Below are 72,089 nucleotides of genomic sequence, written 5' to 3' on the forward strand. Positions count from 1 at the left end.
TCTCTCCTAGGGTTTTCATGAAATTTTTGGGGATGAATATGATATAAAATGATATTATTTCTATTTAATTATTTATCACCCATTAATTTTTCCACTTTTCAATTTAGTCCTTGCCTTTTTCTAGTTTTCCATGGATGATTCATCAAAAATATCTACTAACTTTTTTATTGGTCTAATTACCATATAAGGACCTCAAGTTTTGAATTCTATAGCTATTTGATACTTATAGCTACTAGAATTCAAATTTTTCATTTTATGCAATTTGATCCTTTCCTTAATTAAACACATAATCGATAAAATTTTCTTATCAGAATTTTCATATGACGTTCCTATAAAATGTAGACCATGAAATAAAATAAATTTTCTTTCCAGCTCAGATTTGTGGTACCGAAACCACTATTCTGATTTCACTGAAAATGGGCTGTTACAAAATATTTCTTTCAAAAACATACCTCCCATGCTAAACAAAGAAAACTTAGGTACACAAATTTTTAGATAAGTAATACCCATAAATTTTCTTTGAAAAGTCACGTACAACCATGAATGTTTCTAATGAAAAATCAAATATTTCAGATATCCATCAAAATCAAGACAACTAAAGATTTTATGTGACAATTCTTCTTTAACAACACTATTCATTTGATGAAACATGCCATGGAAAAGGCCTGGAAAAACAAAATCAAAAGCATGCTTATCATCATTGAGGATAATGCCATTTTCCTTACCTTGCTTACCTTTTGACACTTGAACTTGTGGAGTAATGCCATTTTCCAACTTACCTTTCTCCTAAATATGGAATTGTCTTTCATTGGGACAATAATGAAGTTGGAACTCCACCAATGATCTTTAGAAACCTGTAATGAAGAGATATCACAAAGAAAACTCAAATGTTAATTAGTTAAAACATCCCTCACTTTTGTATGAACATGTTATTTCTTTTCATTCTCTTCTTTTTCACTTTAAATTTCTTTTTCCTTTTTCTCACACTCTTTTTTGATTTCTTTGTTCGCACTTTCTTTTTCTTTTACGATTTCTTTTTTTTCTTTTCTCAAGCTCTTTTATTTTTGTAACACCCCTCACCCATATCCAATGCCAGGACAGGGTTCGAGGCGTTACCGGACTTAAACCTTCACCAACATACAAAATCGGGTCACCAAATTTTGCCCACAATTAAAATTTTTCAAAGGCATGCGTACCGTCCCTTATACAGGCCTTTGGGGCCTAAAACATACATCGGGGTGGTTCGGGACAAAACCAAGAACATTCAATAAACTTTGGGCAACTTAATAAATTCTCTTGCTTTAATGAGTCACACGCATGTGTGGGTCGGACCGTGTGGTCACACATGCCCGTGTGTCTAGCCCGTGCTCGAAACTGACTTAAAATTTTAGGTGCAGGGGACGCATGGCCATACCACACATCCATGAGGGTGATCCTGTGTCACACACGGCCTAGACACACGCCCTTGTGTCTACCCGTGTGGACCTTGTAAGGCTATTTTCCAAGCCTTTAGTCACCATCTATTAACCAATCACACTTATAGGTTATCTTAATACGTAACAAGGCCAGATTATACACTTACATATAACCTTGATAAACCTCATTGCATGTAAACCTCATATCACCGGTTTTATATATGCTAGGTTAATTCCCTTTTTGTATTAAGGGTTTATATGTCTCATTGACATATTTAAGATTGGCTCATTCTTATAACTCATTTCCAATTATAGTTAAGCCATCCCATGTAAACATAAACATGCATAGATTTGTAGGTCATAGCCTACTTCAAAATGAGCCAATTCCCATGGCCATATACAAATAGATGTGTATATCTTTACATGTCTTCATTATGGCTAATCAAATGACATATCTAACAAAATAAACCAAGAGCCCTATACATGCTATTGAACAAAACAAAAGTGCCTATATACCAAAGCTGGACTAGTTGATAGTATGTTGACTCTCCAACCGTCTTCCAATCTTTACGAATCCTCGAGCTCTGTAAGATAGGGAAAAAAGAGGGGTAAGTATTTACATGCTTAGTAAGCCCGAATAACTGGAAAGTAAACTTACTGATTAATTAGTATAAAACCATATTAAGCAAATAAACCAACCAGAATGAAATAGTTTCCCTGTCACATGCATTCAATCAACAAGTTAGTCACAATAATAATGCACCATGTAATTTGTCTTAGATGAGCTCATCTTTCGTCATTTCATTTATATACATCATATTGATCCTGTTGAATTTCTAGAAAATCTCGATGGATTATCCATTATCCATCAAGTCATAAGAATGATCATTTCAAGTATGCACTCCCACAAACCTCACATCTTACGGCAGGATTACCAGTCCAGGCTAAATCCCCTGCATCGTAAACTCAAAAAGTGAAGCCGGGATTACCAGTCCAGGCTAAATCCCTTATAGCGACAAACACCCTTAATGAACTTGGATTTGAATTACCAGTCCAGGCTAAATTTAGACCCTAATCAGATTACCCATCCGGGCTAACTCTACAATGCACAGATATTCTTCGGGAGGCTCGATCACTCGAGGAACACCTGTCCTGGCTAGATTGAAACGCCCCAATTCTCGGGAATTCTGTGATTGTTTGGTAAAATTTAAAAGTTTGTGTTCTGTCTGCTTGATGAAGGTTTATTTATGATAGGGGGCCTCAAGAAGGCCCAAGCTTAAGCTAAAACCCAGTAACTTTGTGTGATTTTAATCCATAAGAGTAAAAGGGGGTTTTGGTTAACAGGGGTCTTAAATATTATTTGGGTAAAATAAGACATAAGGAAGCAAGTGGAAAAGTGGCATGTAGCGCCACTGGGATGGCTATAAAAGTGGCGTGTAGAAGGGTAGGAAGAACCCAGGTTCGAGCCGCAAGACAGGCAAATAAGGTGTTTATTTTATTTTTGTGTGCACAAAAAGGGGAGGTGATGGAATTCAAGGGGGAACTCTGTTAGGGAGAGTTTAAGATGATAAGGGGATTGAGTAAGGATAAAGATAAGGGAGGAAATCTAGGAGCTGATCAAGGAACAAGAGGTGGCCAGCCAAGGGACTTTAGCATGGGAAATTTGGCTAGGGTAATGCTTGTATAAATTCGGCACAAGGGGGTAAGTGAGCTGTTTTCTGATCACTCTTCCTCTCCTTTTATTTTTCTTTTTCTCTCTATTTGTTATTCTTTTCTTCTTCTGTTCCCCATAGCCGAATCCTTCAGCCACCTTACTCTATACCACCTTCCTTCCATTATTTTTAAAACTATAGTCGATTGCCTCAAATCCCAAAATCCGAAAACTTGATTCCTTTTATATCGATTTCCCTAGCCAATTCTCTTAATTTTTCTCATCATCTTTGGTCGATTCTCTTATCCTCTAAACCCCAAGTTTCTGTCTACAATACCACAATAAAACCCTCATATTTTATCTTTCTCTACACTATTGCAAAAAAAAACCGAAAATCCCACACTATCCTAGGGACATAGCCGAATACTGAGATCACTGAAGGCTCGACTTTTGTTATCGTTTGAGGGCTTAGAGATGCATCAGAATCAAGTAGGAACTAAGATGGGACGTTGACTGAAAGAATCGGTGGTAATTCTTTCCAACTTAGTCTATCTTTCGTATTTTAAGAAAAGCCAAAATCCCTAAAAGCTAGGGAGGTTGTCGATTTGGACTTGTAGCCCTAAGGGGATTGTGATAACAGTATTATTTTGGTAATAGTGTGATTAAGAGGCTGTTGATCAAGGGCTTGGACAAGTGGAGCGAACGGATCTGGATCGAGACGCTACTTTGCGCAAAGGTAGGAACGCTAAGGCCTAAGGTGTTATTGGTCGAATTTGGTAAGGAGTTAATATGTAGTTTGTTTCGGTAGTTAGATTAACGTGGTAGTAGTATAATTGTAGGCAGTTCATGCATAGATCTCGTCAGCGAATCGTCATAAAACAGGTGTGTAACTGACACCCTCTCATAGACTAGATTGGCAAAAGCCGAAATACCGAAAAGTCCGTATTTTGGGAATTTGTGAGTGTGCCGATGCTCACAAGATAGTTGGGTTTGTATATTTGGTAATCTAAAGTAACAAACTGCAGTACGCGCGAGTTCGTGCATTTTGATAATTTGGGCTTAATGGGCCAAAAATCAAGTTCATGGGCCAACGGGCCCAATTGTAAGTATATCTTGTGATAAGTGTTCTGATGGTACGTAAATGGTTAGGATATGCATGAAAACCCTAAAAGTAGCTAAATTACTATAATACCCTTATGTATGGAAAATTACCATGATACCCCTAGGTGTAAATGACCGATATGCCCTAGGGTTAATTTTGTCTGAAAAGCATGTTGATTTAAATCTGTATGTTGTATGCCATGAATGACTCTTTGTTGCATAGGGACATGGGTTATATTTTGGAGGAAGTGTCCTGGTGGCTATGCCACAATTATCTGATCTGGTGGCTCTACCACATATTTCTGTTCTAGTGGCTCTGCCACGATTATCTGTATCTGGTGACTCTGTCACATTTTCTGTTCTGGCAGCCATGCTGCATATTTCTGAGAGGTGTAGCGGTTGGGTGGGTCGAGTAGTCTCCCCACATGGTGAAAGGTTGGTAAGGGGTGCATGTGGTTGGTTATGGGTTGGGTTTTGTATATACATAGAATATCTCATCTGATCTGTTATGGGCCTATGGGCTTAATTCTGTATTATGTTCTGGGCTAAGGTTGATTTATTCTGTTTCTATGGGTTGAGCTGATATGGGCTATGGTTGGGTTAATTTTACACACTGAGTTTCCCCAAACTCATCCCCTATTTTCATCCATGCAGGTAATCCCCAACCACAGTGGGCTTGGAGCTACGAGGGATTCGGAGTGGCCACTCGTTCTGCACTATGGTTTTCTATTGGTGAATTGGACTTCATTTTTCATTTACTTTGATGATTTGGGTTTTATTATGTAATAAGGCCGCTCTATTATTTTTTTATGGGTTTGGTTTATATTTTATTATGATGAACTTAATTTATATTAACTATCAAAATGGGCTAGATCTAGGGTTCGTTTTCAAAAACATAAATTGATTTCAAAGTAACACGATCTCGAACAAGGCTTCTACTATGATAACGTTTCCCAAAATTAAATATGTTTTATTTTAAAATGAACATAATTACAATGGTAACCCAAAGGAATACACGATGTTAGAGTGTGGCAATGGCTGTGTGCATGTCTAGGATTGGATCCGAAAGAGCTTGGTACTTAAGTAGTCCAATGGACTCACCTCTTTTCCGGTTTCCTGCCTGGTGCACAGCTTCCATTCATTAATCCTTTGAACATCAAGTACGATTTTCTGGACTAAGAATGGAAAAATATTTTAACGCTTTGATGTGGCACGTCAGATCCGGTCATAACGTCTAGGCCGGGTTTGAGGTGTTACATTTAGTGGTATTAGAGCCAAGTTGCAACAACTCGTCTGTGGAATGGGTTTACAAAAACAAAGTTTAAAAAAAAAAGAAAAAAATTTTGAACGAAGTTCTCGGTTTTTAAAATTTGGATCTTCTGAAGGTGGCATTCCAAATCTCCGGCCCAAGCCTGTAAGTATCATTCTGAATTTCTCTGAATATTTTTCTGGATTTTCCATCTGTACTAAAACTCTGCTAGGATACTCTAGATAGGATGATACTAAGACCATAGAAAAATTTGATAAGAGACTGAAACTGTAGCTAGACTTCGGTTCTGCGAAAACAATCTCTGAAATACTGTCCGATTCATAAAACATCTGTAATAAACATTGGAATGTTATTAATGCATAAAATTTGTAAATAGATAATACGATATGAGTACAAGAGCCACTCGTGGAAGAGGCCGTGGACGTGGCCGAGGAAGGGCTCTAGCGGTATCTTCGTCTTCGGGACATATGCCGGCGGCAAATGCACCGGTACCGTTGGCAATGGAAGTGGAGTCTCATGAACGTGGTGCCAGGGATGACGCCCTGTCGCAGGCAATGCTTCTTGCTCTGGAAAGGGTTGCCGGGGCAAGTATAGGCAACAGAGTTTGGGGATCCATTTCTGAACGACTCCGGGCCAACGGAGCGGAGATCTTTAGGGATGTGTCAGGTATCGCCCCGAATGTGGTAGAATATTGGTTGGAGGCCACAGAGCGAATTATGGATGACTTGGATTGCTCTGTGGAGCAGAAACTGAAGGGAGTCGTACCGTTGCTACGGGACGAGGCTTACCAGTGGTGGCTCATTATGAGAGAAGGAACCTCAGCTGATAGGGTAACTTGGGAATTGTTTAAGACGGCCTTTAAAGGTAAGTATGTTGGGGCAAGTTATGTGGATGCTCGCAGAAAGGAATTCTTGAATCTGGTGCAAGGAAGTAAAACAGTTGCCTAGTACGAGGCCGAGTTTCTGAAGTTGAGCCGGTATGCCGTGGGCATAGTTGCTACGGAATATGAGCAAAGTGTGCGCTTCGAGGATGGTCTTGGGGATGACCTGAGGGTGTTGATTGCTCCGCAGGAGGAGCGAGACTTTGCGGTCTTGGTGGAGAAGGCAAAGATAGCAGAGGAGGTTAAGCGGGCTGAAAAGCAAAATCGAAAGAAGGATCGAAACCGTTTTCGGAGGGATTCAGGACCCTCGAGTGGTGCTAATAGGAATCTTAAGAAAGCAAGGGTGGAGGAACCAGTGCGAGAAGTGCCGATGAATGTGGTTAGACAATCAATCTGTGGAGACTTTGGTAATGTGACAGCCCTAAAGTGACCCTAGTCGAAAAGCGGTTTCGGGACCGCTAAACCGAGTCACCAAATTATTTGGATGTGATATTTATGGTATAAAATATGTGAATATGAATGTGCGAAAATCTTAAGCTTCGATTTAGTAAATTGCATGTGAATTTAGTCAAAAGGACTTGTGTGACACTTTTGAAATGTGATAGGCTAATCTACAAGGATCTAATAGTGCATGTAAACAAAAAGGAGGACTTGCATGTCAAATTCCCCCTTTTTAATTGCTAGTGGCTGGCCATGACAAAGGATGATGGGCAAAACATGTCATAGACATGTTTTGTTGGTGCCTCATGGGTGGAAAAATAAATTAAAGAGCAAGGGCAAAGAAAGAAAATAAAAATGGTCTCATCCATCCTCCCCCCTCCCCTTGCCGTGAATGGAAAAAAGAAAACAAAGAAGAAAAAAAAAATGTTCATCCTTTGATTCATCTTTTGGTGAAAATTTGAAGGAAAAAGGGAAGAAGGAGTGAAGCATTCGGCTATCCTAGGTCACTATTAAGGTAAGTTTGATGTTTTGCCATGAGATTCATGTATATTTTAGTAGTTAGCTTGAGTTCTAACTAGCCATGGTTCCAATCCTTACTATGTCATGGAGATGATATTCGCTAAGGTAAGATTGTGTTGATATCATTTGCATGCTAAAAGTGAAGCTTTGTAATGGTGCATGTGATGGTGTATTGATGATGAATGTGTTATGGAAAGAAATCGGTCTTCCTAAGAATATATTTGTGAATGTTTATATTAGTAATAGCGAAATTAAAGAGGTTTGATGTCTTGAACAAATGTTGATTATATGATTGAAAATGAGATATGTCAATGATGAAGTATAATCGGCCATGGAGGTAGCTCATTTTGGAAGTGTGATTGTGGTATATTTTCTTTGTGATTGATTATAAAAAATTTGGCTTAAGTGAGGTAATTGGTAAAAGATGTGTTTATGATGTAATACATATGTTCTCATAAGCTAAGTTATGTATATGTGATATCTTGCATATTGGTTGTTATGGTAAGGTTTGAGATATTGACGTCTGAATATGTTTTGTTTGTGGTTCGCAACTAATGGTTAAGTTGTTAAGTTACATGCTTGAGTAGTAAATATGTTAAGAATGGTTCTAAAATGTATATGGATGCCGTGTGATGGTGTTTGATTGGGAAGTAAATTGTTTGATTTAGCTCAAGAGCCTAGAGGGTCAAAGTCGGATAAGGGAAAAGAGGAAGTAAGCGAATAGCCGTGGATATCTAGTCGTCGACCACTTTCGAGGTAAGTTTTAGCGATAAATCGTTGAGTAAATTCAATCATAATAGGGCATAATGAGTTGATTTGATAAGATATGATGTGGCCATGATATGTCTTAAACCCAAATGGTAAGTTCATAAGTGTTTGGACTTGGAAATTTAAGAGCAAATTGTAATAAATTGCTTGGACAGCAGCAGTAAGGTGACTTTAGAAAATCACTATAAATTGTTGGTGTGGAATTATAGGCTGAATAAAATATGTAATCAAAGCTTAGTTGGTCTAGTTTCTTATAAAAGAGACCGTGGAAGCAAAGAAATTTCCTATAAAGAGATATTTAATGTTGTGCGGGACAGTGTCGGAATGACTCGAAATCCCTGTTCTGTATTTGGAAAATCATTATAATTCGTACAAAAATGGTTATGAGATAAGATTTATATGCTTAGACTCCTTAATGAGTATAGTTTCAAATGGAGTCAAATAGAACACATTATGAATTCTGTACAATGAAAAATTTGATTCGTAGTGAAGAGTGGTCAGATTAGTCAAACAGTGAAACAGGGGAAACTTTAAGAAAAATCTGGTATTGATTGGCCAAACCTAAAATTCTGAAAATTTTATGGGTGGAAGATACATGAGTCTAATTTCGGGTAAAATTAACGGCAATTGATTTTGAGTTTTGTAGCTCCAGTTATAAACAACTTAGTGACTGTTGGTCAGAAAAACTGCTTGTAGTGAATATGTGATTTTGTTGTAAACTTTGATGAAACTATTTGAGTTGCTTATAAGCTATTGCTGAAATTGATGTACAAGAAAAATATGAAATATGTATGATATACATATATGTGTGATAAGGCCAAATGGCCAATGCGATGAATGTGAAAGTGTATGTATATGTGATAAGGCCTAATGGCCGATGCGATGAATGTGAAAGTGTATGTATATGTGATGAGGCCTAATGGCCGATGTGGTGAATGTGAAAGTGTATGTATCCTAATGGCCGATGTGGTGAATGTGAAAGTGTATGTATATGTGATGAGGCCTAATGGCCGATGTGGTGAATGTGAAAGTGTATGTATATGTGATAAGGCCTAATGGCCGATGTGGTGAATGTGAAAGTGTATGTATATGTGATAAGGCCTAATGGCTAATGTAAAATATATGTGTGATATGCATATGTGGTAAAGCCGAATGGCTAATGTGAATGTTGTAACATGTGATTAAATGTACATGAAACTTGGAATATGTTCGGGTGAGACCCGATGACTACGTGTGGAGATTATGACCGGTAAGACCCGATGACTATGTGTGGAGATTATGTCCGGTAAGACTTCTTTTATAAGAATTGCTTATAAAAATACATAATGCGAAAGGTTAAACAGTATGTACTCCAAGCTTATATGTGAGCTTGATTTAAACTAAACCATAAGGTAGTTATGTGATGTATCGAGAGCAATCTATGAGACTATTCCTATGATTATGATGAGATGTGCATATTTGGATAAAGGGGTGGTATGCCGAAGGAAGAGTGAAATAAAAATACAAACAACTATGTTATAACTTGATTGTTATCTGTTGACACTGCTTGAAACTTACTAAGCATTGTAATGCTTACTCGTGTACTTTGTTTCCTCTGTTTTATAGATCTCATTTGGAAGCTACAGCTCGGGGATCGTCGACAACTAGTCACACTATCACTATCCTTTGTTTGGTACTGCTATGTTTTGGAATATCTTATGGCATGTATAGAATAGACTAGTAGTGAGAGGATATCTTGGTTAATGTATAGGGCTACCCTTTTGGTGTAGGTCATGTACCCTTCGGTTTTGTGTAAATTCGGATAGCCATGCGAAAATGGCTTAGATATACTTTGATCATAGCATTATAATCGTTGTATGTTGTTTGTCAAGAGGTATGGAAATGTTGGTAACGGTTAGCCATGGGAATGGTCATTCATGATCACTTTTGGTATATGTATGACAAACTCTAGTTGATCCATGGAGGATCATGAAATAGGTAAAGTTTACCTTAAAAATAGATGCTGGTAGCAGTAGTGACGTGAATGTGAAAAATCACTAAAAATAGTAGAAAGGGAATTAAATAGTGAATAAATTATGTAGTCGAACCTTGATGAATCTATTTTCGTAGGAAAGTAACGAAACAATCATATGAACAGTATGTTAAGAGATATTTAAGTTTTCGTGAGACAGGGCCAGAACGGTTTCTGGATTCCCTGTTCCGAATTTGGAAATTCATTGTAAATTATCCAGAGATAATTAGGAGTCATGCCATATATGTATAGATTCCTCTTTGACTCTAGTTTCTATAGAAACAAACGGCATCAGTATTGAAGCCCTGTACAGGGATATATCCAATTCGTAACGCACGAAGGTCAGTGTAGTTGATCCCTGCAACAGGGGAGAATTTAACTAATAAACTGTACTAATTGGCCTGACCAATAATTCTAGAAAAAAATTTGTAGATGCATATATGAGTCTAGTTTCAGGGAAAAATTACGAAACTGGTTTTCGAGTTTTGGAACTCAAGATATGATTTTTAAAGTGATAGTGACGCAGTTAGCTAACTGCCTGGAAAATTTTTAAAATGGACTGTGAAAGTGAATGGTTTAAGCCGTTAACCCCTCGTGTCCGATTCCGGCAGCGGACTCGGGTACGGGGTGTTACAGGTAAGGTACATTTGGGTGAGTGTAGGAAATGTTCTGGTGCATGTTTTTGATGCGGATCTATGGAGCATAGAGTTAAGGACTGCCCTTAGAGAGTGGAGCAGGCTCAGGTTGCTGTACAGAGGGTTGTTCAACCCATGAGAGGTGGACCACAACCACCGAGAGGACGTGGATAAGGTAGGGGAGGAAACGAAAATGGTCGAGGTCGAGGGGCACCTGGCAGGGGTGTCGAAAATGCTGAAGCTCGACAGCCAGCTTTGGTATATGCAGCTCGTCGTCGAGAGGAGGGCGACGCACCTGACGTTATAACTGGTACGTTCTTGGTTTCTGGCATGCCATATACTACTTTAATGGATATTGGATCTACTCATTCCTATGTTGCATGTGCCATATCTGTTGGGTGTGCACTCTGAGAAGATTGTGAGTGGGGTATCTGTGTTAAGTCCTTTGGGTCACTCGGTTAGGGTAGAAAAATTGTATAGGAATGTACCTTTAGAAACTCAAGGCAAGGTTTTTCCTAGAGATCTGATGGAGTTACCGTTCGGAGAGTTTGACCTCATTCTGGTAATGGATTGGCTTATTAAGCATTAGGCGACTTTGGATTGTACTGCAAAACGAATGGTGTTAAGGACCACGGAGGGTGAGGAGGTTATGATGATAGGCGAGCGAAGGGATTATTTGTCTAATGTGGTGTCGGCATTGAGGGTCGAAAAGTGGATTTGGAAAGGTTGTGAGGCCTATTTGGCATTTGTAAGTCAGTTGAAAGAGGAAGGGCTGACAGTGGACAAGGTTAGGACTGTAAAGGAATTCCAAGATGTGTTTCTAGAGGAGCTTCCAGGATTGCCTCCAAACCGAGAAGTGGAGTTTGGAATCGACTTGTTGCCTGGAACAGCGCCAGTGTCTATCGCACTGTATAGAATGGCACCGAAGGAGTTGGTGGAGCTAAAGGCACAAATTCAAGAGTTGTTGGATAGGGGCTTCATTAGGCCAAGCATGTCTCCATGGGGAGCACCGGCGCTATTCGTGAAGAAGAAGGATGGTACAATGCGGATGTGCATTGACTATCGCCAGTTGAACAAACTGACAATTAAGAATAAGTATCCACTGCCAAGGATTGACGATCTATTTGACCAGCTTAGAGGGGCTTCTATATTTTCTAAGATCGACCTTCGATCTGGATATCATCAGTTAAGGGTTAAGGTGTCAGATATCCATAAGACGGCATTCAGGACTCGGTATGGTCATTACGAGTTTCTGGTTATGCCGTTTGGGCTGACGAACGCTCTTGCAACATTTATAGATCTGATGAATCGTGTGTTCCAACCATTTTTGGATCAATTCATAGTCGTCTTTATTGACGATATTCTGGTATATTCTGAAACTGAAGCAAAGCATGATGAGCATCTCCGTGTAGTGCTACAGTTGTTAAGGGAGAAGGAACTTTATACGAAGTTCAGCAAGTGTGAATTTTGGTTGAGGGAGGTAACTTTCCTAGGACATGTGGTCTCTGCTGAGGGTATTAAGGTGGACCCTCGAAAAATTGAAGCGGTTTTGGAGTGGAAGCCGCCTAGGTTGGTGTCAGAAATACGGAGTTTCTTAGGTTTGGCAGGATACTATCGAAGGTTTGTGGAAGGTTTTTCTGTGTTGGTTGCACCTCTGACAAAACTCATAAGGAAAGGGGTACCGTTTGTATGGATGAGACCAATGAGAAGCTTTTGAGAAGTTGAAGAAAGTTCGATTGAAGCACTGTGTTAATTCAAATGAGTCGGGAAGGATTTTACTGTGTACAGCGACGCATCACATGCAGGTTTGGGCTACGTGTTAATGCAGAAGGGTAAGGTGGTTACATATGCGTCATGGCAGCTTAAGCCTCACGAGGGGAACTATCCTACTCATGATTTGGAGTTGGCGGCAGTGATATTTTCACTTAAGATTTGGAGACATTACTTGTATGGAGAAAGGAGTATTATATACACAGACCATAAGAGTCTTAAGTATTTGTTGACGCAGAAGGAGCTGAGCCTTAGGCAAAGGAGATGGATTGAGTTGCTTAAGGATTATGACTGTTCGATCGAGTATCACCCAGGCAAGGCTAATGTGGTAACCGATGCTTCGAGTCGTAGAACCGTATCTGATCTGAGAGCAATGTTTGCTCGTTTGAGTCTATATGATGATGGCAGTTTGTTGGCTAAATTGCAAGTAAGGCCAACCTGGGTGGACTAGATTAAGGAAAAGCAGTTGGAAGATAAGTCTTTGGTCGCTCATTTTCAACAAGTTAAGGAAGGGGGAACTTCGGAGTTCAGTTTAAATGGTGATGGAGTTCTGTGTTTCCGAGGAAGAATTTGTGTTTCGAAGGATTTTGATTTAAGGCAGACAATATTGAAGGAAGCTCATGGGGGACTATGTGCCATGCATCCTGAAGGGAATAAGTTGTATCACGACTTGCGAGAATTGTACTGGTGGCCTGACTTAAGCGAGAAGTAATAGAATTTGTAGGAAAATGTCTGACATGTCAACAAGTGAAAGCTAAGCATCAATTACCTTCTGGACTGTTACAGCCGGTGAAGATACCACTTTGGAAATGGGAGAGGGTAACCATGGACTTTGTGAGTGGGTTGCCGTTGACACCATCGAAGAAAGACTCGGTATGGGTGATTGTGGATAGGTTGACCAAATCGGCCAATTTCATACCAGTACGTACTGACTTTTTGCTTCAAAAGTTAGCCAAGCTGTATGTGGCAGAGATTGTACGACTTCATGGAGTCCCAGTTTTGATTATCTCTGACCGGGATCCCAGATTCACATTTCGGTTTTGGCAAAGGTTGCATGAGGCGTTGGGGACGCGGTTGAACTTCAGTACGGCTTTCCATCCCTAAACTGATGGTCAGTCGGAACGGGTCATCCAGATTCTTAAGGACATGTTAAGGGGATGCGTGATTAACGTTCGAGGTATTTGGGAGGATTACTTACCGTTAGTAGAATTTACATACAATAACAGTTATCAGGAAAGTATTCAAATGGCACCGTATGAAGCACTGTATGGACGAAGGTGACGTACACCTAGTTGCTGGACGGAGCTAGGGGAGTGACAGTTCTTGGACCGAAATTGGTGGCTGATACTGAGGATAAGGTCAGAATAATTAGGGATCGTTTAAGAGAAGCATCGGATAGGAAAAAATCGTATGCAGATTTGAAGCATAAGGAGATTGAGCACTCAGTAGGAGATATGGTCTTCTTAAAGGTTTCTCCTTGGAAGAAGATATTGAGGTTTGGTAAGAAAGGCAAGTTGAGTCCGCGGTTCATTGGGCCTTATCGGGTTTTGAAGCGAGTAGGCCCAGTGGCTTATCAGTTGGAATTGCCTCCGGAACTAGACAAGATTCACGATGTTTTTCACGTCTACATGTTAAGGCGTTATCGTTCTGACCCTGCTCATGTCGTGCCGGTTGCAGAAATTGAAGTGCAAACTTATTTGACATTCGAGGAAGAGCCGGTGCAAATATTGGATCGAGATGTTAAGGTTCTGAGAAGGAAATCTGTCCCCTTAGTGAAGGTGCTTTGGCGTAATCATGGCAGAGAGGAAGCTACTTGGGAGCCAGAAGAGGCGATGCAACAACAATACCCTCATCTGTTTGGACCAGGTAAAATTCGAGGACGAAATTTCTTTAAGAAGGGTAGAGTTGTAACGCCCCAATTTTTGGGAATTCTGTGATTGTTTAGTAAAATTTAAAATTTTGTGTTCTGTCTGCTTGATGAAGGTTTATTTATGATAGGGGGCCTCTAGAAGGCCCAAGCTTAAGCTAAAACCCAGTAACTTTGTGTGATTTTAATCTATAAGAGGAAAAGGGGGTTCCGGTTAACAGGGGTCTTAAATATAGTTTGGGTAAAATAAGACATAAGGAAGCAAGTGGCAAAGTGGCATGTGGCGCCACTGGGATGGCTATAAAAGTGGCGTGTAGAAGGGTAGGAAGAGCCCAGGTTCGAGCCGCAAGACAAGCAAATAAGGTGTTTATTTTTTTTGTGCACAAAAAGGGGAGGTGATTGAATTCAAGGGGGAACTCTGTTAGGGAGATTTTAAGATGATAAGGGGATTGAGTAAGGATAAAGATAAGGGAGGAAATCTAGGAGCTGATCAAGGAACAAGAGGTGGCCGGCCAAGTGACTTTAGCGTGGGAAATTTGGCTAGGGTAGTGCTTGTATAAATTCGGCACAAGGGGGTAAGTGAGCCGTTTTCTAATCACTCTTCCTCTCCTTTTATTTTTCTTTTTCTCTCCATTTGTTATTCTTTTCTTCTTCTATTCCCCATAGACGAATCCTTCAGCCACCTTACTCTATACCACCTTCCTTCCATTATTTTTAAAACTATAGCCGATTGCCTCAAATCCTGAAATCCCGAAAACTTGATTCCTCTTATACCGATTTCCCTAGCCAATTCTCTTAATTTTTCTCATCATCTTTGGCTGATTCTCTTATCCTCTAAACCCCAACTTTCTGTCAACAATACCACAGTAAAACCCTCATATTTTATCTTTCTCTACACTATTGCAAAAAAAGGCCGAAAATCCCACACTATCTTAGGGACATAACTGAATACTGAGATCACTGAAGGCTCGACTTTTGTTATCGTTTGAGGGCTTAGAGCTGCATCAGAATCAAGAACTAAGGGGGGACATTGACTGAAAGAATCGGTGGTAAGTCTTTCCAACTTAGTCTATCTTTCGTATTTTAAGAAAAGCCGAAATCCCTAAAAGTTAGGGAGGTTGTCGATTTGGATTTGTAGCCCTAAGGGGGTTGTGATAACAGTATAATTTTGGTAATAGTGTGATTAAGAGGCTGTTGACCAAGGGCTTGGGCAAGTGGAGCGAACGGATCTGGATCGAGACGCTACTTTCGGCAAAGGTAGGAACGCTAAGGCCTAAGGTGTTATTGGCCGAATTTGGTAAGAAGTTAATATGTAGTTTGTTTTGGTAGTTAGATTAACGTGGTAGTAGTATAATTGTAGCCAGTTCGTGCATGGATCTTGTCAGTGAATCGTCATAAAACAGGTGTGTAACTGACACCCTCTCATAGACTAGATTGGCAAAAGCCGAAAAGCCGAAATGTCGAAAAGTTGGTATTTTGGGAATCTGCGAGTGTGCCAATGCTCGCAAGATAGTTGGGTTTGTATATTTGGTAATCTAAAGTAACAAACTGCAGTACGCGCAATTTCATGCATTTTGATAATTTGGGCTTAATGGGCCAAAAATCGGGTTCATGGGCCAACGGGCCCAATTCGGTAAGTATGCGCGGTAAATGTTCTGATGGTACATAAATGGTTAGGATATGCATGAAAACCCTAAAAGTAGCTAAATTACTATAATACCCTTATGTATGGAAAATTACCATGATACCCCTGGGTGTAAATGACCGATATGCCCTAGGGTTAATTTTGTCTGAAAAGCATGTTGATTTAAATCTGTATGTTGTATGCCATGAATGACTCTTTATTGCATGGGGACATGGGTTATATTTTGGAGGAAGCGTCCTGGTGGCTATGCCACAATTATCTGATCTGGTGGCCCTGCCACATTTTTCTGTTCTGGTGGCTCTACGACGATTATCTGTATCTGGTGACTCTATCACATTATCTATTCTGGCAACCATGCTGCATATTTCTGAGGCGTGTAGCGGTTGGGTGGGTCGAGTAGTCTCCCCACATGGTGAAAGGTTGGTAAGGGGGTGCATGTAGTTGGTTATGGGTTGGGTTTTGCATATACATGGAATATCGATCGATCATTATGGGCCTATAGGCTTAATTTCGTGATTCATGCTCGGGCTAAGGCCGATTTATTACATTTACGTGGGTTGAGTGATATGGGCTATGGTTGGGTTAATTTTACACACCGAGTTTCCCCAAACTCATCCCTATTTTCATCCATGCGGTAATCCCCAACCATAGTAGGCTTGAGTCTGCGAGGATTCGGAGTGGCCACTGCTCGCACTATGGTTTTCTTCTAATGAATTGGACTTCATTTTCATTTACTTTGATGATTTGGGTTTTATTATGTAATAAGGCCGCTCTATTATTTTTTATGGGTTTGGTTTATATTTTATTATGATGAACTTAATTTATATTAACTATCAAAATGGGCTAGATCTAGGGTTCGTTTTCAAAAACATAAATTGATTTCAAAGTAACACGATCTTGAACAAGGCTTCTACTATGATAACGTTTCCCAAAATTAAATATGTTTTATTTTAAAATGAACATAATTACAATGGTAACCTAAAGGAATACACGATGTTAGAGTGTGGCAATGGCGGTGTGCATGTCTAGGATTGGATCCGAAAGAGCTTGGTACTTAAGCAGTTCGATGGAGTCACCTCCTCTTTTCCGGTTTCCTGCCTGGTGCACAGCTTCCATTCAATTTAACCCTTAATGAATTAATCCTTTGAACATCAAGTATGATTTTCTGGACTAAGAATGGAAAAATGTTTTAACGCTTTGATGTGGTAGGTTGGATCCGGTCATAACGTCTAGGCCGGGTTTGGGGTGTTACATAGATCCTTTTTATATTTGAGATCAATGGATTACCCGTCCAGGCTAAATTCTTTCTGCAACACATGCAGGATCTCAAGTCATGTAAGCCATGGTTTATCCATCAGCTTTCCTTTTCAACCTCAACCGAGACATTTATCAACATGTCATTATTAAGGATATATTTCATAAATTTTCATGCCATCATCAAATGAAATCACCATACATTCATAAATCAAGCAATTGAGCATACTATAAGTTTACTTTAAGTTATTCGGACTTACTTGGTACTCGTCTTGGTATCGTGTTTTGGTTATTCTGAAACCTTACGTTTCCCTTGTTTGACCTCCGAAATTTGTTCCTTGGGTCTATAACAATAAAAATAAATCATTAACACCTCACATTGTACTTTTTGAGCCTACATTTCATCCCCAGTCCAAATGACCGTTTTGCCCCTAACCTTTCACATTTTTACGATTTAGTCTTTAGGCTCGTATAATGGAATGCATGCAATTTCTACATTACCCAAGCCTAGTCGGATGTTCTTTCCTCTTATGGCAGCCCCCATTTTTCCATTATTTCACGTTCTACCTCACATTTTACACCTTTTGCAAAAAGGTCCTTTTTAGGGGTTTTTCATGAAAATCACCTAGGAAAAGATGTTTAACACACACCCAACTTCCATATTCCTCCATAAACCATCAAAATACAAGTAACTCATGCATGGATAATTTTATAAACATGAACCCTAGCATGAAATATGGGTAGAAATAGAGAGAGTAAGCTACCGGGATTTTAAAAATACGAAGAACATTAAAAACAGGGCTTGGGAGCACTTACTATTGAGCTTGAAAATGTTGAAAACCCTAGCTTTGGTGACTTATGAATTTCGACTGGACAAGGAAGAAGAATGGCTGATTTTTGCCCTCTTTTTCCCATTTTATTTCATTAAATTGCCAAATGACCAAAATACCCTTAAGCCCTTTTTCTTTAAAATTTCATCCATACAAGCCCCTTTTTGTCCAAAAACTTAGAAATTAGGAAAATTGCTCCTCAAGACCTTCTAATTAATATTATAAAGCAATTTCATACAAATTTCTTCTAAAACCCAAGTTTTGCAATTTATTCAATTTGGTCCCTAATGTCCAATTGGACAGCTTACTCAAAGAATTCCTTCATGAAACTTTAACACATGCAGAATCTCATATTCTAGACCTCATAATAATCATAAAATAAATATTTTGATGTCAGATTTGTGGTCCTGAAACCACTGTTCCGACTAGGCCCTATTTCGAGATGTTACAATTTTCCTCTCATTTTCTATCATCAACAATCTTTCTTTTTCTTTTCCCTCATTTCTTTTTTTTTAATTTCAATTTATTTTTCTTATTTACACTCTATTTTTATTTCAATTTCTTTTCTTTCAAATATAGATTTTTGAATCTTTCATAAACAAAACTTGATCTTTACATATTGGTGTTGAAACATCCTTTAGGAATGAATAGAAAGTTTGGCATTTGAAAAATGTTCATCTTCCCTTACTAATGTGGATGAAACTTCAGCACACGTAAGGTAACACTTGCATACTTGATTTGTGTGCCTTTATTTTTATTGCTTCGGGAATACGCGAACTTGCTAGGCTCAAAATCACGACTTGATTGCCATGCTAAAGAAGAATCAAAACATTGATCCCTCCTAGTGGAATCCTTTCTTTCTCATTGCACAATAGGATTTGTATGTGATTGATTCTTAGGAGACCTTCCTTTCACCCGGTCTAATCTTTTGTGGACTTGTTCAAATTTAGCCTGTATAAATCTTCGCATTTCTTTCATCATATTTTTTGCAATTCAAAATCTAAAAATTATTCTAGAGATGTGATTTACAAAAAAGATTAGTAAACAAAGAATAAATTTGATAGAAAGATGTTTACCTCACTAAAACAAACCTCGCGGAAATTCACTTAGAAAGAAAAATCACTCAACTCATGTTTACACACAATCTTGGCTTTTACCACTCGGTTGATCTCACACGCTCGTGCCTTTTTCCACTTGAATCTCTTAAATTCTTTAAGAACTTGATATGATAAGAACTTAACAAAACACAATCTTGAAGTGCTGTTGGGATAAGACACAAACGAAACAAAATGTTAGGTTTGAAAAATGATTTGGTTGAAATGGCTTCAAAAGGCTTACAAGGGTGTTTAAAATGTATTTTGGGTCTATAAGAAGAACGAAAATTTTTTGCTCAGTGCAAATTTTTTATAAAAAGGTGTAAAATAGGCTCAAACACATGAATCAATTGATATTTTTGGCTCGAAAAAATTTTGTTATTGTAAGTTTTTTTTTCGAATCTCAAGTCATCTTTTTCCTTTTTTTCATGATTTTTTTCAATTTTTTTCGAAACTTGAAAGAGAAAAATATACGATACTTGAGAAGAAACTAGCTTTGATTGTAACATCACAAAATAGGGCCTAAACGGAATAGTGGTTGTGAAACCACGAATTTGAGATAGAGAAGTTTATTCAGATTAATTTTTATAATTTACCGAGTGATTAAATGCATGTAGTAGAGTATCGATGGAAAATTTTATAGATAGCATGTTTAATTTGCCTACTAGGACTTAATTGCAAAAGTTGATAAATATGAGTTTTAGATGCTAAAGGATTGAATTGAAGAGCATAATTGAAGTAGAGGTCCTTAAATGGTAATTAGACCATTAGGTTTTCATGGACAAAAATGGACATACATAGATAAAAATAACTAAAGTTTTAATGAAGGGTATTTTAGTCATTTAGTAATTAAAAGATTACAAAAGGGAAAAAGATGGCAAAATGTGCTCATCTTCTTCATTAGGCCAAAATTTCAAGGGTTCTTCATAGCTAGGGTTTTTTCAAGCTTCCAATCTTCATAGTAAGTGATTCCAAGCCCCGTTTTTAATGTTCTTTACGTTTTTGAAGTCTCAGTAACTTGATTTAGCTTATTCTAGCAATTATTTAACCTAGGGTTAATATTTGGAAAAATACCCATAGGTGAAATGTGTTTATTTTTATGTTTTATGGTAGAATATGAAGATTGAAATTATGTTAAACGACTTGAGCTAAGCGATTTTAAGCGAAAACGAGTAAAACGACATAATCGATAAAAATACCTAATGGTCATAAGTACATGTTAGAGTGGAATTTGATGTTGCCGTAGGTAAATAAATGATCAGCATGTCATAAAACATAAGAATTAAGGATAAAGTTTTATTTCCGAGCCTTGGGGCAAAAGTGTAAATATGCAAAAGTTTAGGGGAAAAATTGTAATTTTGCTAAAGTTAGAGTTACGGACTGTTTTGATAAATGTGAATATTAAATAAGTTAAATTTGCTATTATAGATCAAGAAGAACAAAATTTGGGGTTAGACCGAGGAAAGAAAAAGGTTGAGGACTAAATCAAAATATTTGATCGTATTTTGTATCGAGGTAAGTTTGCGGTAAATAAATGCAATGTTTTATTATTTATAATTAATGATGTTATTTTTCAGAATCTATATATTTATTTTTTAAATTTATTTCTTGATGATTCAAGCAAGAATTGACAGAGAAATGATACTTAAAAGTCCCAGTTGAACCTTAGGAATGTGTAGGATACAAATGTCATGACATTAGGGTTTAAGGACACCAAGTAAGACCATGCCAAGGCATGGCATTGGTAAGTTCTACAAGGCAAGGAAATCATGTCAAGACATGGCATTGATAAACTACTATAAGACAAAGATCCCATGTAAGACCATGCCAAGGCTTGACAATGGTGAGTTCATAAGGCAAGAATACCACATAAGACCATGTCAAGACATGGCAATGGTAAGTTAAAAATGAAAGGTACCCGTGTATCCTTAGTATTCCAAATGGTTCAACAGAAAATTCAAAGAGTGTACCAAAGGAAGGTAAGATAAGTCCATGTTCGAAAGGTTCAGGTTATCTTGATAATTCATTTAGAATGTTGTTATTTATTTACATGCAAACTTACTAAGCTTTATGCTTACTCCCTTTCTTTTCTCTCTTTTTTATAGTATCACAAAGCCAACTCAGAAAATCGTAAGGACGTCGGAGATCGCCTCACACTATCAACGAGTTATCTCGGTATTTTGTGACTAGAAATACTTTAAGTTATGGCATGTATAGGGACTCGGCTATTTTGTGTGTATGTCCTTATGATATGATTAAAGAATGGCATGTGAATAGTTGGTAATGATTAGCTTATGATATAGCTAAATAAGAACATGTTTTGGTATTATGTATGCCTAAATGAGGTTTGATGCAAAGAAACTATGAAAGAGTAAGAGTTGGTCATGGAACAGTTAGGAAATAGCAGCAGTGATGTGGTTTTGAAAAATCACTAAAAATTGTAGAAATGGAATTAAAAGGTGAATGAGATATAGAATTAAATCTTATTGAGTCTATTTTCATAGGAAAGAAACAGAGAAAGCAAAGGAAGTCTATATTATGAGATATTTAAATTTCTGTAAGACTGGTTCAAAGTGACTTCGTGATCCCCTATTTCAAATTTGGAAAATCACTAGAAATTGTAAAAAAAAATTATAAGTCAAAGTTTATATTTATAGATTCCTTAGTGAGTCTATTTTCATTAGAAACAAATAGAAATGTTATCCAATTTCTGTATAATGAGATAATTGATTTTTAGTAAAGAGAGGTAAGGTCTATCAAACTGCAAAATAGGGGAACATTTAATGAATAAACTGTACTAATTGGCCAAAGCAAAAATTCAGGAAAATTCATGGTAATAATATATATGAGTCTAGTTTCATGGAAAGTTTACAGATTTAAATTTTGAGTTTCGTAACTCAATTTATAATTAATTTAGTGACTGTTACGCAGATGGACTGTTTTATTAAAAATAGTGAAATAAATTGTTTTGATTTGTGTAAGTAATCAGAAAATTTTTAATGTTCCTGGTTTGGTCCCGAACCATTCCAATTGCATGCTTTAGGGCCGCGAGGGCCCTTTTTAGGTATTTATTGGATGAATGTGAGCAAATTAATATTTTTTTTTTAAAAATGTGAATTTTTTTATGCCCCGAACAGGTAAGATAAGTCTGGTAACACCTCGTGCTCGACTCCGAGAACGGTCTCGGGTAAGAGGTGTTACATATTTGATACCAAATGACATGAATCTCACTATGCAATGAAATAATGATTCACGATTTTAAGTTAATCGATCATTCTTATACAGTAATTCTCTCGAAATAGAATAAATAGAAATAACTCTGGAATACAAAACAATCCCAGAAAGGAACCTAATAACTCTGGAATACAAAACAATCCCAGAAAGGAACCTACATTATAGAACAACGAGACCCTGTTTCAATAAAGATGTTAAGACTCAAAAAGTTTAGTAAAACAACAAGAATAATTGTGACCCACTATCTATAAATGAGATAGGAATCGATCTGTATAAGGTTGATCGCCACACTCACAGGCTTAGAAGGAAAACAGAAGTGATAAGATCGAAAAAGGTTTGAATGTCATAAGGATGAATCTTGATAAGTTTGGATAAGTTATTAAATGTTCATCCATTGATTAACCTTAAAAGTTTACATATGACAACTATTTATAGGAAATAACTAGGTAGTTGAATGGTTAATTTCGATCATTAAGGGGTTCATGTATAGAAGTCGTACAATGAACCAAATGATTCATGAATCACTTTAAATGCATTCAAATGGATGCTCATTCCCCCTTTGGATGTTCATGGACGCTCATCCCTTGTAATTGCATGTATTTGGACGTTTATGCACCTCATTAAATGATATTCATGCATGAATTTTAACTTGAAGAGTCACATTCATCCATGCATCTTGTTGTTCATTATTTCAGCCCAATTTAACTTATATTCATTCCCCCCACCGTCCATGCATCTTAAATGTATTTTGAATATTTAGAGATGCATTCCCGGTGCACGAACATACATCTACAGATTCAATGGAATGTTATTAATGCAGTCATCCTCCCCTGTGATGCATGGATCTTCCAAAACGTATATACACCTCAATTAAGTCATCCATGCATGGAAAATGAATCTTTAGAAGCATTGTATGTTCGGTTTTATGAATTTGGGGAAGAATATGAACAATCACATGGTGTCTTTTAGTTGGCCAACCATGTACTTACAAAGCTATAAATAGAACCAACATAAGCTCATTTTCACACAAGACACAACACAAACAAAGATAAATATATATATATATATATATATATATATAAATATGTTGTGGACTAAAACATAATAAACATGACACATTAAAAAACCAATCATGTAAATATCACGTAAAGAACTCGAATGATAGATTTCATTTTAACTTTGAGCCCCTCGTGTTTGGGTCAATCTCGAGTCTTTTTAGTCGAATCACATGATGTGATCGAGATCAAATCACTGCGAAGACTTAGAATGCAAACCCTAATACCTAATAGTTGAATTATTGTGTTTCGCACGCTGCATTGTTTTGCATGACTTAGTGTGACAGCCCAAAATTGACCCTAGTCGGAAGGTGGTCTCGGGACCACAAAACCGAGGCATAAAAATAATTAAAAATTTATTTTGATGCCTATAATATGTGTGTGCTCATGTATGACATTTTATGATGATTGATTTAGTGTTATAAGGATGAATTCCACAAGAAAGGACTTAGTAATGAACTTTGAAAGTATGATAGGAAATGTGTGATGACTAATTAAAGCATGCATGCAAAATAATGGACTTGCATGTCAAATTCCCCTTTATAGGTGGTGGCCGGCCATGACAAGGAGGATGGGCTAAACATGTCATGAAACATGTTTTGTTGGTGCATTAGGGTGAAATAATAAACAAAGGTGTATGGGTGATAAAAAAAATGAAAAAAAAATGTGTGTGAGTGTGGTAATCCCCCCCCATTGCCGTGAGTTGTAGAGAAGGAAAGAAAAATATTTTGTTCATCCTTTCTTTGAGCCAAAACTAAGGAAGAAGGAGGATTTTTGCTTCATGCTTGGTTTGGAAGAGATCTAGAAGGAGATTTGGCTAAGTTTGCATCAAGATTAAGGTATGTATGAGGTTGTGTTAGGAGTTTCATGCATGTTTTGGTTGCTAACTTGATGTGCATGTTAGCCATGGCTCAAATCTTTGTTAAGCCATGGAAATGGTATTTGGCCAAAGTTGTTATGGTGATAAAGCCATTGCATGCTAAGTGTGAAGCTTGATGATGATGCATGCAATGATGGATTGTCTACTCTTGAGTAAGATTTTGAGCTTTCTTTTGTTTTATCATGATTGACGTTGAAAAGGAGCATGATTGTCATATTCGCCATGATGCATTCATGAGCATGGTTCATGCTTCTTGCATGTTAGTTAAAATTTGTGTTTTGGATGGCTATGGACACCTTGAAATTCGCCATGCTCATATATGTATATATATGTTTGCACATGATGTTTTGGTTATGAAGGAAGTGATGAATAAGTTTGTTTAAAGAAGAAGATGTTGAAGAATAATTGTGAAATTGTAAGCACATTCTGCCTAGCACACATATGAGTGCTTGATGCTATATTGTAAGTTTTGAGCTACAATATGCAAAGCATTAACTAGTAAAATGCATGCTGTTTTGTGTGGTATTAAGTGCATAATTGGCCTCAACATGGACAAGTATATTCGGCCTTGGGTAGCCTATTGAAGGCCTTAGCTTTTCCTTGATGCTCGAATAAATTGTATTGAATTGCTTGATGTAGTATAAAATGTGCATGACCATTGTGTATTCAAGCTAAAGGGTGGCCATATGACCATTTAAATTCCTTGTCATATTCGGCCATAAGCTAGCACAATGAGGTTTTGATAAATTGAATTTGTTTGAATTAGCTCAAGAGCTAAGAGGGCCACAATTGGACAAGGGGAAGGAAAAAGTGATCGAATAGCTGTAAAAGCCGTTCGACAACATCCGAGGTAAGTCCTCAAGAAGTGACCTTACTTGAATTATGTGAGATGAAATATGGTTGTGTATGATTATTGATTATGTGTGTATGAGTATTTGAATTCCACCCGGGCTAAGTCCCGAAGGCGAATATGCTAATGATTATAATTGTGTTTGAGCCTTAGTAACGAAAATGAAATATGTATGTCCAATGATTATTGATGTATGTGTGCATGAGAAATTGAATGATATCGGGCTAAGCCCAAGACAATTATGCTGGAAATTATAACCGGTTAAGACCCAAGGCAATTGTGCTAGTGGCTACATCCGGCTAAGACCAAGGCATTCGTGCAAGTCATTCTATCCGGCTAAGACCAAGGCATTTGTGCAAATCGTGATATCCGGGTTAAGTCCCGTGAGGCCTTGGTGCGGGTTACCATAACCGGGCTATGTCCCAAGGCGATTGATCGAGTAGCGACATCCGGTTAAACTCAAGGTATGTGATTTGAAAATTATAAGCTTGCTGGAAAATTTCAGCTAATGCACTTGTGAAATTTCCCAATGACAAGGTAAGTGCGGTGTGTGCTTATGCGCGCTAGGAGTAAGAGCGTGTGAATATCCGCTCCTATGATGGAACGAGTTATCGGCCTTAATGAAGCCGTTATTTGTGTATGAACATAAGAGTTGGGATGGTGAAGTAAGTATGATTATGTGAATGTGCATTAATGAAATGATGCATTTAACTATGTGAATGTATTGCTGTAATTAGAGTTGATTATATTCCTTGAGACTTACTAAGCATAAAATGCTTACTCACCGCTTTGGCTCTCGGTTTTCTAGATTTCGTCAAGCAATCGGATTTGGGATCGTTGAAGTCGAAGTCATCCACACTATCAAGCCTCCATTTTGGTATAAATTTTGGTTGAACTTGAGATGGCATGTATAGGACTACCCTTGTTTGTTAAATATGTTGTGATGTAAGTATGTACGGCCATGCGAAAATGGCTCGAAAAGGAAGCATGAACTTAGACTAATTGTGGGTTGTATGTATATATTTGGTGTCATGATGTGGCTATGGCTTGAAATGGGAATGTTGGTCATATGATCAGCCATTGGCATGGTTAAAATGATCATATATGAACCTATGTATGGCAAGACTAGTTGAATCATGGAGACTACCAAATAGGTAAGTCCTACCTTAAAACAGATGCTGCCAGCTGCAGTGGCGTGAATGTGAAAAATCACCAAAATTCATAGGAATGGAATTAAATAGTGAATAAGCTATGTAAATGAACCTTGATGAGTCTATTTTCATATGGAAGAAACGAAATGGTCATAGGAGTTACAGGTTAAGAGATATTAAAGCTATTGTGAGACAGGGCCAGAATGGTTTCTGGGTTCCCTGTCGCAACTTTACAAATTCACTATAAATTATCCAAAAATAATTAGGAGACATACCTTATATGTACAGATTCCATTTTGAGTCTAGTTTCATTAGAAACAAACGACACCAGCATTAAATCCCTGTACAGAGAGATATTCAAGTTATACCGCGTGAAGGTCAGAGCAGTCGATCCCTGTAACATGGGTAACTTTAACTAATAAACTGTACCAATTGGCCCGACCAAAAATTCTAGAAATAAATCCATGGATGGATATATGAGTCTAAATTCAGGAAAATTTACGAAACCAGTTTCCGAGTTTTGAAACTCGAGATATGATTTTAAGGCGACAGTGACGCAGTTTTTCCAGCCTGACTGGAAATGTCCAATGGATGGGCAAAACAAGTGAACTTGGCTTGCTAACCCTCGTGTCCGACACCGGCGATGGTCTCGGGTTCGGGTGTTACAATTTTATTGGTATCGAGCCACGGTTTAGTCGATTCTAGGACTACCGTGAGGTGTTTGGGGTCTAGCTATACATGCCATTAAATGATGAATCGATAGTGTGGTGATTTCGACAATTTGACTTTGAGTTTGTTTATAGCAATGGATCCCGATCCCAACCGAGCAATAGCTGATGATGTGGAGAGTGTGGCGCTGCTCCGCGCAAGGGACAGCGCCGGCGGACTCTCAACCTATGGCCAGCAATCCTAATGACGAGGCTAAGCAAGCCTTTTATAGTGTGATGAACGAATGGTTTAATCAATACATTCGAACCAACACTACTGTTCCACAACCTCCATTCCCGACAAATGCAACCCCGCACCTACAATACCTCCCAGAATCGACCAAATAAGGTCAAGTAAGCCCCATCGATAGGATTCAAAACATGGGGCCACTGAATTTAAAGCTACGGATGATGATGATGCCGAACGAGCTGAATTTTGGTTGGACAACACTATCCGGTGCTCGATGAGCTATCTTGTACACCGATGAGTGCTTAAAGTGTACCATCTCCTTGCTACGTGATTCCACCTACTATTGGTGGAGTACTCGACTTGTGGTACCTAGAGAGCAAGTGACTTGGGAATTCTTTCAAACCAAGTTAAAAAAAAAAGTATAACAATGAGATTCATCGACCAAAAGCAAAGGGAATTTCTTGATCTTAAGCAAGGTTCTATGTCGGTTACCGACTATGAACGAAAATTTGTGAGGCTTAGCCGACACTGCGAGAATGTATTTCGTCCGAAGCTATTATGTGTAAACGCTCGAGGATGGGCTGAATGATTATATAAGGATGTTCGTTGGCATTCTCGAAATACGAGAGATCGTAGTACTTGTTGAGCGAGCTTGTAAAGTCGAAGAGCTTAGAAAGGAGAAACAAAAGCTGATGTGGGAACCGGAGAATTCGAAGAGGTCCTCGGAAAGTCTCTTCAACAGCAATCAAGAGATTTCGAGATGATGTGAACCGGTCTAGAGGTGCTTTGGGCTTTTCTAGACGAGGACACGATCGACCCCTGTGACCACACGAGTCACTTGATCGCTGATGGTGGAAATGATCGCCGAGAGAGAGGCGGAGTGTCAACATTGTGGCAAATGGCATTAGGGGAGCTGTTGGTTTCGTGATCGCCCTGCTATAAGTGTGGATCGGCCGACCACTTTAGGAAGGATTGCCCGAGGATGCTTGAGCAGAATGTGAGTCGAGTGGAAACTCGGGTGCTACCACCGCCGAGGTAGGCCACCTAGAAATATGGGCAATGTCGTTGACGGTCGAGAGGATCTAGAGATGCTACCATCGATCCGAGGCTCGTGCTCTGCGAGGACTTATGCCATACGCGCATGCGAGGATGCTGCCTCTCCAGATGTCATTACCGGTGCTTTCACTCTTTTCAATACTAATGTGATTGCTTTGATTGACCCCGGTTCTACTCAATCTTATATATGTGAAACCTTAGCATCCAAGAAGACTTTGCCTATTGAGTCTCATCGAGTTTGTAATTTGGGTGTCAAACCCTTGGGTCATTACGTGCTTGTCAACAAAGTGTGCAAGAAAAGTCCCCTAGTGTTCCGAGGTTCTTGTTTCCGGCGGACTTGATGCTTTTGCCGCTCGATGAATTCGACGTTATTCTTGGTTTGGATGGGTTGACCATGCACGATACGGTCGTAAATTGCAAAAGCAAGACTATCGATTTGAGGTGCGCGAATAACGAGATAATTCGGGTTAAGTCTACGGACTTAAAGGGTTGCCACCGTAATATCGCAATGTTGGCCCGAAAATATGTAAGAAAAGAGTGCGAAGCGTACCTTGTGTACGTGCTTTCGATGACAAGGAATCGAAAAGAAACCCGAATCTGCGTGCGTGGTTTGTGAATACCGGATGTTTTCCTCGAAGAATTGCCGGTTTACCACTGTTCGGAAATAGAATTTGGCATCGAATTGGTACCGGTACCACTCAATTTTGATAGCTCCATATCGTATGGCACCAACGGAATTAAAGGAGTTGAAAGTTCAGTTGCAAGAATTGGTGGATAGAGGTTTTGCTCGCCGAGTTTTTCGCCTTGGGTGCGCCGGTGTTGTTCGTGAAGAAGAAGGATGGAACCATGCGATCGTGATCGACTATCGTCGACTTAATAAAGCGACGATAAAGAACAAATATCCGTTGCCACGCATCGATGACTTGTTTGATCAACTGAAGGAGCCTCGGTGTTCTCGAAAATAGATTTGAGATCGGGCTACTATCAATTGCGAATTCGAGATTCGGACGTGCCCAAGACCGCCTTCGTAAGCGAGATATGGTCACTATGAGTTCCTAGTGATGCCGCTTGGGCTCACTAATGCCCTGCGGTATTTATGGATTTAATGAATCGGATCTTTAGACCATATTTGGATCGATTCGTAGTCGTGTTCATTGATGACATCTTGGTCTATTCAAGAAATGAGACCGAACATCTTTGAACACCTGCGGTTAGTCTTGCAAATTTTACGGGACAAGCAATTATATGCTAAGTTCAGCAAGTGTGAGTTCGGTTAAGGGAGGTTAGCTTCTTGGGTCATGTGGTATTCAGATCGGGTATTCGAGTCGACCGAATAAAATTTCAGCCATACTTAATTGGAAGCCTCCAGAAATATTACCGAGGTTCGAGCTTTTTGGGGCTTGGTTATTACCGACGATTTGTAAAAGGCTTCTCAACGATAGCCACGCTGATGACGGCTACTCCAAAAGGACGTTAAGTTCGAATGGACGGAGAAATGCCAAAAAGTTTCGATCAATCGAAAACTTATTTGATGAAGCCCCAATTCTAGTGCAACCCGAGTCCGCAAGGAGTTTGTCATCTATAGCGACGCCTCTCTACTTGGGTTAGGTTGCGTATTAATGCAAGAAGGTCGAGTTGTGGCCTATCGTCGAGGCAATTAAAGCCACATGAGAAAAATTATCCGACTCATGATCTCGAATTGGCCGCCATCGTATTCGCCTTAAAGATTTGGCGACATTACTTATTTGGTGAAAGGTGCCATGTATACTCGGATCACAAAAGTCTCAAATATTTGATGACCCAAAGAGACTTAAATCTGCGACAAAGACGTTGGCTTGAGCTGTTAAAGGATTATGAGTGATCATTGACTATCACCGGGAAAGGCGAATGTGGTTGCGGATGCCTTGAGTCGTAAATCATTATTCGCTTCTGAGCGATGAACGTGCACTTGTCTGCTTGATCCGATAGTGTGTTAGTAGCTGAATTGAAAGCCAAACCACTATTGATACTTCAAATTCGAGAAGCTCGGAAAGTCGACGACGAGTTGGCGCAAAATGGGCCGAGTGTGTTCGAACAAGGATTCGAGTTTCAAATCGATGATGATGATTGTTTGAGGTTCAAAAGTCGTCGTGTGTTCCAAAGAATTGAACTCATTTCGATAATTCGAATGAAGCCCATTGTAGCCGAATGGCAATCCACCCGGAGTACGAAGATGTACAATGATTTGAAACGTCGGTTTTGGTGGCATGGTATGAAGCGAGACATCTCCGACTTTGTTTCGAGATGTTTAATATGTCAACAAGTGAAAGCGGAACATCGTGCCTTGAGATTACTTGACCAATCACGATACCCGAGTGGAAATGGGATCGAGTCACAATGGACTTTGTATCCGACCGCCATTGTCGCAAGTAAGAAGGATGCGGTTTGGGTCGTGGTAGATCGATTGACTAAGTCGGCCCACTTTGTCCCCATACGCACGGATTTTTCAATGGACAAATTAGTTGAATTGTACGTTTCTCGATTGTGAGATTACACGGGTGCCTATTTCCATCGTGTCGGATAGAGATCCGAGATTTACCTCACGATTTTGGAAAAAGTTGCAAGAAGCTTTGGGTACCAAGTTGCATTTCAAGACCGCCTTTCACCCCCAAACCGATGGTCAATCCGGCGGATAATTCAGATACTTGAGGATATGTTAAGATGTTGCGTCCTCGAGTTTAGTGGTTCATGGGAACGGTATTTGCCGTTGATTGAATTCGCATAACAACAACGACTTTCAATCCAAAGATAAGATGGCACCCTACGAGGCTTTGTACGGCGTAAATGCCGTACACCATTGTTTTGGACCGAGCTTGGTGAAAGCAAGATTTTCGGTGGATTTGATTAGGGATGCTGAATGAAAGTGAAAGTAATCCGTGAAAGTCGAAGATAGCCTTCGATCGTCGAAGTCGTGCGCGGATATGAAGCGTAAGGATATCGAGTATCGTGGGTGATAAAGTGTTTCTCAAGGTATCGCCTTGGAAAAAGATACTCGTGTTCGGCCGTAAGGGCAAGTTGAGCCCGAGGTTCATTGGGCCATATGAGATATCGAGCGAGTCGGTCCGGTGGCATATCGTTTGATTTTGCCCCTGAACTCAAAAGGTTCACGATGTCTTCCACGCTTCGATGCTTCGACGTTATAGATCCGATCCATCGCACGTGATTAGTCCATCGAAATTGAAATTCAAGCTAATATGAGTTATGAGGAAGAACCGATTCGTATCCTATCACGAGAAGTGAAAGAGTTATGAAACAAGCGGGTTCCGCTAGTGAAAGTGTTATGGCTCAAGCACGGATAGAAGAAGCTACTTGGGAGACCGAGAACTCTATGAAAGAGCGATATCCAAACCTATTTACCGGTAAGATTTTCTGGGACGAAAATTTCTTAAGTGGGGAGAGTTGTGACACCCAAAATTGACCCTAGTCGGAAGGTGGTCTCGGGACCACAAAACCGAGGCATAAAAATAATTAAAATTTATTTTGATGCCTATAATATGTGTGTGCTCATGTATGACATTTTATGATGATTGATTTAGTGTTATAAGGGTGAATTCCACAAGAAAGGACTTAGTAATGAACTTTGAAAGTATGATAAGGAAATGTGTGATGACTAATTAAAGCATGCATGCAAAATAATGGACTTGCATGTCAAATTCCCCTTTTATAGGTGGTGGCGGCCATGACAAGGAGGATGGGCTAAACATGTCATGAAACATGTTTTGTTGGTGCATTAGGGTGAAATAATAAACAAAGGTGTATGGGTGATAAAAAATGAAAAAAAATGTGTGTGAGTGTGGTAATCCCCCATTGCCGTGAGTTGTAGAGAAGGAAAGAAAATATTTTGTTCATCCTTTCTTTGAGCCAAAACTAAGGAAGAAGGAGGATTTTTGCTTCATGCTTGGTTTGGAAGAGATCTAGAAGGAGATTTGGCTAAGTTTGCATCAAGATTAAGGTATGTATGAGGTTGTGTTAGGAGTTTCATGCATGTTTTGGTTGCTAACTTGATGTGCATGTTAGCCATGGCTCAAATCTTTGTTAAGCCATGGAAATGGTATTTGGCCAAAGTTGTTATGGTGATAAAGCCATTGCATGCTAAGTGTGAAGCTTGATGATGATGCATGCAATGATGGATTGTCTACTCTTGAGTAAGATTTTGAGCTTTCTTTTGTTTTATCATGATTGAAGTTGAAAAGGAGCATGATTGTCATATTCGCCATGATGCATTCATGAGCATGGTTCATGCTTCTTGCATGTTAGTTAAAATTTGTGTTTTGGATGGCTATGGACACCTTGAAATTCGCCATGCTCATATATGTATATATATGTTTGCACATGATGTTTTGGTTATGAAGGAAGTGATGAATAAGTTTGTTTAAAGAAGAAGATGTTGAAGAATAATTGTGAAATTGTAAGCACATTCTGCCTAGCACACATATGAGTGCTTGATGCTATATTGTAAGTTTTGAGCTACAATATGCAAAGCATTAACTAGTAAAATGCATGTTGTTTTGTGTGGTATTAATGCATAATTGGCCTCAACATGGACAAGTATATTCGGCCTTGGGTAGCCTATTGAAGGCCTTAGCTTTTCCTTGATGCTCGAATAAATTGTATTGAATTGCTTGATGTAGTATAAAATGTGCATGACCATTGTGTATTCAAGCTAAAGGGTGGCCATATGACCATTTAAATTCCTTGTCATATTCGCCATAAGCTAGCACAATGAGGTTTTGATAAATTGAATTTGTTTGAATTAGCTCAAGAGCTAAGAGGGCCACAATTGGACAAGGGAAGGAAAAAGTGATCGAATAGCTGTAAAAGCCGTTCGACAACATCCGAGGTAAGTCCTCAAGAAGTGACCTTACTTGAATTATGTGAGATGAAATATGGTTGTGTATGATTATTGATTATGTGTGTATGAGTATTTGAATTCCACCCGGGCTAAGTCCCAAGGCGAATATGCTAATGATTATAATTGTGTTTGAGCCTTAGTAACGAAAATGAAATATGTATGTCCAATGATTATTGATGTATGTGTGCATGAGAAATTGAATGATATCGGGCTAAGCCCAAGACAATTATGCTGGAAATTATAACCGGTTAAGACCGAAGGCAATTGTGCTAGTGGCTACATCCGGCTAAGACCAAGGCATTCGTGCAAGTCATTCTATCCGGGCTAAGACCAAGGCATTTGTGCAAATCGTGATATCCGGGTTAAGTCCCGTGAGGCCTTGGTGCGGGTTACCATAACCGGGCTATGTCCGAAGGCGATTGATCGAGTAGCGACATCCGGTTAAACTCGAAGGTATGTGATTTGAAAATTATAAGCTTGCTGGAAAATTTCAGCTAATGCACTTGTGAAATTTCCCAATGACAAGGTAAGTGCGGTGTGTGCTTTATGCGCTAGGAGTAAGAGCGTGTGAATATCCGCTCCTATGATGGAACGAGTTATCGGCCTTAATGAAGCCGTTATTTGTGTATGAACATAAGAGTTGGGATGGTGAAGTAAGTATGATTATGTGAATGTGCATTAATGAAATGATGCATTTAACTATGTGAATGTATTGCTGTAATTAGAGTTGATTATATTCCTTGAGACTTACTAAGCATAAAATGCTTACTCATTGCTTTGGCTCTCGGTTTTCTAGATTTCGCTCAAGCAATCGGATTTGGGATCGTTGAAGTCGAAGTCATCCACACTATCAAGCCTCCATTTTGGTATAAATTTTGGTTGAACTTGAGATGGCATGTATAGGACTACCCTTGTTTGTTAAATATGTTGTGATGTAAGTATGTACGGCCATGCGAAAATGGCTCAAAAGGAAGCATGAACTTAGACTAATTGTGGGTTGTATGTATATATTTGGTGTCATGATGTGGCTATGGCTTGGAAATGGGAATGTTGGTCATATGATCAGCCATTGGCATGGTTAAAATGATCATATATGAACCTATGTATGGCAAGACTAGTTGAATCATGGAGACTACCAAATAGGTAAGTCCTACCTTAAAACAGATGCTGCCAGCTGCAGTGGCGTGAATGTGAAAAATCACCAAAATTCATAGGAATGGAATTAAATAGTGAATAAGCTATGTAAATGAACCTTGATGAGTCTATTTTCATATGGAAGAAACGAAATGGTCATAGGAGTTACAGGTTAAGAGATATTAAAGCTATTGTGAGACAGGGCCAGAATGGTTTCTGGGTTCCCTGTCGCAACTTTAAAAATTCACTATAAATTATCCAAAAGAATTAGGAGACATACCTTATATGTACAGATTCCATTTTGAGTCTAGTTTCATTAGAAACAAACGACACCAGCATTAAATCCCTGTACAGAGAGATATTCAAGTTATACCGCGCGAAGGTCAGAGCAGTCGATCCCTGTAACATGGGTAACTTTAACTAATAAACTGTACCAATTGGCCTGACCAAAAATTCTAGAAATAAATCCATGGATGGATATATGAGTCTAAATTCAGGGAAAATTTACGAAACCAGTTTCCGAGTTTTGAAACTCGAGATATGATTTTTAAGGCGACAGTGACGCAGTTTTTCCAGCCTGACTGGAAATGTCCAATGGATGGGCAAAACAAGTGAACTTGGCTTGCTAACCCCTCGTGTCCGACACCGGCGATGGTCTCGGGTTCGGGGTGTTACACTTAGGATTCACATGATCTTAATCTTTTATGTCTTCAGGGAATGAGAATTTAAGTTTTTTCAAATGTTGTAGGTTTGCATAATACTACTACTGCATACCCTGAAGCAAGCAATGTGTGTTCGTGAGTTAGTGTTTTCTTAAAATCTAAACTTGTTTTATGCGATGTGTTGGAGGTTTGGTTGGTGTTCAGCCGAAGAGTCACTAATGTGGCTAATGTGGCATTATATAGCTTGGGTTCGGCGACCGGACCAAGTATGGGGTGTTACAGCATAAATTACAGTAGTCGACCTAAATTGTAAAATTTACTGTGTCAACACAATTTGAGATGTTAACACTAAGTAGTTTGTAGTGGTAACTCGAGATATTGTAATATCCAATACTCGAGGCCATTGTTCGGGGTGGGTAAAGGGTGTTACATATTATTGTAATGAGATTTTCAATAGATTTAATTTATCCTCCCTTCGGTATGTAACAGCCCGAATTTGGGCTTAGTCGGAACAATGGTTTTGGGACTACTAATCTGAAGTTGGAGAAATTATTTTATTATTAATTTTAAGTTGTGACATGTTTATATTAGTTCATGAAAAATTTGGTGAAGTAATTTTAGTGATTTCATGCTTAATTGTGAAAAAAGGACTAAACCGCATAAAATACAAAAGTCCTATTTTGATAGCTAAGGGTGTCAAATAGCTAGAGAACCTAAATTGGAGGTATTTAAAGGGCCCTTTAGAGTAGCATGACTGGCCATAGGAGACAAAGGTGGTTAAAAGTCAAAATTTGGTGAAATTAGGTGTTGAAATTGAATAAAATAAAATAAATAGTGAAAGTTATCATTTTTTTGATCTCTCTCTTTCTTCTCCACCGATTTGTCTCCAAGAAAATGGCCATGGAAGCTTGAAAAATTTTCAGCAACTTAAATCCTTTGCAAGTAAATGATTTGAGGGTTTTATCTGAATATTTTTGTACTTTTAGAACCCTTGTAACATAAGCTTTGAAATGAATGGACTATTTTGCAAAATGTTTGAAAGACTATAGTTTTACCATGAGTGTGTTCATGTTGCTTTCTGAAATTTTATGGAAGAAAATGAGTTATGGTACTGTAATAAACAACTTTTGTGAAGTAGTTTCCATGAAAACCATAACTAAGGACCATTTTGCATAAGTTGTAAAATAGGTGATTAATGTGTGAAATAAGGAGAATTGTGGGCTGCCTTTAGTATAAAAAGTGATCGGCTAGGCTTGATTAGTGAGAAAATGTGATAAAAATTGATTTTCGGACCTAGGAGTAAAATGGTCATTTTGCAAAAGTCTAGGGGTAAAATGGTCATTTTGCCCAATTTTAAATTGTTGAGTACTTAGATTTATTTCAATTTCTAATTTTATAAAAAAATATTTTAATCTTTCATTTAATTTTTGTTTGTCTAGTTTTTAAATTTATGTTCTTTATTAAATTATCACAAAATAAATGAAAATTTTAATTTTTAACTTCCTAATGTAACTTACATGTGAATTGTCACGTAAATGATGATTAACATTTAATTAATTTTCTTAAAATTTAAAATTTTAAAAATACAAAAATATTTTTAAAAATAAAAATTATTAAAAATATTAAAATATAAAAATATTTTAAAATTTTTAAAATTAATTAAAAACTAAATTTTCTATCAATTTTAATGATTTGATAAAATATAAATTAAAAATTAAAGAAATTATATACAAAATGAAAAGAGACAAAAAAATTATGTAGAGTTCTTGTAAGATTGGAAGGAAAAAAAAATCATTATGCCTTAGATTTATTTGGATTGAAACACCTAATTATTGGAGGCGGTAAATGGGTAATTTTCAACATGGGACTGTTTTTTATTTTATATATATAAAAGAAAACGTGGAACTGCTTTTAGCTCATAGTATTACGTTTTTGGGCATATTTGAAGTGCTGATGTCCTGGACTTGGATATGTTGAAACTAGAATACAAACTTTTTCAGCATATTTCAGATTTATAACCATTTTCTTATATATAATACTTACTTTTCTTTATGACCCCTTACCCTTAAATCAGATGAAAAATCCTCGAATTTATTTCTTTATTGTTATTATTGCGTTCCATCAACTTAATTAAGAATTGATAAGTAAATAAATTTCAATTTATTTGTGATATTTTTAATCACAGTATTTACGTTTTAATTATATTATTTGTAATTTTATTTTATTTATTATTGATTTAAGTGAATAATTATAAAAAAATAAGTTTAAAATTTATTTTCGATAATTTTTTTTACTTACGAATTAGACTTTCAACACAATATTATTTAAGTATTTTTGTCATAATTTGAGTTATATAATTTTATTTTGGAGTATTAATATACCATTTTGAAAGAAATAGAAATATCTAACCAAAATTTATTTCATGACTTGAGCCCCAAAACATAAGGAAGGTGTTCAAATATGGCCTTGAAGTTGGGCAGGAAAAATTGTAAAAATTTTGCTTTATTTAATTAAGTGCACATTGAAATTTTATCCCTTTTGTAAGTTTTTCCTATAAATGGACATTATTAGGTTAAGGCCTAAAATTGATTTAGATTATTTGACTTTCGTGTTTTCTTTATTTTATTGATTGCTAAATTATTTTTTAGTAAAAAATTCAAAATTTGATTCAAATAGTTTGTGAGATCTAATTGTTCTTAATATTTTATTTTTTCTTTAATATTTGCACGTCTTCCGATTTAATTACAAAGATTCAAGTCATTGCATATAGAGCTCATATTCAATTGCTTAGAATATTTGTCTTATTAATTATTATTATTAAAATTGTAATTCTTTAATTGATTCTAATACTTATAATGAACAACATAATTGAGTATAGGCTAAAATATGAAATCTATGTTATGTGGGCATGCGGTCTAACTTAAATAAACACCATTAATGTGTGCTTGTTGGTTAGGATTACGTCTCTCTCATTATAAATGTTATTGATCGCCGCCAAACGTGCAAACATTTGACTGAAAAATACTACACTAAATATATAAGAAATAAAGCAGCAGTGTCCACAAGTATACAAGTCAAATTGTAATATAGTATGTGTTACAATGGAACACAAGGAAGTATTCTGAGGATCATACCCTGCAACACCCCTTACCCGAGTCTGAGGCCAGGACTGGGCACGAGGCATTACCATACTTAACCACATGCATAAGTTCGTTTCCGAGTCACCAAGACTTGATTAGATTTAAAACTCTTTCGAACTCTGTTTAAACTCTTTAAAGTGGGCCTACACGACCTCAAACTTTTCTTGGAAACCCTTCGAAACCAACTCGAGTCCTTAAACCGACTAAAAAAAATGATTCCTGAAATAGGGCACACGCTCGTGTGGTCGTTATAACATGGCTGTGCTGATGGCTCGTGTGACACACACGACCTAAGCATCTAGGGACACGCCCGTTGTCCCATACCCGTGTGAATTTAATTCCAAATTCGAACCTACAGGGGTTTTCACATAGCCTGACACACGCCCGTGTCCATGGCCCGTGTCCCTCACACGGCCATGACAGGTCCGTTTCCTATCCCGTGTCTAAAAACCTTGGCATTCTATTTCTGATGTCAGCATCCAATAAGGGGCACACGCCCGTGGCCAGAGGCCGTGTCCTCTACACGGCTGAGACACACGGTCGTGACTCTGCCCATGTGTTTATTACCATGCATACTGACTTGAAATTTTTACGTGCAAGGGACACATGGCTGGACAACATGCCCATGGGGCTGGCCGTATGAACAACATAGGGCTATTTGCCAAGCCCTTTGCTATCCTGAAACAAAAAATAACAACATCCATCATGCGAAAGATCATCATAATATGATTCCTCAATCCAACAACCACATCTAAGGCCTTTACACATTTCATATTTACTAAAACAACCAACAAATTGCCCAATTATGAAATAACTTCTTGTATTCATATAACAACTTTTAACTTTAGCCATTTCTATGGCCTTATACAAAATGAATCAAAATGTTAAAGTAAGCCAACACATTTGGCCAATTAGCAATAACACAAAATCATAAGGTTAATGTCCTATACATGCCATAATCAAAATAAATAGATCTAACTATACCAAGTGCTTCGATTGATAATGTGATCAATGCCTCCGATGTCCGTTGATCCACGAGCTAACTAGGCAGCACTATAAGAAAATGGCAAGAAAATAGGGTAAGCATAAAGCTTAGTGAGTTGCATGCAATAAATATAACAACAACTTTCCCATTCACCATCATGCTCATAGTACTTAAGTAGGCATAAGCATAACTTAGTCATCACTAGCCAATACATTTCACATAGCATATATTGAGCTCACATCTTATACATTTCAAATAGGTACCTGTACCACTCACAACCTGGTTAAACTTTTCCTTGTTTAACTTAAACTATGACTCTCACCGTTGAACCATTTGGAATGCTATCGATATTTATTAAGCCTTAACATAGGGTGTAATACCGATGCCATGTCCCAGACATGGTCTTACACTGGCTCATCCATCAAGTCGATGCCATGTCCCAGACATGGTCTTACACTAACTATTGAAATCGAGGCCGACGCCATGTCCCAGATATGGTCTTACACTAGCTCTCATATCTCTGTTTCGATGCCATATCTCAGACATGGTCTTACACTGACACATCTCATAGCCGATGCATGTCCCAGACATGTCTTACACTGGCTTACATCTCGAGGCTGATGCATGTCCCAAACATGTCTTACACTAGCTCTCATCTCAATGCTGTTGTCATGTCCCAGACATGGTCTTACACTGGCTCTCATAATATGGCCAACACATGTCCCAGTCATGTCTTACACTAGCGCACAAATGACCCAAATGTCATGGCACGAATATCTGATTTATTCCTAAGGTTCACCCGGGAGTTCTATTATCTCAATTATCATCAAGTATTTTCATTACCACAATTAAGCAATTTGTGCTATATCAATTGAAGCACATATAATAAAAATGAAATTGTATTATTTATATACAACTTACTCCGGTATTCAAAATTTGACAATTATCTTGGCTTATTCCGCTAGTTTGACTTTTCCCGGTCTAGGCCCGAATTTTGTAATTCTTGATATATAATGATAAAAATTCATGAATTTAATTTAGTGGTCAAGCGAGAATTTAGGATAGTATCCACCAATTATAATATCTTTTGTCTATTGCAAATTGCAATGACAGTTTTGAAATACCTACAAATTCCTTACCATATAATTAGCTGATAAAAAAACTGTTAAATTTTTGTGAATTTTTCATTTCTTTTTTATATAACAATAATTTAAATTTAGTTTATTTTTTAAATAAATGAATACTCGATTAATAGTAAGAACTAGTATTCTTATTGAGACTCGAACTCATAGGGAAGAAAATAGATTTATGGATGGAATCAAATATGTAGTAGTTACAAATAAAAGTACTCGGTTATTGATGAAAAATCAAAATATTTCTAATGTCGAATCAGGATCAACTAGGACAGAAATAAAGCATTGGGTCGAACTCTTCTTTGGTGTCAAGGTAATAGCAATGAATAGTCATCGACTCCCAATAAAGGGTAGAAGAATCAGACCTATTATGTGACATACAATGCATTACAGGCGTATGATCGTTATGCTTCAACCGGGTTATTCCATTCCACTTCTTAGAATGAAAAGAACTTAAATCAAAATACTTACTAGCATGGCGATACATTTATACAAAATTCTACCCTAGGCACATGCAATGGACTCGTAGACAGTCAAATGAAATTCAATCCACGAAATAATTTGATCTATGGACAGCATCATTGTGGTAAAGGTCGTAATGCCAAAGGAATCATTACTGCAAGGCATAGAGGGGGAGGTCATAAGCATCTATACCATAAAATTGATTTTTGATGAAATGAAAAAGACATATATGGTAGAATTGTAACCATAGAATACAACCCTAATCGAAATGCATATATTTGTCTCATACACTATGAGGATAATGAGAAGGGATATATTTTACATTCCAGAAGTTCCTATAAAAATGGGAAATGCGCTACCTTTGAGTGCAGTTTGAACTATTAATTTATGTAATTGGAAAGAAACAATTAGGTTTACGACGAAACCTAAAAATCGATCACTAATCCAACTTGAGTACCTCTACAAAATAGATCTCAACAGGAAATTAAAGCATAATGGTAATAAGTGATTGAGTTTAGTAGTTCTTTATATAAAATTATTGAGTCTAGAGATATAGTAATATGGAGAAGTTAAAATTATTTTAAGAACTAATAGAACCAGAAGCACCCCCTTGTTGTTTAAAAGAGATTTAAAAGAGAGGAGGAGAAATGTTTGAAATTCAACAAACAAACAAACAAAAAAGTAATAAATAAAGAAAATCAACTATTTCAATGGGAAGAAAATATTAATTCGCAAAAAGACAAAAGGAAAAGAAAAGAAAAGAAAAAACAAACTGACTTTTTTTTTTCTTTACTTGCAACAGTCTGTTTAGTGTAAGCTTAAAACGTTTAAAAATGTTGAAACTTTCACTTTAGAGTTTGGGGCTGGGCTGCTTTGTTTGTAGTCAACCGATATTTATTGACTTATGGTCGTCTTTCTTCCTAACCGATAGCGTCCAAAATGTAACAGTAAAATATTAAAAAGGAAACAAAGATGTTAGAATATCTAAACAAAAAGAACGACTCGTGACTCTACCAATTTGCCATTCCACCCATGAAACACAGCAACAATATTTATAATTCTTTATGTTTTCTCATGACCCATTAGCTTTCTTTTTCTTGCAGTTTCAACAAACCTCAGATTCAAGGGAAGATAGAAGTATTAATAATCTAAGTTTTGTTTTTTGGGGTATGTTTGTTTAGGGTTTTGGAGATCGGATTACAGCGTTTTCTTCTTCTGCTTCTTGCTGGTAATGGAGTTGAAGAAGGACAAGCTTGTCAGGTGAGTCGTATGCTAATTTTTTTATTATGTTTACTGTTCGTTGCTAGCTTTGTTTCCCATATAACATTTATTTCTGGGCAGTTTATCTTTTGTAAAAAAGGTGCTGTTTGGTAGCTTGGAAAGTTCTGGCAGCTTTGGATTTTCCATTAGGGACTACAGTAAGCTGGAATTTTAATAATAACTAGGACCTTTATGAATTGATATGGATGAATTGGGTAATATTTTTCTTGTTTGGGTGTCACTGGAGGAGATTGAAATGAGGAATGTTATTGAAAAATATTTTGGCCATGTTCAATGTAGTGAAGAAACTTTTACATTTGGGCGTTATCTTTTTGCTTGAAGTTAGAACTTTTATTCAAGTGGAATTAATATATTTGGTTTTCAATTTCTCGGGAGTAGATCATAGTAAAACATAAATTCCATTTAAAAAAGAAAGCTAAAGAGACTTATCCTTTGAATGGACTTGGTCATTTAAGTGAAAATTTTGGAAATAAATGAACATTCCAGATGATTCTCCTATATTGTTGTACTAAGCATGAACGAAAACTGAGAAGAAAGGTTTTGTCAAACTGAATTGTTATGAAATGCTTCTTATTGACTAGTTTGTGGTGGAACTTGTTTGTTTCTAGGTTCTACTCTGATGGAAAACGACATAAAGAAACACCATGGGGAAAGAATGACCCATCATTCCTTGAGAAGTCATCTTCTGGGTACAAGATTTCATTTTCTTCAGTGCTAAAACCGGAGATTGGAATGGATGGAGGAAGAAATAGACTTCCTGAAATGGGGAAAATTGGACGGTCAAAGGTTTTGCCACAGGATAATGCACTTTGGTACAAGAGAATTCTTGATCCTGGCAGTGAGATTGTATTGCAATGGAACTGGGTTTTCATTATTTCATGTTTGGTGGCACTTTTCATCGACCCATTGTATTTTTATTTTCCTGCCGTTGGAGGGGATGCAAAGACCTCATGCGTAAAGACAGATACAAACTTGCGAATTGTTGTTACCTGCTTTCGAACTGTTGCCGATATTTTTTATTTGCTGCACATAATCATAAAATTTAGAACAGGTTATGTTGCACCAAACTCATCAACTAGAGTGTTTGGAAGGGGTGAACTTGTAATGGACCCTAAGAAGATTGCACGGAGGTATCTTAGATCTGATTTCTTCATTGATTTCATTGCAACACTTCCTCTTCCTCAGGTATTTGTTCTAATAAGCAATTCTCGTTCTGAAAAGGCCTGTCATAAAAATTAGTTACCTACTTTAATCATCGATAGAAAAAAGAAATTAGTTGCCTCAATTATTTTGTGCCACTCTATCACACGAACTCAACGTTGACTATAGTAAAATAGATTGTAAATAACACCAATTCCGAACTTGAAGCACTATGTCTTGGATTTTAATTGTGGTTTTATGGTTTCCCACACTGCTCTCTAGAATCCACCAACTAGCTTATGACGTAGTTTTCAAAATATTATGGATACTTCTACTCATTTTGCATAAACATACATTTTTGAAGGTTATGTAATCATCCATTCTAGACCATAAGGATTTTGGTTTGCTTAATTAACAGATATGGAGCGTAAAATGTTTTGTTGTTCTTAACTCACTTTGATTCTTATTTGGAGTGTGAGTGCATTTTACATTTGTTTAGAAGCTTAGTTGTCTCCCCTTTTTAATTTATTTATGGCAATTAACCCTTTGCCATTCAAGGATATTTTGAAGTTGGGTGCTTTTGCCTTGGATTCAAATGTCATGGTTAATTCCATGTATTCCCCTATCCTTTTATTGAAGCACTATTAAGTTTGCGGGCTTCTAGCATAAATTTCTTGTTTCCTTTTTCTTAATTATTGTAATAATTCTCAGCAGGCTCTGCAAAACATACCATTCTAGATCTTGAAATTACCCTGGTCACTACATCCCAATCCTTGGATAAAATGGTTAATAGTTACATGTCTGATTTTCAGTTTAATGCATCAGGTACTAAGATGAAAAAGATGATATCTCAGCCTATTTAATCATTTTTTTGCAGATAGTTATCTGGTTTATCATTCCAGCAACACGAAGTCCTCGGACTGATCATAAAAATAATGCCCTTGCATTAATTGTTCTGATTCAGTACATTCCCAGATTGTATTTGATTTTTCCTTTAAGTTCTCAAATTATTAAAGCAACTGGAGTGGTTACAAAGACGGCGTGGGCGGGTGCTGCCTACAATCTTCTCTTATACATGTTAGCTAGTCATGTATGTTGTCTTGTTACTTCTATTATTAGCCTTTGCTTTGCTTTCATGTCGACATGTATATTTTCTCTCTTTGACAATGACTGCCTGGTTTTTTCTCGCCATTTAATTCCTCCTACCCTCTGCTAGTTTTTACACAAAAAAAATGCCTATTCATGTAGGTCGTAGGGGCAGCATGGTATGTGCTCTCTGTTGACAGGTATACTTCATGCTGGAAGAAAATTTGCAAAAAGGAATTTCCTCCTCACAGATGTAACCTGTCCTATTTAGATTGCGACACTTTTGGCCGTACTGATCGCAATACGTGGGCAAAAGTCACAGATGTGTTCAAGCAATGTGACCCCAACAATGATATTGATTTCCTGTATGGCATATTTGAAAGTGCAGTAAAAAAGAATGTCGTCAAAAAGGGCTTTCTTGAGAAGTATTTCTATTGCTTATGGTGGGGCTTACAGCAACTTAGGTATGATTTTTTTTAAATTTTACGGACAATAATATTGATTTTCAAATTCATATTAGCTTTGTCTTTATTCTCTGAATATACTGATGCATTTTTTTGGGTAATCTCCTGGTGGCTAATGAGTGCAACCAAACTGTTTGATTAGTAGATTTTGTTGCTTCGCTTACAAATTACAGTTTGTGTCCTAATATGGTAGCTGTATGGAATTTCCCCACCCACATTGTGTGTGATATTATGACAATATTGTGAGAGTCTAGTCAGATATGCTTTAAGTGGAATCAAATGACTGTTATGATGCAATTGCTGCATGGTTGTTGCACTTATATGGAAGTTCAGCTCTGTAGAATTGCATGTTTATTTTTATTGGCAGCAATATTTTTGTGGGCTTTTGCTGTTTTTGCCTTTAAAGATGCAGTGAGCCATAAAGCGATTATGCAAGGTAAAAATGGTAATTCCTTCCATTCTGAAACTCTCATGAGAAATGTTTGAGTTGTTGGACTGATAAATTTGCCCATAAGAACTCAAAGAAAGGCCATGGAGAAAGTATCTTTAACTAATTTAATCTTTTCCACCAAAATAGTTGAAATATTAGTGATGCTAGTAAGTGTTCTATTTTGAAATTATTTTCACATCATCTACTTGTTATGATATCATGCTCGTTTGTATGGCCATAAGGAAAATGTCATGGTTCATCTATGAATTTGGGATTGGAAATACCTTGTTAAACATAATTTTTTCAGTTCAGCTTTCTTCCTTGAAACCTTCTTTCTGTCTCTCCATTTGGTCTATTACCTTGCATCACTGCAAAGTATAAGAGTTGTACACTGGACTATATATTTGTGATTCTAGCCGAATTTTGATGGATATGGAGATAAGTTCCCATGAAAATCCCCCCCCCCCTCGTCCACAGATTCCCCCTTTGTTCCCTTTCTAGTTTTAGCACCAAAAATTTGAGCAGTTTCAGCAAATTTTTTGAGAAAAGAAACACAAGCCCATGGGAATATCCAGTTAGCATTTTTGAAGGCTAACAGGACTGTGCTGACCATGTTGAGGCAGGAGGCATATTGCAATATGCATTTGGCTTTAGAAGGGAACATGCTTAATGACACTGAAGCTACTCGATCTCAAAGACATTTGTAGCACATCAAGGAAATTATGTCAATTTCAGTGATCCCCTCGATATATTGCCTGTGATGTTGCATTATCCACTTTTATCATTGTGCTTGATGAGATACTATTCTTGGAATAGTTGACACAAAGATGTAAACCTTCCCCTTAAGATGTGTATCTGAGATGTCTACTGATCAATTTTATGTTTCTCTACGCTAATTTGAAATAGATGGCATTCAAAATAAATAGGTTGCATTTTTTATGTGCCTCTTAGAAGTAGAAGACAGGCATACTGTAGGATCTAGTTACTATATTGAAATTTAAACTGATGATGGCCAACAACTTGTCATTCCATATTATGTCAGTTATTTAATGCCTAATATCATGAAATGCTACTTAAGGTTCGTAGAGCATTTGCACCTTTTTCTATATTTTTTACAGGAAATTGCTTTACAAAAAGTATTGGTTTAGCTGATCTAATAAGATAGCATGTGCCATTCAATTAGTTTCTTGTGTTTGCTAATGTTAATACATGCCTTTTATTTTCTTATTGTCTCAGTTCATATGGCCAGAATTTATCAACAAGCACTTTTATTGGGGAGACCCTATTTGCTATACTTATTTCTATCCTGGGTCTTGTTCTGTTTGCCCACTTGATTGGGAACATGCAGGTATAAAAAGTCTGCATCCTTGAGTTTTGCCTTACGAAATCAAATTTCATATACTGTTTCTAGTAACTCAAATGAAGTGGTATTTGTTGTCTATCATCCTAGTGCTGTGTTCATGAATGGATTTTTGTGTTTGTATCTCTCCATTACTTAGTTTCTTCTGTCAAAATTGTCTTGACCTCGTGGGACTATCTTTCTTCAGTTGTCTTTTTTAGCAGTTCATATCTTCTTTCTTCCCCCAATTGGAAACAATGAAATAGGAAGTAGTTTCTTGTAGTTCAGAAATATCCTACATTAAGCTTCATTTTATCATCATTGAAACAATTATTTCTGTTTGTTCTTTATACAGTCTGATAGTTTACATTTGTTCTTCTGATACAGACTTATTTGCAATCCCTCACAGTGAGACTAGAGGAATGGAGACTTAAGCGAAGGGACACTGAGGAGTGGATGAGCCATCGCCAGCTTCCTGAAGATTTAAGACATCGTGTTAGACGTTTTGTTCAGTACAAATGGCTTGCAACTCGGGGAGTTAATGAAGAAGCCATCTTGCATGGCTTACCTGCTGATCTTCGTCGTGATATTCAACGACACTTATGCTTGGACCTTGTCCGACGTGTATGCAGCTTTCCCATACCAATTTCTTTTTGAGTTTCAAAGCAGCCTTATTCACTTACATTATAGATGTTTCTACTTGAAAAGCAGTCTTGATGGGAGATTGTCCATGTTGTATTTTATGTCAATAATTATCAATTTAAAAACCAGGCTCTTCTGTTTTAACATAGGTTATCCACCTCATTAGCCATACAGTCTTTCCTTGGAACCTGTCTCTTAGGTGGAATTAGAACCCATGCGTGCTCTACATTTTGCAAGAATTCCTTCTAATGGTTTAATCTTCCTTCAAACGTTAATATGTAAGCCTCAATAATGTTGCTGCGGACATTTATATTAGATTTGACTCTAAAACATTAATGTGTTTATACATAAGAATTGTGCAATCTTCTGTGTGACATTTCTTTATTAAATGATAATTAGTTTCATTGAAGTTGTTCTCATTTGTAGGTTCCTTTCTTCTCCCAAATGGATGATCAGCTGCTTGATGCAATATGTGAACGCCTAGTGTCGTCCTTGAGCACTGAGGGTACTTATCTTGTTCGTGAGGGTGACCCTGTGACAGAGATGCTTTTCATTATTAGAGGTAGATTAGAGAGTTCTACAACAAATGGTGGTCGAACTGGTTTCTTCAACTCAATTGTGTTGAGACCTGGAGATTTTTGTGGAGAGGAACTGCTTGCATGGGCTTTGCTACCAAAATCCACCATGAACTTACCCTCTTCAACAAGAACAGTCAGAGCTTTAGTTGAGGTTGAAGCATTTGCACTACGTGCTGAAGATCTCAAGTTCGTAGCAAACCAATTTAGACGGCTTCATAGCAAGAAATTACAGCATACCTTCCGGTTTTACTCCCACCATTGGAGGACATGGGCAGCCTGCTTCATACAGGCTGCTTGGCGTCGGTACAAAAGGAGGATGATGGAGAACAGTCTGATGACAGAATCACTTTCTTTGGATGAGAAAGAGGATGATGAGACGGGGCAGGAGAAAGAGAAGAATTTCATTGTAGGCTCCAATCCTTCTCAGGCAAAACTGAACCTTGGAGTAACAATATTAGCATCGAGGTTTGCAGCAAACACTAGGAGAGGAGCTCAAAAAATCAAAGATGTTGAGATGCCTAAATTGCAAAAACCAGAGGAACCCGACTTTTCTGCGGAGCCCGATGATGATTGATCTGATTTCACGCATTATAATAGAAATTATATATTGGCTGAGCTTCTCCACTGGGGGTCAGACATTTTTAAGTACAATAGCATGTGAGCAGTGCACCACCTTCTGGTTAAGTCAGGATCTAGAATCCCAGATCTTGAGCAGCATTTCCCTAAGGGTCGAAACCTTTGTATTTGGACCACAAGAACTTAGCTTAGCTCTGAAACCTTACTAGCTGCTTATTTATTATCGTGTATGTGGGGTTTCAGCATGCAAGCCGTGTAACCCACGAGCCTTAAAAATACGAGATATTAAAATTTTAATCCTCGTGTATCGGGGCCTCATCACTCTGATTTTCTGTTTTAACACGACTGTAATTTTTACGCATCATAACATAAACGAATGGATTTGAATATATAGATGATCAAAGAACTAAAACCTACTATCAAAACCAAATTTCTGGTCTTATTAAAAGAGGAAACTAATTGTGTTATGGTATCCGTTACTATTAGTATTATAAAAGAAGGCTTTTTTAAAATAACTCAAAAAATTTAATTAATTATCAAAATGACTCATTTTTTTAATTAAACATGAAAATGACCTGAAATTTAGAGTAAAAGTTGGTGGAACCAAATGATATGGCACCACTATGTCACGTCAGCTTTTTCATGAATAAATAAATAAACAAATAAACAATATGACAAAAGTAAAAAAAGTAAAAAAAAAATAAAGTAAAAAAAGTAACAGGATGGTTGTCAGACTGGTGGCGCCAAATTAATTGGCTCCACTAGAAAATGATAAATCTTTTTTAAAGTTCATATTTTTAGAAATTAATTTTTTTTCATGGAAGTTGACGTGGCATGTAGGTGGCGCCATATTATTTGGCTCCACCAACTTTTACTGTAGATTTCAGGTCATTTTCGTATTTAATTAAAAAAATAGATTATTTTAATAATTAATTAATTTTTTTGAGTTATTTTAATAAAAAAGTCATAAAAAAAAGGATTAAAGGTTTACATATATAGAAAGATACATAGTTTTAGACTCATGCTATGCACATGTTATTTATTTAAAACATATATATGTTACATTGTTGAGGTATATTTGTGACCAATAGTTAGAAAATTACTTATGGAAGCTCCAGGAGGTACAAAGTAGAAAATATGTTAGAGGGCACCAGCGTTTGTACTTCCAGATACATTCTGATGCTTGGTCAATACCTCAGCCTTCGGTATTTGGAGAACTTTGAGGGTTTACTCAAAGTTGACCAGGTCTCCGCTTGGATTTATCTGTCGTTCCTCATTGATTAGTTTGTTTTCGTTCCTCATTGATTAGTTTGTTTTCTTTGCATCTTTAACGACATTAGAAGCTTCATTTTGCATAGTGATTGAGCTGCCAGAGCTAGTAAGACTGAGCTTCTTTTATTATTTCATGGGGAAGCAAGGAGGGTGACGCATGTAAAAGCTCTCTAAGCCTGGGATGAAGATGTGTAAGACTCTTGAGCCTATTCCCATTTGTTTGGGTTGAAACCTCTTTGGATTTTATATTGTAGGCCAGCCTACCATTTTGTTGAGTATGTATTTATTTTAGGTCTTACGCCATTTTCGCTGCATATAGGTTTTGAACTCATTACAGTGTGTGGTCTAACAATAGCCCCTAACTCATAGTGGTCTGAAGTAGGTTCCAAAGTGGTCTATGGATACCAATGACGACTACTGTTCCTAAACCCAAAGGTTAGGTTAAACAACGGCTTTCTTGGGATATTTGATCACTATCTCAGCAGAATCCGCCTCGTGTTCTAGTCTCCTAAAAGTATGTGATGATGAAACATCTGATAATATGCATCAAATCTGAATCAAATTCTGAATATCGAGAAGCTTTTGGTGTGAAAATCAAGTGATTGCTTCTAGAGAGACAATGATTTTGGAAGGGAATGGGACTCTCAGACTAGTACACCCTTTGAACCTAATCTCTACGCACATTTAGAGTAGGTTCGAATGGGCGATTGAGTGTGGTGTGGTGCGTTTAGCTTTACTTTTTGTCTTATGCTATAGTATTACTACAATAATTAATTTTACTGCTACCATTGTTTTTACACTAATAGCAGGTAAACGCACCGCCTATCCAAACTCATCCTTATTTTCACATCTCATTTGGTTATTAGTATAATAATATAGGAATGAGTAAAAATTTTTGTACAAAAAATATATATATTTTTAAAATAAGAAAAAATTCCTTTTATTTTCTTAAAACAAGACATGTGTGTGGTTAAATATTACCAATTAAAATTATTTTATTGCTAACTAGTATATTAAAACAAAAAAAAAAAAATACTCCGATAAAATGTAGCACGGAAATTTTTTTGCCAAAAGACGCTCGTATTTTATTGCTTACGAATTTTATTTTTTATTCAATGTATAATTAATTTTAATTTTTATTGAATAAAAGTAATTATTTTATATTTAAAATAGTGAAATAATTTAAAATTTCTTGAACATATTTATATTTAGAAATATTTATGAAAAAACTTTAAAATTTTGTCAAATAATATTCAAAAGTTATAAAATAATGTTATTTTGTTAAAATAAATAAACAAATAAATAAATAACAGAGAACTAAGCTAATTATGATTAACAATTCAAAAAATCCAAAAAAACTTGATGAAACCAAACTGATATCACCCTACATTTGAAAGCATTCAAATGATGCTGTTGCCTTTGGATCTGCACAAAGACTTATTTTTTATATCACAATTTTCCATCAAAAGCTATGGCACTAGCACAGATATTTGAATGATGAAAAAGGGGGATCCAGGTAGCAGTAAAATGGTTATACCAAGGGCTCTATCTAAACCATTGGTTTTTTTCTGACTGACGGAGGATATAAATAAAATCACTTGGTCAATTCGGTCAATTCGGTTGAACAACAACATGCTGCAAAGACAGATTTCAGGCAAAATTAATAGAAAATTATAATGGAACTATTATACTTCTGGTGAAAATGAAAAAAGGGAATCAATTACTCGGTTACCTTAATCTGGGTCCTGTTATAAGTGTAAGTGATGTGAACTAAGCCATCGCTAGCCTGGATAACAGCAGGATATGAGAATTCCATTCCTTGAGTTTCTTCCAATGTCAAGCTGTCCTGCCATGAATCACCATCATCTTTGGATAGGGAAACTTTAAGTACACCCCTTGAGATTGTATTATAAGCAAGTAACAGACGACCGTCTCTCAGCTTCACCCCGTCGATACCTGATCAACAATGTTGAAGGTATTTTGTAAACAATCGAAATCAGAATGGTTCAAATTTTCCATTAATACCAACCTGAGTTTGGGTTGGGAAGTTCAGTAGGTATGGCATAACCCCAACCCTGTCCACCATCAAATGATTCTGCCATACAAACTCTACTAATGTTGTTAAAAGATCGCATTAAAAGACGCAGGTTCCCTTTTGCAGTTAGGTAAGGAACTGGTTGAATCACACTGAGGACTTGGCTTTTAACATATATAGGGCCATATTTCTTCCAGGTTCTTCCAGAATCCGGCGTCACCTGTTCCATGCCATATACAAAACTTGTCAACACATAATAAGGACTCTTAACTGCTAATGTAGTTGAAATCCTCATTACAACCTCAGCCCACGCCCCCCAAGAATTCCAACTCTCCACCGATGATCCACAGAGCAAATGCCCATTCCGCAACAACAGAGGCTGCAGATGAGGGAATGGAACACGTAAGAGTTTTTCATACCACAGTAAATTGGAATGTAGGTCATACTTATAGTCATAATAATCAGACCTTGTTCTTAGATGGTCCTAGTATGCCTGGAGGAAGCTGCTCTGTGTCCAAGTAACACCTTTATCATATGATCGTTTCATGCAGCCACTCCACCTGGATTTTACTAAGCCAACTGTGAGAAAAAGGCAAGAAAATTTTGCAAATGATTCATTGCTTGCGACTAAAGTTACATATCATGATGACATGTGCTGTAGAATCTTGATACCTGAAGTGAAGAATGTCAAATTATATTCCAGAAACAAAAAAAAACCAGCGTTTTCAATGCTACACTACTCAAAATTGAATCTTAAATGTTCAAAAGTTGGACTAACAAATTCAACAACTGAAATCTTCATCAGAAGAGCATTTTTTGGTTACAGAATCTAAATTATAACATTATATTTGAATATTTCTGGTCAACTAAATCACACCAGCAAGTCACTTATATGTTATACACTTCACCATGTAGGAGACCTAAACTTTTGGTATTTCTTGCCTCTAGGCTCCGCCCAGCCAAACTTTTAGCTTCAGTTGTTTTCAGCAGATCTGTCATGGCATGGCATGGCAAGGATTCACACCAATCCATGCAGGGAAAATCCTATAATAAGCTCATCTAGATCTTGATAATGCAATAAAATGAGAAAACTTAGCGGTGTTAACAAACTTATGTAAATATGTATGCAAGCAAAAACAGAAACTGAAGCTTAGAGAATTACTTTTGAACATCCAGGCCTACTTTATAGAATAATAACAACTCATCTGATGGAAGCTTAAATAGTACAGGATTCCACATTGGAACATTAGGTTCTTCATCCATAACAATAGGTGTATACCAGCAGCCACCCTGCCAAATTTTTAGTAAACACATAAAAATTCTTAAAATAATCCAAATAGCATCAAACCACCAATACGCTAGTAAGAAGCACATGTAGAAAGTGGAAGGGGCCTTGGAACCATAGTCTGAGCAGACAAAATATAATAGACCAGGGGTGACTGAGAGCAAGCCGGAGAGGGGCATTTATCCGCAAATATTGCCATTCTTCTATACAATCATAAAGAAAGAGCAAGGTAAAAGATAAAAGATCATGTTAATTAAATGATTACTCTGTATTTTTGCAGCCAAATTTTGACATCAGGTGCTCCTTCAGACGTCCCTCCATAATAAGCAACTAAGAAGTGACATTTACTAACCTGCATATGTATTAAATTAATAGCAAACGAATAATGAGACGATGAGGACAATTGAAAACTACAAAGTAACAAAAACACAAGATCATTTTGAACTGCACAACCTCAACAATGGTAGAGGCATGACAACTGTTGAATGAGGCTGAACCGGCAGGAAATGTGAACTCCTCTTTCAACGGCCCTTTGATGGGAAGGTGTCTCTTCTTATGTAAACTCTCAGGACTTGAAGTTGTACCCTTTGTGTATCTGCACATAACTTTCAGGTCTTCTTTGGGGTTCAATGCGAATACATGAAAGGCTTAATATTGATTGTTCTAATTTATAAGAAAGAAACTATTTTCTAGATTCAAGTCCCATCCGCCTCACACGCTCAAGAAACAAGGAAACTTACACTATTTACATAAGCTTCCGAGGATTTAGATTTTAGGAAAACATCACCGAAAACTGACTAAGAAGCCTTTTTTCCCCAAAAAAATATAGTCTTTGGGGCCATTGTCATGTCACAATTTTTATACAGTAGGCATGAATATCAAATAATAAATCATATGAAGAACAAAATGTAATAGATTACCTGGGAAATAAGGACTGAAGGAAGCGGCTGGTGTGGAATGTGACAGGGGCTGGGCCGGGATTGAAGTTGGAGCCGTGAAAACTAGAGAAGCTAGAAACTGAAAACAACAAAGAGACCAGAAACAGAAACGAACACAGCAGAAAGAAAAACAAAATGGTTACTACTGATTTCTCCATATCCGTTGACTGTCTATTTTTGTTTCATGGAAAGCTTTCCGCAACCACGCATGAAACTAAAAGCAGCAATAATGTAAAACTGTATATACAACTGACTTGGCATTATTTTTGCATAAAAAATTGTACTTACCCAATTAAATCAAAGTACAAACAAAATTTATAAATCACATTGCGCGTGTTGAATCAAAGTGCCTGTTTTAATCTACGAATAATTATTAAGACAAGGCGACCCCGAGAGACAGAAAAACACGACAAAACTGTTGTAGTCAAAACTTCACGGAAGAGGGGAAAGAGAAGTTTGAACTAATATCATATGCTTACAGAGAAGCAGGAAATTAAAAAAAAAAGCAGAAAATAGTGCAAGATTTTAGGATATATAATAGCAATTGATCAAACATGGTAGAAGAAAACAAAATGGTAGAAAATATTTAATACATGGATAGTATCTCCAAGATAATAACTGCTCTTCAAAGGAAGAAAAGTACTTTCATACCCTTAGCCTAAGTATCTTCTATGCCATGAGCACTCCGAGGAGAGCATCATTGTGACACATTCAAATATAGTAATTATAAATCTAATCCCATTAATATTTTTAACTTTTCAAACTTAGAAAGTGGTCACATCGAGACCATTGCTTAATTTGAGTCTAAGTTAAACTCTACTAAAGAGGTAAACCAAATAGGCAACCATATAATGAGAATTCATTTTAAATTTTTCTTGAAAAGTGCACATATTTTCTAAAAAAAATATTACTCAAATATTTAGTATTATCTTTAAGTAAAATATTGCAATTTAGTTTAGATTATTTATTTTGAGTCTCAATTACATTTATTTATCTTTTTAATATCTTTTTTTCTTTTATTTTATGCATTTTTAAATTATTGAATTCAATTTAGGTGTTTTTGAACTTGAAATAGGTGTATGGAAGCTTGAGACTTGGGTTTTGAGATCACGGAAGATTAAACAAATAACTGAGGCAAGGTATAGCTGAAAATGAGAAGTTTGGAGCTCTGACATAACATTTCAGAGCCCTCGCGTGTGAGTAGTCTTGGTCTTGCCTCAACTGACGCCCTAGCGCGAGAAAAGGAGCACCTATGTCGACGCCCTTGCATCATATAGTGCTCTTGTGCCGAATCCTTCCTTTATGGCTTGAAATTCTATGTTTCGATCGTATTCTAAGGCATTTTGATCATTTCTGAGTTGTATGACCTAACTCAAGTTTTTGTAACCTAATTTGATGTAACCTCCCTGTGAAAAAAAAAATAGAATAAAATAAATAAAAATAAAGAACACATAAATTTTACGTGGAAACCCTTTCGGGAAAAAAACCACGGGCAGAGGAGAAGAAAATTCACTATGTCGAAAAATTTTTACTCAAATACAAGAGGAATAGACTATGTCTATTTATAGGCTTGCAAAGCCATATTCTAGTAGGATTGAAACACCTTATCCTAATCAATATAAAATAGATGGAGTTTAATAAGGTTTAAAACCTTATTCTAAAATAAAATAAAAGAAGTCTAGTTCTATATGGATTTTACTTTTATTTTATTTTCCATCGTATTTTATTTAAATAAGAATTTTGGGTCACTTAATTCTAACAATCTCCACCTTGACACAAATTCTCAATGAACAAGTTCTTCATCGCGAACTTTCAATAAACAAGTTCTTCACCTCTTCCAAAAACCCTTAAGGGTTTAACTTCAACAATGAACACCAACCAAGTCTAAGCAATGCTCAAACTTGGTTATAGGAAGTGACTTAGTCATCATATCTGCAGGATTTTCATGAGTGCTAATTTTGCTCACAACAATATCACCACGAGCAATAATATCACGAACAAAATGATACCGAATATCAATGTGTTTTGTTCTCTCATGAAACATTTGATCTTTTGTAAGAAAGATGGCACTGACCGTCACCCTTTGCAACAAGCCTTGCTTTATATTTGGGTTCTTCAACTCCTGGAGTCCCTTCTTTCTTTTAAACACCCATTTACAACGAAATGCCTTTTTACCTTTAGGAAGTTTTACAAGATCCCATGTTCTGTTTTTGTGGAGTGATTCCATCTCCTCTTGCATAGCAAACATCCACTTTTTCGAGTCTTCATGACTAATCGCCTCGAATAATTAAATGGCTCTTGATTAGCATCTATATCTTCACCACATTTAAAGCATAAGCAACTAGATCAACCTCGGCATACTTCTTTGGAGGTTTAATTTCTCTTCTTGTCCTGTTTTTGGCGATAGAGTATTGCGGTGAAGAAGCAACTCTATTCTCAATTTTGTCTTGGCTTGAGGAGTTGATTACTCAGATTAATCGATGCTCCACCGCTTTTGGTTTTCTTTATTGGAAGAGTCTTTAAGAGATAAGTTAGGTAGCATAGCGGTTTTATCAAAACAACATCTCTGCTAATCACAACTTTTCTATTTTGAGGACACCATAACTTATAGCCTTTTACACCAGCTTTATAACCAAGAAAACGCATTTAATGGATCTTGGTTCCAATTTTCCATTATCAACATGAGCATACGCAGACACCCAAAAATCTTTAAATCGGAATAATTAGCGGGATTACGGACCATACCTCTTGTGGAGTCTTTTCTCAATGGCAACGGATGGAGATCGGTTGATCAAAAACATGCAAGAGAGGTCGCTTCGCCCAAAATGACTTGGTAAGTTGGCATTTGACAACATACATCGAACCTTCTCCATGATCGTTCGTTCATTCGTTCGCAACGCCGCTTTTGTTGTGGAGTATGACGAACGTCAAGTGTCTCATGATCCTTCCGACTTGCACAATCTATTAAACTCATCGAATAGAACTCTAAGCCATTGTGCATGACGGAGGTATTTTATCATTTTCCGTCTTTTTTCAATCATAATTTTCCAAGACTTAAATGTGGAAAACACATCGCTTTTCGCTTGGAAGAACGCCCAAACTTTTCGGAAAAATCATCAATAAAGGTTAGCATATAATTAGCTCCACCTCTCGAAGGCACTCGGACGGCCCCACGATCGAATGGATATACTCCAACGTTTCCTTCGTGTTATGGATTCCTCTAGTGAATCGAACTCTCTTTGCTTCCCAAAACACGGTGCTCACAGAAATTCAGTTTGCAAATTCCTTGCCCATTAAGAAGTCCTCTTTGCTTAATTCGCCATGCCATTCTCACTCATATGCCCTAGGCGCATATGCCAAAGTTTAGTAATATCATCATCGACAAGGAAGAGGAAGCGACAATTTGCATCACCGAGAATGAGAGAACCACAGAAACATATAACTTGGCAATCTTTCTTTGCCCTTTCATCACAACAAGGGACCCTTTGAAATCTTTAAAACCCCACTTTCATTGTGTATCTGCCCTTTTGAATCAAAAGTACTCAACGAAATTAAATTTCTTTTCAATTCGGAACATGCCGCACGTCACTAAGTGTTCGACAACTCCATCAAACATCTTAACTTTAATTGTTCCAACACTGCGATTTTACATGAAGCATTATTTCCCATCAAAACAACACCTTGAGATCATTGTTTCATAAGTTGTAAACCAATCCCGATTGGGACTCATGTGGAAGGTGTAGCTCTGAATCAAGTATCCACTCTCGCCACTTTAGAATCATTGATGAAGCAACTAGAAGTTCACCATCGCTGTAGTCTTCTACAACATCGCCTTCACCGAATTTTTGGTCTGTTTTCCCTTTTGATTCGACCTCCCTTTTAATCTTATTTTGTAGCTTATAGCACTTTCAGATTTAATGTGCCCTTTCTTCTTGCGAAGTTGCAAGTTTTACCTTTGTTTGAAGATTTCGATCTACCCTTAGATTTACCACGAGGATTCCGTTCCTGTGTTCTACCACGATCATCATCAACATTCCGGTCTTGTCTCCCACGAACAATGAGACCCTCTCCCGAGAGTTGGGTTTAACCACAAGATGCTTCATCTTATCATACGAGGTTAAAGAATCATAAACCTCATCAAGCGTGAGAGACTCGCGGCTATATAAAATCGTGTCTCTAAAGGTTGAATAAGACGGGCAACGAACAAAGTAGAATCAACCCTAGATCTTCCTTATCATCTTGAACCTCCATGGCCTCCAAGTTTGAGAGAATTTCTTTAAACAACTGTTAAGTGTTCGTGTACTGATGCACCTTCCTCCAAACGATGAGCATAAAGACGCCGCTTCATATGCAACTTGCTTGTTAGAGTTTTCGACATACATATTTGTTCTAGCCTCTTCCATAATGCGTTGGCGTTTTCTCTTTCATCACATCCTCGCAAAATTTCGTTGGACAAATGCGATGTAATTGTGTTAATGCCTTTCGATCCTTACGCTTCTTCTCTTCATCTGTTAATGTCGAAGGCATCTTATCTATCCTAGCGAGGGCATCCTCTAGATCCATCGTGCAAGAACCGCTTGCATCTTAATTTGCCACAACGCAAATCTGGTGTTGCGATCCAACAATGAATTTCATACTTCAAAGACGCCATTACCGTGATCGAGATGAATAACCTAGAAGCTCGATACCAATTTGTGAAAAAAAAATAGAATAAAATAAATAAAATAAAGAACACATAAATTTTACGTGAAACCCTTTCGGAAAAAAACCACGAGCAAGAGGAGAAGAAAATTCACTATGTCGAAAAATTTTTACTCAAATACAAGAGGAATAGACTATGTCTATTTATAGGCTTGCAAAGCCATATTCTAGTAGGATTGAAACACCTTATCCTAATCAATATAAAATAGATGGAGTTTAATAAGGTTTAAAAACCTTATTCTAAAATAAAATAAAAGAAGTCTAGTTCTATATGGATTTTACTTTTATTTTATTTTCCATCGTATTTTATTTAAATAAGAATTTTGGGTCACTTAATTCTAACACTCCCTAACTCGGTCTAAATGTTATGTTTAGATTCTGAAGGTCACATGGGCTACCGTAATGGACTAGTAAAACAATTGGATTCAAAAATTTACTTTTGAAATCATTTGTTTATCTTACGGAAAATACGTTTGAATAATTTTCTTAGTTTAGTAAAAATTATTAGGCTTTAAGCCAAATTTGGTTACGTGTTATCTTGTAAAAACTCTTATGTCATTTGGAAAACTTAGTTGAACTTAAATTTTACAAAAAAAAATTATTTGCAATTAATCTATTTTAAAATCTAGAGACTAATTTGTAAAGGTTTTGTATTTTTGAAAACTTTATAAATTTTCTTGATTAAAATATCTTTTTAGAAATCTACACAGAGGAAAAAAAAGTGTGTCTAACCAATTTAATATTTAAACTTAGGTTTCATGCATATTTAAGTAGAATCATAAGTTTGTTCAATTGCAAACACTTTTACATGTAATGCAAAATAAAACCAACCAAAAAAAACTATACCACAATCCAAATAAATTATTACGGTCCCCAAATAAAAATTATAAATTAAAGTAAAAATATTTTTTAAAGTAAAAAGTCCGAGACAATCCTTTGTATGCCAAGTCTAAATCCTAATCTCGTGGATTCTCTGTAAAGACAATAAACTAAGGAGTGAGCTGTAGAGCTTAATGTGAGTCTTAACACATAAGTTTTTCAGTTGTAGTAGGATAAAATAGCAATCATGCTAACAATAATATAGTATAATAGATAACATAAATTATATCGAATGTACCTGCTCATGTTTAACACTACATTTTATTTTTCAATTTTAGAGAAAATTCCTACTCATTATCTGCTACACACCACAGTAAGAGTTCCTCGGAACTCATTCATCCTTACACACTGCATTGTGGACATGCCACCAGTATTTGTAGATAAACTGCAAGAAATATGTGGATAAACCACCATAATTACAAATAAACTGCCAGAAACTTCTTCCTTACATTTCATCCCGATCCCCACGCAATACATTATGACATACCAATGACAGTAACTGAATCAGTACAGAAGGCATGTTTCAACATGCAATTAGTTTAACAGAAATAATAGGCATGTTTAACATGCAAGCAATAACAGTAGCAGAACATTGGGTATGCTTAACATGCGATCAACAACATAAGACATGCAATAACAATACAAAATCATATAATCACATATCAATCATTACGAAAAACACTTGTATGATTTTAGTTAATCACTTAATAGGATTTACACACAATCAACCAACACCCAAACATCACTTACCACATTCAACCAACGTTAAAAATAACAAGGATTACATTCTTCCATTACTTTGAAGACATTAGACCATTCGACCAAGTGAAAAAACTTATGAATACATTCAACAGAGGCATCAAATCACACGTAATAATTGACCATGCACAAACATAATTATGGTTAGACACACACCTTAATTTGTACATCCAAACAACACTAGATTTAATATGTTACACTTCTTCACTATAAATCTAATTAAATCTCATCCAGATTTGAATTTTGAATGAACAAAACACACTAGATCCGAAAAAGATCTATAGATTCGCTTGCTAAATAGAAGAAGAACACTTACTATTTTCTCCAATTTACAAATCTGAAGTAACAACACTCCTACATATTGGATTTGGTCTAACAAGTCTAGATTTGTACCTTAAACAATGAATACACACACATGATATTTGGGCAAGACAGTGAAGAAGATCCAAATATGAGATCTGAGATCTAATCAAAATAAAACACTTACTTTACACCAGTAATCATATCGGGAACTAACAATTAGTAGAGATCTTGGCAGTCATAAGAAATTCGACTATAGAGGAATAAAAATGAAGAAAAATAAGTAGAGATTTGAACACAATGAAAGGAATGAAGAAGAAAAGAGAGGAAGAGAAAATAAATGGTGGTAACGCAACAATGATGGAGAAGGGGCGGCGATAGCGTAAGACGGTGCAAGTGGCGGTACAAAGTGGTACAATATGGTGCAAGGTGGCAGCAACGGTGGTCCAAGAAAATAGGGTGGCAGCATAAGAAAAAGAAAGAAAGAAAGAAGAGAGAAATAAAAAAAATGAGAGGAGGCTAAGGAGAGGGCTGTACAAGGTGTAATAGCCCGAATTAAACCCTAATAGGAATGATGGTTTCGGGACCACGAATCCGAGTCAGAAAAATATTTTAAAATTATTTTATGTGTTTATTTTGTGTGAATTTATATCTGTGAAATTTTCGTGATTTAATTTTGTCGTTTAGGTATCCGATTAAATAAAAGGACTTAATCGCGTAAATTGAAAACTTGATAGTTTAAAGCATAAGGGTCAAATTGTTAGTGGCTTTCTAAGTTGGGGCATTTATGTTGTAAATATCCCATTAATGCATAAGTGGGACGATATAAGAAATATGTTACATGGTTTTTATATTATATTATTATGGGTAAATAAGTAAATTAAACATTAAGTTATTATATGTTATAATATAACATAAAACATAAAAAAATAAAGTCATTTGAGTGTTCATATTCTTCATAGCCGAAACTTAATCAAAAAGAAAAGAAAGGAAGCTATGGTTCGGGTGGTTTTAAGCTCAATCAAGGTAAGTTTCAGCTTGGTTTTTGATAATTTCTACGTTTTTGAGATTGTTGCTTAGTAACCTTCAAGACCCAAGCTTTAATTTTTAATTTTGATGAATATTTCGAGTTATGCCCTTGTTGATAACTTGTGATTTTTGTTGTTTGATGATTAATTATGAAAGATATGTTTTAGATTAACATATTTTGTATTGGAGTTTTTGATGATTTTGAGTAATTAAGACTAAATTGCAAAAATAATAATTTGAGGGACTAAAATGTAAAATTAATGAAATATATGGGCTTGCATAGATATGGGTACCATTTAGCCTAACATGCATACGTTGAAATTTTGTGTATTTTGTGTTTTGTGCAATAGAGACTAAATTGTAAAAATTATAAATGTGAGGGGTAAAATAGTAATTTTCCCATTTATGTGTTTTTGGACGAAATTGAATGAAAATATGTTTGAATGAGCTTAATTTGAATATGTTTAGATCAAGAACCAAAGAAATTAGATTTGGACCGGGGAAAAACGAAAGTTGTCGACTAGCAGCCCCGTCCCGTTTTACGACGTCCGAGGTAAGTTTATAAGCAAATAGACGTGTTTAATGGTAATTAAATGCTAAATTTATATGCTGTTATGAAATGTTAGTATTTATGTTATGGCTGAACATGGATAAACTTGGCTACTGCACTTCTGATTTCGTTTCGGTCGAGTTACGACGTCTGAAAGCCCCGTATGAACCTTAGGAATAGTTAGGATACATATGTCATGATATAGGATTTCGGTATATGTGTGCGAGTAAGACCATGGCATCGATAAGTGATTCTGATATGTGTTTACGAGTAAGACCCTGTTTGGGACAGTGGCATCGATATGTGACTACATGTAAGACCACGTTCGGGACTTGGCATTGTACGACTTGTGAGATTATCCGAGTGTCATATCAAATTTCGAATGGTTCATCAGGCAAAGGTAAATTGTGTTTGGAAGTGAAATACGAGCTAAAAGGGCCAGGTATGGATTTAACTTGTTGACTAGCAGTAATAATGTAAGTATGTATTTGATATTCATTCTTTTTACGTGTATTTGGTATTATAGAACATAAGTGAGACTGGCACGTGTATTCGGCTTTGTGGCGAAATAAGTTGAGTATCAATGAACAATACATAATAATGTGCAAGTGTATGTGACTATGCGAAATCGACTTTATAGGAGATATATATATATATATATATATATATATATAAAAGTGTAACATTATGATATGATTTTCGAGTTTATCTTTTTATTTTAAGTATATGTGTGCATGATTTTTTTTCTTTTATAATTAGTTCTTTTGGAAGTTGATTATTATAGGTTTGAATGACCATGTTAGTATTAGGCCTAGGTGGAAGAAATGGTTTATGGAAATTTCTTAAGTATTTTATTTGAAGTCTTAAGGTCAAATATGCTAATATTATTATAATTCGGTTGATTATAATAAATTGAATATGTCACTTGGTTGTTTATTTGCTTATGACTTACTAAACTATGATAGCTTACTCTGTGAGTTATGTTACTCTATTTTGATAGATTTTGGAGTCAAGCTATAAGCTCACGGACTGTCAGCAAAGTTCATCACACTATCAACTATTTTGGTACCTTTATAAGTTAAGCTCGAATTATGGCATGTATTGGCTGGAAGATATTTTTTGAAGTGTTGATTTTGGTTATGTAACTAAGGCCATGCGAAAATGGCTTGCTATTTATGGTTAAATTTGATTTTATGTGTGCTTAGCTATAATGCTTTATGATTATGAAATATGCGGATATGCTTGATTGTGGTTTGATTTGTGGTAAGTATATTATGTATTGGAAATGGCTTTATTTTTAAGTTTGAATTTAATTATGTTGGACATGGTTAAATCTATTTTGATTAAAATGCTATATGTTTGGAATTATAAGTTATATGTGTTAGGTATTATGTGTTTTGAATCGGTTTGGTGTTGATGATAGATTCAATGAGTAATCGGTTTTGTAATTAGCACTATTTGGAGATTATGTTCTTGTATATAAATGTGTGTGGTGAGCTTGGTTAAATAAGTCATCTTGAATAATGCTCTAGTTGGTGTATGTGATTTTGCTATATAAATATGTGTATGTTTGAGTGATAATATTACTATAAATTGGCTAGGACTTGAAAAGATGGTAGTAGTTTATTTCGGTTGGTGAGTAGTTTTAATGAAGTTTTGAATTTAATTAATATATATGCTGATTGATAAATTGGCCTTTACATTTATATATATGTATGTATATATGATGTCTTGGTTTAATAAAAATATGCATTTGTATTTAAAATCAAATTATTATTTGGAAGATTAATTTGATGACCGAATCATAATTAATTAGTTGCGTTGCTTTTGTGCAATTTAGACAGGATAATTAACATGAGATTTGAGCGTACTTTTGTAACACCCCTAACCCGTACCCGTCGCCGGAGGGTTAAAGAGTATTACCTTATACAAAAGAGTCATATCGAGATAATTAGGTATAGTGATTCATTCTTAAGTTCAATTCACATCAAACATTGAAAACATTAATCAAATCTCAACCACACATTCACATTAACCATTTGGAACACATATAGTAACTTATCAAGCCATTTTCGCATGGCTATACATATATACATCATCAAAAAGATAATTATTTAACAACAAAAAGTCAAGCCTATACATGCCATTATCGAAATTTAACTACTAGAGTACCAAAAGGCTTAGATAGTGTGGACGACTTCGACTTTGAGATTCCCGAGACCGTAGCTGATGAACAAGATCTATAAAATAGGGAATTAAGGCAACAAATTAAGCATTACTATGCTTAGTAAGTTTTAAGCATTTCAAACAATCAAAATGTATCATATAAAACGAACATTAAATATCACAAAACTCGTATTCTAATTACAATCACTCAGCCGAATATATACAAGTATACCACATATAAAGCCTATTGGCCGAATATAAATACACAAAGAAATTTTTAGCACATGCTTCACTTTACTTTATGGCTCATACAACTAATTTAATTCACATATTTTCATATAATGACAGACATCGACCGAATAGGTCATTTCTCTTATTCATAGATATATTAATCATCCACACAATTTTATCGTTATTTGATACTAATGACTCACATTGCAATCAATTCGCATATAAATACATAATACGTACCTGGTCATTACCATGTATCATACATAATCAATAATAGTTTACTTTGAACATTTGAATTTGTAATCTCATTCGAATCACCGGCGTTAAGTCTGCTAGGTTTCAAAACCTGAATCCAGTCACTAGCTCAAAGCATGTGGAACTTTAAGCCCGGATATAGTACCAGCACTAAGCCTGCGGGATTTAACCCGGATATATATATTACCAGCACGAAGCCTGCGGGACTTAACCCGGATATATATATTACCAGCACAGAGCCTGCGGGATTTAACCCGGATATATAATATATCTAGTGCTAAGCGTATTTACCCACATGATAACTCGGCTCACATAACATATCACATTTGTGCTTCAATTTCTTCATTCGAGTATAAGCACACAAAGAAAACACACTTTCAATATAACTTTCGGTTCACCACTTTTACGCAAGAACACATAACCATTTCCTATCTCAGCTTAACTCCTAATATCCATTCGGTTACATGCCATATACTCAAGTTATTTATTAAACAACCTTATTCAAGTAGAGACAATAGGTCGCAATTCATTTATCATACTTATCTCATTACATCAATTATCTAACAACTGTAATTACTCAAAACTTACCTCGGATATTTTTGAATAGTGGCGGATAGACTATTCGATTTCTTTCTCCTTTCCCTTATATGATCTAGTTCCCCTTTGTTCTTGAGCTTGATTTAAACAGTTGAATTTATTTAATTTCTTATCAAATAGGCAATTTAATATAATACATGTATATTATAAGGTTAAGGTACATATGGCTTAATAATTAACTATCAAACACCATATGCATATATATATATATATTCCCTAGTCATGCACAGCCAAACACCTTACTAGGCATTAACAACTCTATAATTATATGCATATCTACATAAGACCAATTATGTATTTAATAAATTTTACAAGTATGGTTATTTATAGTGACTAAATACCATTTAATCTCAAGTTATACTTATAAGTACATCCACATAAATACATTCGCACTTAATCATCATCTTGGCCGAATAATCAAATACACTCATTGTCTATTTTTAAATCAACTTACCAGCCACTTTGTTTTACCCATGCCGAATGCACATATATATATATACACACTTAATTGCATTTTTATTTACTTGGCCGAATACTCACCTGACTATTTGAGTATATTAATATTCAACTTCTCAAAAACCACAATTTTATTATAATCATGCTTTTATATACTTTTACACATAAGCTAAGAAATCACTACGTAGTATTGCATATATATATACATACATGAATAGCCAACAAGACCAATTTTACCGAAACATACATTGCATTTAATTATGAGTTATTTTCTCATACTACACTTATATAACTACAAGCCAAATATACATATACTTACATCACTTAAACATCCAACACCCAATTTCTTTAACAAAGCACATTTTCGGAAATGACAAGGCAATATAACAACCTTTAATCCAACTTATAATTTATGCATAACACATTCCAAGCATTTACTCTATTCCATCATTTAAAATACAAACATTACTAAAAAATATCCCTAGTTCAAAGTCGGCAATTACACCAATACACAAGATGATTTATTTTTATTATTATTTTTTGTTCATTCATCTAAACTACTTACAACCACCTTAAACTATCTCAAACATCATTCATTTGTAATTATTCATTAAACTTGAAGACAACCATGTATCCCTTTCATTTTCTACCATGGCTGAGAACTCAAATCCTCTCCAAAACCAAAATTTTAACATGAGTTAAATAAAGAACTTGGTAACTAACTTAAAATTAACTACAATTTTAAGAATTAATATGAATTCTTACCTTGATTCAAGCCTAAGGCGACCGAATGGAGTTTTCTCCCCTTTCCTCTCTTTCATTTCGACCAAGAACAAAGATAAAGCTTTGTTTTCATCACCCATTTTTCCTTTATTTTTATTCATTAATAATATAAAATATAAAGCCATTTAAAGTGATAATTAATATATATATTTTTATATAAAGCATCATCTTGGCCGGCCACTACTAACAAAAAGGGATATTTGACATGCAAGTCCCTACTTTTATAACATGCATTAATAGACCATTACACATTAAACTATCACATTTAAAAAATGTCTCATATAAGTCCTATTTAATAAATTTCACATACATATGACAAAAATCAAAGCATAAAACTTTCACACATGCATTTACACATAGAATAAGTATATAATATAACAGTTAATTATTTTTGTGATTCGGTTTTGTGGTCCCGAAACCACTTTTCGACTAGGGTCAAATTAGGGCTGTCACAACTCTCCCCCACATAAAGAATTTTCATCCTCGAAAATCTTACCGGTAAATAAGTTAGGATATCGATCCTTCATAGAGTCTTCCAGTTCCCAAGTAGCTTCTTCAACCTCATGCTTAAGCCACAGTACCTTCACTAATGAGATTTTCTTATTTCATAATTCTTTTACCTCACAAGCCAAAATACGAACCGGTTCTTCTTTGTAACTCAAATCAGACTGAATCTCGACCTCTGATGGATTAATTATGTGCGATGGATCGGATCTATAACGTCGAAGCATCGAAACATGAAAAACGTTATGAATCTTTTCAAACTCGGGGGGTAAAATCAATCTGTATGCGACTGGCCCAACTCGTTTGGATATTTCATACGGCCCGATGAACCACGGACTCAATTTGCCTTTACGGCCAAATCTGAGCACCTTTTTCCAAGGTGAGATTTTAAGAAACACTTTGTCTCTGACCTGATATTCAATATCTTTTCGCTTTAAATCTGCATACGACTTCTGACGATCTGAAGTTGCTTTAAACTTTCACGGATTACTTTTACTTTCTGCTCAGCATCTTTAATCAAATCAACCCAAGATTTTAGTTTCACTAAGTTCGGTCCAAAACAACTGTACGGCATTTACGATCGTACAAAGCCTCGTAAGGTGCCATCTTAATGCTTGATTGAAAACTATTGTTGTAATCTAATTCAATCAAAGGCAAATACCGCTCCCATGAACCACTAAACTCAAGGATGCAACATCTCAACATATCCTCGAGTATCTGAATGATCCGCTCGGATTGACCATCAGTCTGGGGATGAAAAGCAGTGCTAAAATGCAATTTGGTACCCAAAGCTTCTTGCAATTTCTTCCAGAATCGCGATGTGAATCTCGGATCTCTATCCCACACAATAGAAATAGGTACCCTGTGTAACCTCACAATCTGAGAAACATACAACTCGGCTAGCTTGTCAAGAGAATAATCCGTACGTACAAGAATAAAATGAGCCGACTTTGTCAATCTATCAACAACAACCCAAATCATATCTTTCTTGCTTGACGATAATGGCAACCCGGATACAAAATCCATCGTGACTCGATCCCATTTCCATTCGGGTATCATGATCGGCTGAAGTAATCCTGAAGGCACTTGATGTTCCACTTTCACTTGTTGACATACCAAACACTATGAAACAAAGTCAGAAATGTCTCATTTCATACTAGGCCACCAAAATTGGCGTTTTAGATCGTTGTACATTTTCGTGCTACCAGGATGGATCGACATTCCGCTATTATGAGCTTCGTTCAAAATTGTCGAAATAAGTTTTGAATTTCTTGGAACATACAATCAATTTCTGAACCTCAAACAATCGTTGTCGTCAATTTGAAACTCTGAATCCACATTCGAACCACATTCAGCTCGTTTAGCAACCAATTCATCATCGACTTTCTGAGTTTCACATATTTGATGAATCAATAACGGTTTGGCTTTTAATTCTGCTACTAACACATTATCGGATGAAACGGACAAGTGAACATTCATCGCTCGCAAAGTAAATAGTGACTTAAGACTTAAAGCATCGGCAACTACATTAGCCTTTCCCAGATGATAGTCAATAACAAGCTCATAATCTTTCAACAATTCAAGCTAACGTCTTTATCGCAGATTCAAATCTCTTTGAGTCATCAAATATTTGAGGCTCTTATGATCCGAAAATACATGACATCTCTCTCCAAACAAGTAATGTCGCCATATTTTCAAAGCAAATACGATGGCAGCTAATTCGAGATCATGAGTAGGATAGTTTTTCTCATGTGGTTTCAATTGCTTCGACGTGTAAGCCACAACTCGACCCCCTTGCATCAATGCACAACCCAATCCATGTAATGATGCATCACTGTAAATAACAAACTCTTTATCGGATTCGGGCTACACTAACACTAGGGCTTCCGTCAAAAGCGTTTTTAGTTGGTCGAAACTTTTCCGCACTTTTCGACCATTTGAACTTAATATCTTTCAAGTAGCCGTCATTGGTGTGGCTATCATCGAAAACCCTTTACAAACCGTCAGAGTAGTACGGAAAGTCCCAAAAGCTCCGAACTTCAATAATATTTCTGGGCTTCCAATCAAGTATGGCTGAAATTTTGCTCGGATCAACTCAAATACGATCACGGATACTACATGTCCCAAAAAGCTAACTTCTCTCAACCGAACTCACATTTACTAAACTTAGCATATAACCGCTTATCCCGTAAAATCGCAACACTAATCTCGGTGCTCGGCGTGTTCGGTTTCATTGCGTGAATAAATCAAGATATCATCTATAAACACAACTACAAACTGGTCCAAATACTGTCTGAAAATTCGGTTCATCAAATCCATAAATACTGCAGGGGCATTAGTGAGTCCAAACGGCATCACTAAGAACTTCAGTAGTGTAAGTATCTCGCTCAAAGCAGTTTTAGGTATATCTGAGTCTCGAACTCACAACTGATAATAACCCGATCTCAAATCTATCTTTGAAAACACTGATGCTCCCTTCAGCTGATCAAACAAATTATCAATACGCGATAACAGATATTTGTTCTTTATTGTCACTTTATTTAATTGTCGATAGTCGATTCACATTCTCATGGTTCCGTCTTTCTTTTTTACAAACAATACTGGTGCACCCCAAGGTGAGAAACTTCGGTCGAGCGAAACATCTATCCGTCAATTCTTGCAACCGAGTTTTCAATTCCTTCAATTCCTTTGGCGCCATACGATATGGAGCTACCAAATTGGTGTAGTCCTGTACAAGTTCAATACCAAACTCCACCTCCCGACATGTGGTAATCCCAGTAATTCCTTGGGAAAACATCTGGATAGTCACAAACCACTAGTACTGATTCAAGCTTTTTTTTTGATTCTTTACTATCAAGTACGACGCAAGATATGCTTCACACCCTTTTACAAATTTTGAGCCAACATCGAGGATATTATCGCGGTAACCCGCTCATATCAAGAGACTCAACTCGGATTATCTCATCATTTGCACATCTCAAATCAATAGTCTTTCTTACGCAATTCAAAACTACATCATGCACGATCATCCAATCCATACCGAGAATAACATCAAATTCATTAAACGGAAAAAGCATCAAATCGGCCGGAAAACAGGAACCTCAGATTATCAAGGGACATTTCCTGCACACTTTATCGACTAGCACATATCGACCCAAGGATTTGACACTCGGATCACGAACTCGATGAGACTTAACGGTAGAGTCTTCTTGGATGCTAAAGTCTCACATACATATGAATGAGTAGAACCGTGGTCAATCAAAGCAATCACATCAATATCAAAGAGAGTGAATGTACGGTAATAACATCGAGCAAAGAAGCATCCTCGCGTGCGCATATAGCATAAGCTCTAGCAGAGCACAAGCCTCGAGATCTGGTTGTAGCATCTCTAGACCCTCTCTGACCGCCGTTAGCATTCCCTGTATTCTTAGGTGGTCTACCTCGTGCTGTAGTAGTATTCGGTTTCCCACTCTGATTCATATTTTTCTCAGATAATCCCAGGCAGTCTTTAATAAAATGGTCAGCTGATCCGCATTTATAACAGGAGCGGTCATGAAATCTACAGCTCCCCAAATGCCATTTTCCACAATACTTGCACTCGGTCCTATCCCGTCGATCATTTCCAACACTGGCAACTGAAGTGGCTCGTGTACTCACAGGGGGTCGATCGGGGTCTCGTTTGGAAAAACCCGAAGTGTTCTTTGATCGGCCTAAATCATCTCAAAATTTCTTCGATGATTGCTGAAAAGACTTTCCTGAAGATCTTTTACGAAGTTCTTCAGCTTTGCAAGCTCGCTCGACAAGTACTACGAACTCTCGTATTTCAAAAATGCCAACAAACATTTTTATATCTTCATTCAACCCGTCTTCAAAATGTTTACACATAATAACCTCAGACGATACACATTCCCGAGCATATCTACTAAGTCTGACAAACTTCCGTTCATAATCAGTAACCGACATAGAGCCCTGTTTAAAGTCAAGAAATTCTTTTCGTTTCTAATCGATGAACCTTTGACTGATATACTTTTTTCGGAACTCAGTTTGGAAGAACTCCCATGTCACCCACTCTCTAGGTATAACAGAAACTAATGTATTCCACCAATAATAGGCAGAATCACGTAGCAAAGATATAGCACATTTCAGGCATTCATCGGGTGTGCAAGGTAGTTCATCAAGTACCCGAATAGTGTTGTCCAACCAAAATTCAGCTTGCTTGGCATCATCACTATCTATAGCTTTAAATTCAGAGCTCGTGATTTGAATTACATCAATCGGGGTTTATTCAACCTTATCGATCAATTACGGAGGCATCGTGGGTGCAGAGGGCGATTATTGAATGTGGGGTTGTGGAGCAACAGTAATAGTTCGAATGTATTGGTTGAACCAATCATTCATCACACTATAAAAAGCCTGTCTAGCCTTATCGCTTTGATTGCTCTTAATAGGTTGAGAGTCCATTGGCGCGATCCCATACGCGGAGCAAAGCGCTACACTCTCAACATCATTAGCTACCGCTCGATTGGGATCGGGATCCATTACTATCTGAAAACACATTTTTAATCGTCGAAATCGTCACACTATCGTTTAACACTATATGGCATGTAAAGCTAGACTTCGACACGCCACGTTAGTCCTAAAATCGACTAAACTGTAGCTCGATACCAATAAATGTAACACCCTAACCCGCACCCGTCATGGGAGGGTTAAAGAGTATTACCTTATACAAAAGAGTCATATCAAGATAATTAGGTATAGTGATTCATTCTTAAGTTCAATTCACATCAAACATTGAAAACATTAATCAAATTCAACCACACATTCACATTAACCATTTGGAACACATATAGTAACTTATCAAGCCATTTTCGCATGGCTATACATATATACATCATCAAAAAGATAATTATTTAACAACAAAAAGTCAAGCCTATACATGCCATTATCGAAATTTAACTACTATAGTACCAAAAGGCTTAGATAGTGTGGACGACTTCGACTTTGAGATTCCCGAAACCGTAGCTAATGAACAAGAGCTATAAAACAAAGAATTAAGGCAACAAAGTAAGCATTACTATGCTTAGTAAGTTTTAAGCATTTCAAACAATCAAAACGTGTCATATAAAACGAAC

At 36.6% G+C, this 72,089-nt stretch overlaps 1 protein-coding gene and 1 pseudogene across 1 annotated transcript; one reads left to right on the forward strand and one right to left on the reverse strand.

Annotated features, from left to right (window-relative positions):
• Positions 1-41,503: 41,503 nt before the first annotated feature.
• On the forward strand, positions 41,504-48,557 carry LOC108464096 (cyclic nucleotide-gated ion channel 17-like). Its single transcript, XM_017764188.2, has 7 exons — positions 41,504-41,941; positions 42,571-43,147; positions 43,980-44,192; positions 44,351-44,652; positions 46,319-46,430; positions 46,809-47,045; positions 47,490-48,557. Exons 1-7 carry the CDS (start codon positions 41,913-41,915, stop codon positions 48,213-48,215), a joined length of 2,196 nt encoding a protein of 731 aa, XP_017619677.1. The 5' UTR covers positions 41,504-41,912; the 3' UTR covers positions 48,216-48,557.
• Positions 48,558-50,796: 2,239 nt separating this feature from the next.
• LOC108463375 (uncharacterized) lies at positions 50,797-54,019 on the reverse strand (annotated as a pseudogene).
• Between the last annotated feature and the right edge of the window lie 18,070 nt (positions 54,020-72,089).

The sequence above is a fragment of the Gossypium arboreum genome, chromosome 4 (assembly GCF_025698485.1).
Source record: "Gossypium arboreum isolate Shixiya-1 chromosome 4, ASM2569848v2, whole genome shotgun sequence".
Lineage (NCBI taxonomy): Eukaryota > Viridiplantae > Streptophyta > Magnoliopsida > Malvales > Malvaceae > Gossypium > Gossypium arboreum.

Excerpts from the sequence above, each read along its gene's own strand:
- LOC108464096 (XM_017764188.2), top strand. The coding sequence starts at position 41,913 with ATGGAGTTGAAGAAGGACAAGCTTGTCAG. Across the intron at positions 41,942-42,570 it reads AAGAAGGACAAGCTTGTCAG|GTTCTACTCTGATGGAAAAC; the intron begins GTGAGTCGTATG and ends GTTTGTTTCTAG. Across the intron at positions 47,046-47,489 it reads GCTTGGACCTTGTCCGACGT|GTTCCTTTCTTCTCCCAAAT; the intron begins GTATGCAGCTTT and ends TCTCATTTGTAG.